This window comes from Grampus griseus (genome assembly GCF_964374135.1).
Source record: "Grampus griseus genome assembly, chromosome: 12".
NCBI lineage: Eukaryota > Metazoa > Chordata > Mammalia > Artiodactyla > Delphinidae > Grampus > Grampus griseus.
Window position 1 is genome coordinate 1,642,715 of NC_139006.1, and position 71,232 is coordinate 1,713,946.

At 47.2% G+C, this 71,232-nt stretch overlaps 1 protein-coding gene across 1 annotated transcript; it reads left to right on the top strand.

Moving 5' to 3' along the window:
- Positions 1 to 1,378: 1,378 nt before the first annotated feature.
- On the top strand, positions 1,379 to 46,490 carry STX2 (syntaxin 2; the record flags this gene model as incomplete). The annotated part of the gene is made up of 10 exons (XM_082668156.1): positions 1,379 to 1,408; positions 15,562 to 15,636; positions 20,457 to 20,556; positions 31,988 to 32,062; positions 33,724 to 33,797; positions 34,456 to 34,564; positions 36,522 to 36,595; positions 36,718 to 36,855; positions 38,968 to 39,078; positions 44,334 to 46,490. The coding sequence occupies 10 exons, from the start codon at positions 1,379 to 1,381 to the stop codon at positions 44,409 to 44,411; spliced, it is 864 nt and encodes a 287-aa protein (XP_082524282.1). The 3' UTR covers positions 44,412 to 46,490.
- Positions 46,491 to 71,232: the final 24,742 nt, after the last annotated feature.

Genomic DNA, 71,232 nt, shown 5'->3' on the forward strand with positions numbered 1-71,232 from the left:
TAGCCAGAGAGCGCCCATGTGATTTAGGATGGGACTTTTGGGGTACATGGGTACAGGTCAGCCTGGAGACTTAGATCAACCAGGAGGGTAATCATGTCATGCCTATGCAATGGAGCCCCAATAAAAACTCAGAATTTGGTGGCTTGGGTGAGATTTCCTGGTTGGTGACTTCGTGTATATTGACACACATCAATGCTTGAAAGTAATGTGCCCTGACTGCCCAAGGAGAAGACAACAGAAGCCTCCCATTTGGTGCAACCGGTCTCCCCCCATGCACCTCTGCCCTTCGCTGATGTTAATCTGTATCCTTCCCCTGTGATAAACCCTGTCAGCACTGCAGTTTTTAGTGAATTCTGAGTCCCTCCAGTGAATTATTGAACTTGAGTGTGGTTGGGGGAACCCCCAGAACTTGTAGTTGGTGTCAGAAGTGAGAGTGGTCTTGGGGACTGTTCCCTCTAACTTTGTTGGCCTAAACTCTGGCGCCTCTTGTGCCCACCTTTCTGACGTAGCCAGCCCTCTTTCAGCTCTCCTCCAAGTGCATGCCCCTATTTTCTTTGCTTATTTATTTATCTGCTTCTGTATCCTATTTCTCCACTAGAACTGCATCCCAAGGCCTGAGTCCCTGCATATCACCATCCCATGCCATTTTAAGTTATATTCTTTGTTATGTTCGTTAAGCATTATAGGCCTTACTTTATCTCTTGTCCTTTATTCACACAAAAGGCTGGTATGAAGCCTTAAAGAGAAGGCCTATGTTCAGAATACGCATATGCAAAGCTGCACCCAGCTCATCTCCATAGGCTTGCTAAATTTGTCACCAAATTTACCACGCATTTTTAAAATAAATAAAATGAATGCGAAAACACAAAAGCAATCAAGTAGGGTAAAAGGTGCGTCTAATTGACCAGGCTAACAGGCCGCCAGAACGCAGCTCGGCCGGGCCCCGCCCCTCCATGGCCAGCCCCGCCTTTTCCTCAACAGGCCCCGCCCCTCCACTTTCAGTGAGGTTCTGCCCTTTCCCCCACCAGGTCCTGTCCCTGTCCCGGCCTAAGACGCCCCGCCTCTTTCCCCTCTCTGGCCGGCCCCTTCCCTCCCCGATAGTCCCCGCCCACCCCGCCAAGGCTCCTCCCCTCCCCGGCGGGCCCCGCCCCTCGGGCCGCGGCATTCCCGCAGGAAGGCTCCCGCCGTCTGCGTGGGCCTGGGCGCGGCGCGGGCCGGGCGTACGCAGAGCGCGCCGGCGCGGTTGCCGTGGCGGCGCCGGCGGAGGGGACGGCGACCGGCGGGCTGAGGCGGCGGCGGGGCCACCGAGAGGTCGCGGCCGGCCGGAGGCGGCGCCGGGCAGGCCTGAGCGGCGGCGCGCGGCGCCCGGCCCGCGGGGATGCGGGACCGGCTGCCGGACCTGACGGCGGTGAGTGGCGGGCGGATAGCGGTTCGGGCCGGGAGCACTGGGGGCGCGGGCGTTGGCCGGGGCCTGGCGGGAGGGGGTCGCGGGCCGGGCTGGGGGCGGGGGCGCGGGGACGGGCGGGAAGGGGAGGCCAGGTCGGGGGGCGCCGGCCCGTCGGGGCGGCCTAGCGGGTGGGGTCGGGGCGGGGGCGCAGGGCTCCCCCAGCCCGCAGCGCCCCGCGTAGGTCGCCGTCCCCCAGTCCCCCGGACGCCCCGACAGCCCAGAGGCGGGCACTGTTCTGCCCTCGCTTCCGCGCGGGGGGGAAAACAGCTTTTGAAAGGGCGTCTCAGGGGAGCGGCCGGACTGGACCGCGAACCCCTTTCCTGAGCTGGGCTCTGCCGCTTCTTCAGCTTGATTCGTTCCCTGGAGTCACTCCATCCTGTCGCCTGGTTTGAATCCTTGCACAGCACTCAGCACGACCAGAAATTACTTGCTGAATTATGGTCCGTCCCACCCTAGTGGGTGTCAGCTCCTGGGGAGCAGGACTTGTCCCCTCGCCCCCTGTCTTGTCCCTGGGGTCTAAGACGGGGCCCCGCGCGGTGGGAGTGAATGCACCTGACGCGCCTCCGTCGGGGGGGCCTTGCAGGGCTGGATGCTGAGAGGGAGCGGCGAGGCAGGTACGGAGCGGCGCCTTTTGTTTCCCCTGTAAATAGTTTGCTTTGTGCTTGTTTACTGCCAGTGAGCCCAGCTAGTGGAGCGTGTAGGTGCTCAGTGAGTAGCGACAGCAGATTACCGATTATTTTAGTAAGAGAACAGCGTTTTGTTCACTTCGGCGTTGGACTAGTGTTTGATGCATTTCACAGACAATACTGTGAATGAGATGGTGACGTTGAAACTGTAGTGGATGTTTATACTGTGGGAGAGTTGAAAAATTTTAGGCCAACAGAATTAATTCTTTTTCTTTAAAAATATTCAATACAAGTACTAATTGTGCTGAACGTTTGCATTTTGTTTCCCAGTGCACAGAATCCCTGGCAGCCTCAGACCTGCGCTAGGCCCACTGCCCTAAGGCATCCGTTGAATGTCATGAATTAACTTCTCTTCTTTGCTTCTAGAATGGATCTAGCTGTGCCCCAGGCTTAGAAGTAGAGAGAATAGTCAGATTATTATCTGTGTTCTGTCCGCCAGATGAGGAATCTTAGTTCAGAAAGGCAGTGAATTATTCATTCTTAAGATTATGGAAATTATGCTTTTACAGTCATCCCCAGAAAGTTTCTTCATAGTGATTTTTCTTTCCTTCCTTTTTTTGTTAACGGTCAGGTACTTTGACCTCTGCACTTTGCAGGTCAGCATCCTGTGAAACAGCAAATTACTGTTCTGTTATCTCACTCAAGGGAGTATCTTTCCTTGTTAGAATTAGAAGCTCAAATGTTTGTTAAGAAGTGACGAATGTATCATGAGAGGACAGCCAAATTTTTGAATGTTGGGGAATAGTAGAAAAGATCTGTCAGTGGAGTATGTGACAAGCTTTTCTTGGCTTGATTAGCAAAAAATAAAGAAGACAGTTATTTATTGCTCTTCAGTGTATGTGTATTTCAGCTCTCATGGCAACAGTGTTGGTAAGAACGCGTTTCGATCTAGAATGTTAGAGCAAGAAGCGACCTCCTCCGGTCCAATGTCACCTTGCTGTAGGTGAAGAGTAAGCAGCTGTAGAGCGAGTTAGCAGCAGTTGCTACGTCTCGAGTCGTCGAATCCTGGGCAGAGAATTTTAAACCTCTCAAAACTTCACTTTCCCTGTATATACAGTGGAGACAGTAACATCTTTCTTGTCTACTCTCATGGAAGAAGCTGTGAAACATAAAATTATCTGTTGCGTGTGCCACTCTGGGAGAAGGTGGGAGAGAGAAAATGGTCTGTAATTACAAGTGCCCTTAATATTTATTAGTTTTTAAAAATGTTTCCAGGAAGTTATAAAAAGGAACCTTCTCCCTGGCATAAAATATTAAGTTAAAATTGAATTTGACATAAAGTTTGATAACTTTTAATATTTAAAAACTTCTCTGAAAATTATCAGATATAAAAGATAATTTTTTTTCCAGGACATGTGTCCTCTCCAAGTAGTTCTTGGAGAAGTTGACTGGCCTTTCACAGCCGTGCTTCTAAATGGCTGGGGTTTTTTCCTAGGGAAAGTTTAATATTTAATTTTGGTAGTTACAATGCCTGTGATGTCCACATTGACAAAATATTTGTGATGCCTTCTACAGCTTTCTTTATTAGCTGCTAAGGATTCCTCCTGAGAAAAAGATTCCCACTGATAACTACTCAGAAAGGACTTAAAAGTTAGTTTGTCTAATACAGTTTGTCAAATATAGAGTTAGCTGCTTCTAAGCAGTGATTCTCCTTTTGAGCAGCCAATTCATCTGGGTGCAGAAAGTTTAACTGACTTGCCCAAGATTGCCTAAACTCTAAATCCAGAAAGATGTTTCTGGATTATAAAAAAATAAAAGGATGACCCATTCAGCAGGCACTTGAGTGCCAGTGCTCTACGAGGTAATGTGCTAGGTGCAGGGGACACAGAAATGAACTGGGTGTGTGCGGTGGGTGTGCACAGCCCGCGGAAGGAAGAGTGAAGAAGCAGAAGGAAATACTGTTTAGGAAATAAGTCAATCAGAACGGAATTGCTGTCCTGTAAGATAATGACCCCAAATATATTTTGATTACCTTTAAGAAAAGTTTGCAAATGCAAATGGCTATATTTATTATAGTTAAAAATAGAAAAATTGCATATTTCAACTGTGGGAATTTGCAGGGTAATAAACATAAACACACAGTAGCTATGTGGTATTCATTAGTAGATGTATGAGAAAATTACCTTTCAAAAACATTTTATTGAAGTATAGTTGATTTACAATGTTGTATTTAATCTCTGCTGTACAGCAAGGTGACTCAGTTACACACACACATATTCTTTCCCATGATGCTTTATCACGGGATGTTGAATATAGTTCCCTGTGCTCTACAGTAGGACCCTGGTGTTTGTTGAGAAAATTACTATTTTTTTAACATCTTTACTGGAGTATAATTACTTTACAATGGTGTATTAGTTTCTGCTTTATAACAAAGTGAATCAGTTATACATATGTTCCCATATCTCTTCCCTCTTGCGTCTCCCTCCCTCCCACCCTCCCTATCCCACCCCTCCAGGCGGTCACAAAGCACCAAGCTGATCTCCCTGTGCTACGCGGCTGCTTCCCACTAGCTATCTATTTTACGTTTGGTAGTGTATATATGTCCATGCCACTCTCTCACTTTGTCACAGCTTACCCTTCCCCCTCCCCATATCCTCAAGTCCATTCTCTAGTAGGTCTGTGTCTTTATTCCCCTCTTACTCCTAGGTTCTTCATGACATTTTTTTTTCTTAGATTCCATATATATGTGTTAGCATACGGTATTTGTTTTTCTCCTTCTGACTTACTTCACTCTGTATGACAGACTCTAGGTCTATCCACCTCACTACAAATAACTCAATTTCGTTTCTTTTTGTTTGTTTGTTTTTTTGTTTTTGTTTGTTTTTGCGGTACGTGGGCCTCTCACTGTTGTGGCCCCTCCCGTTGCGGAGCACAGGCTCCGGACACGCAGGCTCAGCGGCCATGGCTCACGGGCCTAGCCGCTCCGAGGCATGTGGGATCCTCCCGGACCGGGACACGAAACCGTGTCCCCTGCATCGGCAGGCGGGCTCTCAACCACTGCGCCACCAGGGAAGCCCTCGTTTCTTTTTATGGCTGAGTAATATTCCATTGTATATATGTGTCACATCTTCTTTATCCATTCATCTGTTGATGGACACTTAGGTTGCTTCCATGTCCTGGCTATTGTAAATAGAGCTGCAATGAACATTTTGGTACATGACTCTCTTTGAATTATGGTTTTCTCAGGGTATATGCCCAGGAATGGGATTGCTGGGTCGTATGGTAGTTCTATTTGTAGTTTTTTAAGGAACCTCCATACTGTTCTCCATAGTGGCTGTATCAATTTACATTCCCACCAACAGTGCAAGAGGGTTCCCTTTTCTCCACACCCTCTCCAGCATTTATTGTTTGTAGATTTTTTGATGATGGCCATTCTGACTGGTGTGAGATGATATCTTATTGTAGTTTTGATTTGCATTTCTCTAATGATTAATGATGTTGAGCATTCTTTCATGTGTTTGTTGACAATCTGTATATCTTCTTTGGAGAAATGTCTATTTAGGTCTTCTGCCCATTTCTGGATTGGGTTGTTTGTTTTTTTGTTATTGAGCTGCATGAGCTGCTTGTAAATTTTGGAGATTAATCCTTTGTCAGTTGCTTCATTTGCAAATATTTTCTCCCATTCTGAGGGTTGTCTTTTTGTCTTGTTTATGGTTTCCTTTGCTGTGCAAAAGCTTTTAAGTTTCATTAGGTCCCATTTATTTATTTTTGTTTTTATTTCCATTTCTCTAGGAGGTGGGTCAAAAAGGATCTTGCTGTGATTTATGTCATAAAGTGTTCTGCCTATGTTTTCCTCTAAGAGTTTGATAGTGTCTGGCCTTACATTTAGGTCTTTAATCCATTTTGAGTGTATTTTTATCTATGGTGTTAGAGAGTGTTCTAATTTCATACTTTTACATGTACCTGTCCAGTTTTCCCAGCACCACTTATTGAAGAGGCTGTCTTTTCTCCACTGTATTTTCCTGCCTCCTTTATCAAAGATAAGGTGACCGTATGTGCGTGGGTTTATCTCTGGGCTTTCTATCTTGTTCCATTGATCTATATTTCTGTTTTTGTGCCAGTACCATACTGTCTTGATTACTGTAGCTTTGTAGTATAGTCTGAAGTCAGGGAGCCTGATTCCTCCAGTTCCATTTTTCGTTCTCAAGATTGCTTTGGCTATTCGGAGTCTTTTGTGTTTCCATACAAATTGTGAAATTTTTTGTTCTAGTTCTGTGAAAAATGCCAGTGGTAGTTTGATAGGGATTGCATTGAATCTGTAGATTGCTTTGGGTAGTAGAGTCATTTTCACAATGTTGACTCTTCCAATCCAAGAACATGGTATATCTCTCCATCTATTTGTATCATCTTTAATTTCTTTCATCAGTGTCTTATGATTTTCTGCATACAGGTCTTTTGTCTCCTTAGGTAGGTTTATTCCTAGATATTTTATTCTTTTTGTTGCAGTGGTAAATGGGAGTGTTTTCTTAATTTCACTTTCAGATTTTTCATCATTAGTGTATAAGAAGGCCAGAGGGCTTCCCTGGTGGCACAGTGGTTGAGAGTCCGCCTGCCAATGCAGGGGACACGGGTTCGTGCCCTGGTCCGGGAAGATCCCACATGCTGTGAAGCGGCTAGGCTCATGAGCCATGGCCGCTGAGCCTGCAAGTCCAGAGCCTGTGCTCCACAACGGGAGAGGCCATAACAGTGAGAGGCCTGTGTACCGCAGAAAAAAAAAAAGGAAGAATGCCAGAGATTTCTGTGCATCAATTTTGTATCCTGCTACTTTACCAAATTCTTTGATTAGCTCTAGTAGTTTTCTGGTAGCATCTTTAGGATTCTCTATGTATAGTATCATGTCATCTGCAAACAGTGACAGCTTTACTTCTTTTCCGATTTGGATTCCTTTTATATCTTTTTCTTCTCTGATTGCTGTGGCTAGAACTTCCAAAACTATGTTGAATAAGAGTGGTGAGAGTGGGCAACCTTGTCTTGTTCCTGATCTTAGTGGAAATGATTTCAGTTTTTCACCATTGAGGACGATGTTGGCTGTGGGTTTGTCATATATGGCCTTTATTATGTTGAGGAAAGTTCTCTCTATGCCTACTTTCTGGAGGGTTTTTATCATAAATGGGTGTTGAATTTTGTCGAAAGCTTTCTCTGCATCTATTGCGATGACCATGTGGTTTTTCTCCTTCAGTTTGTTAATATGGTGTATCACATTGATTGATTTGCGTATATTGAAGAATCGTTGCATTCCTGGGATAAACCCCACCTGATCATGGTGTATGATCCTCTTAATGTGCTGTTGGATTCTGTTTGCTAGTATTTTGTTGAGGATTTTTGCATCTATGTTCATCATTGATATTGGCCAGTAGTTTTCTTTCTCTGTGACATCCTTGTCTGCTTTTGGTATCAGGGTGATGGTGGCCTTGTATAATGAGTTTGGGAGTGTTCCTCCCTCTGCTATATTTTGGAAGAGTTTGAGAAGGGTAGGTGTTAGCTCTTCTCTAAATATTTGATAGAATTCGCCTGTGAAGCCATCTGGTCCTGGGCTTTTGTTTGTTGGAAGATTTTTTATCACAGTTTCAATTTCAGTGCTTATGATTGGTCTGTTCCTATTTTCTATTTCTTCCTGATTCAGTCTTGCCAGGTTGTGCGTTGCTAAGAATTTGTCCATTTCTTCCAGGTTGTCCATTTTATTGGCATAGAGTTCCTTGTAGTAATCTCTCATGATCTTTTCTATTTCTGCAGTGTCAGTTGTTACTTCTTCTTTTTCATTTCTAATTCTATTGATTTGAGTCTTCTCTCTTTTTTTCTTGATGAGTCTGGCAAATGGTTTATCAATTTTGTTTATCTTCTCAAAGAACCAGCTTTTAGTTTTATTGATCTTTGCTATCGTTTCTTTCATTTCTTTTTCATTTATTTCTGATCTGATCTTTATGATTTCTTTCCTTCTGCTAAATTTGGGTTTTTTTTGTTCTTTCTCTAATTGCTTTAGGTGCAAAGTTAGGTTGCTTATTTGAGATGTTTCCTGTTTCTTAAGGTAGGATTGTATTGCTATAAACTTCCCTCTTAGAACTGCTTTTGCTGCATCCCATAGGTTTTGGGTCATCGTGTCTCCATTGTCATTTGTTTCTAGGTAGAAAATTACTATTTTTAATACCTGAGTTCATGGTGATGAATTGCAAGTATAATTTATGTATGTATGTATGTATGTATTTATTTTTGGCTGCACTGGGTTTTCGTTGCTGCGCACGGGCTTTTCTCTAGTTGCGGCGAGTGGGGGCTTCTCATTGCGGTGGCTTCTTTTGTTGTGGAACACGGGCTCTAGGCATGCGGGCTTCAGTAGTTGTGGCTCGCGGGCTCTAGAACGCAGGCTCAGTAGTTGTGGCACATGGGCTTAGTTGCTCTGCAGCATGTGTGATCTTCCCAGACCAGGGATCGAACCCTTGTCCCCTGCACTGGCAGGCGGATTTTTAACCACTGCGCCACCAGGGAAGTCCCACAAGTATAACTTTTTAAGCGGCAGGAAAAACTGCCCAGATATTTTTAAGGTTCTTTTTTGGCAGCTCAGATTGCACACAGAGTGCAGATTGTTATGTAGTAAAGTTTCAGGTTCCAATTTATAAAATAAAAACATTTTTTTCTAAGTACTTCACTGAAACTTAAAATACTGAGAATTTCATGATACATGTATAATTTAATATATGAATATATCTATAATTTTGAATGTTTGTGGTTTAGAATTTCATAATTTACTAACTCCTGTATCATCATAAGACAGTTCCCACAGTTGGAATCTATATAGTTTCTCCAGGAAGTATAATAAATATCCGTTTGTATACAAAATAAAAGAGCAAAGCCTGTACCTTTCCACAGGTTAATTACTTCTGGTTTTTAACTTCAAGTCTATTCATTCTGAATGTAAGGAATAGAGAACCTAAGCGATAACCAGCACCCTCACTCCCGCAGATCACCTTGTTCCAGTCTCTGTTGTTCCCATGTGCCCTTCCGCTCCGGCCCTTGCACACGCTGCTCCATGTGTGTGTCTCTCTCCCCCTTTCTCTGCCGGCCCCACCCCTTCTTTTGTTTTGTTTTGTTTTGTTTTGTTTTGTTTCCTTTGCGGTACACGGGCCTCTCACTGTTGTGGCCTGTCCCGTTGCGGAGCACAGGCTCCGGACGCGCAGGCTCAGCAGCCATGGCTCATGGGCCCAGCTGCTCTGCGGCATGCGGGATCCTCCTGGACCGGGGCACGAACCCGTGTCCCCTGCATCGGCAGGCGGACCCCCAACCACTGCGCCACCAGGGAAGCCCCCCCCACCCCTTCTTTTGGCCTCAGTTCAGACATCACCACCAGGAAGTCTTCCCACCCTCCTTCCCCCTTGGGTCCCCAGAGATCTTCTTGTCTGTGCATCTGAACACACACGAGGTCCTGTTTTCTTCCTGCGCCCTCCCCCAGACTCTGCACCGTTTCCAGGGCAGATGTGTGCTGTCAGGTTTGCTCTGAAGCCTCAGGATTCTGCACAAAGCACCTGCTAGGTGTGTATTGAGTCGTGTGTTTGCTTTTGAAAATGCACAGGGTTAGGGAGATGCAGATGACAGTGGACTCTGTTGTCTTCAAGGTTCTTTGGGTTGCAAGAGACAGAAACCCCTTAGCTAAAACAGAAAAGGGAGATTGATTAAAGGGTAGAATGGGGCCTCAGACTCAGGGCGGGCTGTGCCGTGAGACCTCACGAGGAGATGGAACCAGGGCCAGCGAGCAACCAAGCCCGCCTCTGTCCTTGACTTTCGTCTGCCGTGCTGCTTCTCACTGTGTGTGTCTGTGTCTTTGTTTCCTGGTTTCTCTGTCCTTCTGTGTGTGCTTTCTCTCCGCTCCACCCCCATCTCTGTCTCATCTCTCTGCTCTTCATTCATTCCTTCAGCTGATCTCTACTGAGTGGCTGCTACGTGCCAGGCACTGTTTCAGGCGTGAGTTATGACAAGACCCTTGAAGTCCTTGCTCCCCTGAAACGTGTCATGGGAGAGGGGACAAGAAACAGCTAAGTCAATGAGCAATAAAATGCCTTTCCCGGTAACTGCTGGGGAGGAAATGAAACAGGGGGAGTGGGTGTGGGCGTGGCTGTTTTGGGCTGGGCCATCAGGGGTCTCTGATCGGGGGAGGTCTCTGAGCTGAGATCTGAATGAGAAGGAGCCAGCCGGGCACAGGTCTGGGAGATGGGCACTGGGCAGAAGGCACGGCCAGCCCCAGGGCTCTGCTGTGGGCACAGGTTGGTGTGAAGGACAGGAAGGTGGTGAGTTTGATTGTCAGTGGTGAGCAAAACATGAGAGATGAGGAGAAATCTTTAAACATACCTTCGAGAGGAGAAAAACAGAAGCATTTGTGCAATACAGTGTTATTTATGTAAAGTGTAAGTATCTGCAGTATTTATATAATATTAATAATAGAGACAAATATGAAGTAAAAATATAAAACATGAAACAGTGTAATAGTCTACCTAGGGCATGAAACTACAACTGATTACATAAATATATGGGAAAGAAATGCTACTGACATTCGACGGCACAATTACCACCTGGCCAACAGTCAGCTTTTACCTATTTTTAATTACAAGTATTTGTCTATTACTGAAGTAATGTAATTTTGAAATTAACGTATTGTAGCAGCAAAGCTACTACAACCATTGTACATATTTCAAGATAATTATTTCCTCACAATTATCATTTGCATGGAAGGCCCTAGTGTATGTGTATTTGGAGAACAACCTGGAGAAAAATCCAGTGTTTTATCCAACTTTGGATTCTACTAATTTGTGATAATTCAGCTTCTGAATTATCTAAACGGCATTCCAGTGACAAATGATTCATCTCTGTTAAATAGTCTCTAAATGGAAGCTACTTGATGTCTCTTCCTCAGAACAGTTTTTACAGAGAGAATTGTATTTTAATATACTGCTGCTTTTAAGGAGAATTGTTTTAAAATTTAACAGAAATGGAAAGTTGATATTTGGATGTTCATCTTGCACTTTGACACTTTAGAAATCAAGTTGGAGAGTATTCCCACTGCTCATAGTAAATGCTTTGCCACAAATCGTTTTGTTATATACGATAAGTACACTGTCGTAAACAGCAGCTACTGTACGGGGATCACACCGTCTCCGCTAGAAAGGTTGAACGTGGGCTTCACTGAAGACGGGGCGATTGTGCAGCAGCTTAAACAGCGTTGTTTTCTTCTTCTTTTTTTTTTTTTTTTTGGCCACGTCGTGCGGCATGTGGGATTTTAGTTCCTTGACCAGGAATCGAACCCTGGCCCCCTGAAGTGGGAGCACAGAAGCCCTGAACCACTGGACCGCCAGGGGAGTCCCTAAAGAGCATTGTTTTGGTAGTCACTTCTTTGTTTCTTTTTTCATTAATGGAAAAGCTAAGACAGTATTACTAGGTCTATTTCCTAATGTCAGGTAATTCTGAGAATTCCAGATAGAACTAAGAAATATAAGTAAAGGGTTAAAAATGAGAAGGAAAAAAGAAGACATTAGAGGAAACAGATTCCAAGTCATTGGCTCCCTCTTGGTCTGCAGGTACAGAAACGAATTATTTACCAGGAAGCGAATGACTGAATAACGGTCACGCATGAGACGTGGGCTTCAGCGGCGAGGAAGAATTGAGTTTCTTTGGTAACTGTTTGTTCACCGCCTCCTGCACGGAGTGTGGTCTGTGTGTGATGTGATAGTAAAATGACCGACTGCCCGTAGGGAGAGTGTCATGTTGGAAACCGTCTCTCCTGAGCCTGGAAATGAGTGAGTGTCTCTCCCGGAGCAGGTGAAGTAGCGGGCTTAGGTTCGCGACCGTGTCACACACACAACAGGCATCTTCGTGTGGGCTTCGCCTCGAGGTGGTCTAGTGCCGCGGGGGTCAGGGGTGGGGCTGGGGGCGTGCAGGTGAAGCAAGACAGGTGTGGATTGATCGTCGTTGAACCCCTGCGATGGACCCATCGAGGGCCCAGTATGTCATTCCTTCCACTTTTGTGCGTGTTTGTCATTTTCCACGGCAGAAAGTGAAACAGGCCGAACGCCGAGGCCTCTGAGAACCGCGAGTGGCTGTCAGCGGGGTGAGATGTGCGCCCCTGGCCCCGGGGAATCCCAGCCCTGCTAGGCCACGTTCACGTTCACTCTCTCCCCTCCCCCGTTGAATCTGCAGGGAGTTGGCTACTTACAGCTAAGTCCCTTGAGCCCTATGAGCGCCCCAGCTGAGAAGCGACTGGGTGGGGCGCGGGGAGGCAGTGACGTGCGGGGCCACTCGGGGAGCGCGTGGTGTCGAAGGCCCGCGCGAGGCCGCCCGGCCCGGAGCTCGGAGGAGAGCTGGGAGGCCCGCTTCGCCTGGAGGACCCTCCTGCAGCCCTTTCTTCCGGGAGGAGGGCGGGGGCGGGGTTAAGAGCGAGGGCGTGGGCTGGAGTCAGAGGGGCAGGGCGGTCCCTCCTGGCAGAGGGCGGGTTGTGAAGTGGCGCGCGAGCGGGTGTGGGAGGTAAGTTTTGTCGTCCGGTGACTGAGCCAGGCGAGAGCAGCTCTTGCCGTTGGGGAGTGAGCGCAGTGTGGGATCTGTGAGGTCGAACCCGCCTGGTGCCCAAAGAGGCTGGGTGCTCAGCCGTCCATGGGGTGCTGTGTGCGTGAAGTGGGGATGCTCGCAGGCCTCGGGCGGCGCTGGAGGACCGGTGAGACAGCGCGCGACCCGTGCCTGGCGCGCGCGGTACCCAGTAGCAGCCGTCTTTCACTTCAGGTGCCTTGGGAGCCTGGAGAAAAGCACTGCGGAGTTGGTGGGCGGGTCTGCACATAACTTTCTGTCGCTTGTTAGCCGATTGCCGATCTGTCTTTAAGTGCTTTTTAGCTCGGAATTAAGAGCATGGACCAGAAGTGATTTTAAGAGCCTTTATTGGGGTATGCATGCCCTGGGAAAATAACGCCCTTCCGAAACCCACAGCCCCGCCTCTGGGGGCGGGGACGGGATGGGTGTTGTCCCCGCCTCGTCGCCCGGTTAGAACCCACATCTGCGACTCCCGGTAGGTACAGGGTTTTTTCCTCCGGACAGCGCTGTTCACAAGCTGCAGAGTTGAGAGGAGTGTCTCGGTTAGCACGCTTGATTGGAGAAAGGATGGCGTGAGCGTGCTTCAGCCCGTACTGGTGCGTGCGCGTCCTTGGGCTCTCATGCCGCGGGCCCGCAGACTGGGGCCTGACCCAGGGAGATGTGCCCTCCCGGCTCTGGAGGCCAGAAGCCAGGGTGTCGCGGGGCCGCACGTTCCCCGAACCTGCGCCAGAGCCCTGCCTTGCCTCTCTCACCTTCCCGTGCGGGCGGCGGTCCTCAGGGGTCCTCGGCTTGTAGGTGCATCGCGGTCATCACGGGCCGCCTCCCCCTGTGCATCTCTGTCTCTTCTCATGAGGACGCGAGTCACGTTGGGTTAAGGGCCCACGCTGCTCCAGCACGACCTCATCTTGACTGACTGCATCTTCACTGACCCTTTTTCCAAATACGGGTCCCAGGCTGAGGTCCTGGGGGTTTGCAACATCTGTGTTTAGGGGGCACAGTTGAACCCATAGTGCTCGCCCTGTCAGCAGAGCTCACATGAGACGTTTGCAGTGGCAGTGTTGCCTGACTGCAGGCATCTTTCCCCGCAGCTGGCGCCTGTGAGAGCAGGGTCCCTCAGCTCTGAGAGGTGCCGGGGGGCCTCCAGCCCGCAGCTGAGGGAGCTTCTGCCGGAGTCCTGCGTGGGTGGGTCTCTGCTTTTCCCTCCGAGACTGCCCCACGGCTGCCCCAGCGCGAGGTGTCGCCTGGTGATATCGTTCACGGTCCTCTCGTAAAAGCCCGTTGTGTGAGGGAGCTCGCGCCTCCCGTAGAGGAGCACGCCCCTTCTCCCTTGCCGTCCTGGATTGTCTCATCGAGGAGGCCCTGGGGTAAGGCAGGTGCCGAAGCCTTCCCTGGGGTGGTGAGAGATTATTGTTGATTTTTGGGCCAAATCGATTTGCCTTAGTGAGGGCCCTGGGTGGGTGCAGAGGGAGGCTGCATTGTGCTTTCTTGACACATTTATTAAATTTTGTAGCTGTTTTCCTAGATAAATTTAGTGGAATTTTGTTTCCACATTATTTCTGGGTTGTAGATCAGTAGAGCCACACTTCTGACTTTCCGTGGTTAAAGACTCTGATTTCACGAGGGTTGAGAGAATCCCCGAAATCTGGCCGCCTCGGCTCTCGCAGGGTTTGAGCTGAGCTGACTCACCCTGCATGTCCTTGGGGAGACAGTTCCTAAGAGTTCCCTCCTCTGTATTCTGGCAGGTGTATTTCCTTTTTCCTCCTGAGTCCCCAGCTCTTGCTGGTGGATGCTGTGTAACACGTCCTTGACAAACACTGTGATTCCGGTACCAGGTCCCGGGTTCTGACGTTGTCTCCTGTCCCCCGTGGCTGTAGACGGAGGTCGCTTTCTTCCCAGGAGAGACTTTCCACAGTTAGGTTCTTCTGCCTCCCTCAAGGGGTGGGGAACCCAGCCCGGCAGCATCACTTGGAACTTAGAATGTGACGATGTTCCCGACGTTCTAGGACAGTCACGAGTGCATGGACTGCCTCACCCCAGCCCTGCTGAGTCAGAGACCCAGCCCTCTAGGCGGAGCTGATGCCCCTCAAGTTGGAGACCCATCGGTCTAGAATAACATCTCCTCATTCTTTATTCTTCAGTGTTATTTTAAACTGATGGTACCTGTTTGTGTCTACGTGAAAAATTTTAAAACCAGAATTTTACGTTTTATATTTTTCCATTTTAGTGTAGGAAACATAATGTTGGAGACACAACTGTTGTTGCTGAAAAGGACGCTTTTATGGATGACTTGTAAAGTACGGTGTTATCCTGGGTCTTCCCAGCGGTCAGTTGCTTTCTTCCTCCGTGTTACTTACTCAGGTCTTCGCTACTGAGTCTTTCCTTAGTAAAGTGTTCCTTGATTATGAGTGTGGCTGTGACTGGGAGTTACTCACGCAGGGAAAATTGGTAAGCACCAGCTAACATATGTGATCGTTCCTTGAAAATTATTACATAGTCTTGAAAAGTGAACTGGTGGTATCAGTATTTTCAATCTTTATAGAGAGTGTGCAGTGTAAGCAGTTTCACTTGTTGAGGATAAACCTGGCCTGTGTTAAGTGGACGTACTCAGCATGGGTGATTCTGCGTCTCTCAGTTCTGAGAGATCTCGCCATCGTTTCCCCAGGACGTGGCTGCTTCTCAGGGCGTGCAGCCGGTCTGCCTGCCTTGACTGTGGCCTGGCGCGGCTCTGGCACACATCGGAGTCGTTACACTTTGGTGCTCCTAGTGAGTTGGGATCCTGTAGGTACCGAACTGCTCTTGTCTTTCAGTTCACTGTGTCTATGTGAAAATTTTTAAAACCAGAATTTTACATTTTATATTTTTCCATTTTAGTGTAGGAAACATGATGATGGAGACACAACTGTTGTTATTGAAAAGGACCATTTTATGGATGATTTCTTCCATCAGGTAAGAGCCGTTTAATGAAACCCAGACGGACTTGTTTTCTTTAAACATAGTTAAACTAATGTAACTGTGCACTTGTCATATTTGAAATAATACCCTAACTAATATTTTTAAAAGTTGGTGTTTGAATTGCAAACGTTCTCTAGACTTTTTAGTGCTAGGAAAACATTCTTCTTGGTGATGGACTTGGTGGGGGGGGGGGTTGAGAATGGTGATCGTGGGTGTGGAGGGCACATGCGGAGACTGATGCCCGCAGGCTGGGGTACTGGCCCAGCGGGGCTGCTGCTCCAGGGCCGTGCTGGGGGAAGGCACGTCCTCAGAGCACGGGGAGGCCCCGGGGAGATGCTGCTGCACCCATGGCCAGCAGTGTTCTCCAGACTCGGGGCGGTTTGGTCCCGGGGAGGGGAAGGCCTGGGGGCGGTGCTGCCCCTCAGCTGGTGGTCAGGTGTGCACGGTACGTACAGCGAGGCTTCCCTTGCTTTCCTCCTGCAGAATGGCAGTGAGTCCCACATATCAAAGAGCTCACGTTGTGTATTTCCTAAAATCTTTGACTGAATTTTAAATTCCTCCCTGAGAAGTTTTCCACGTTTCAGAGTACCGGTCTCTAGGTCATATGGACTTCTGTCCTGAGAGGTCTTATCCGTGAGCAAAGATGCGATTGTGGCAGCTCTGCTCTGCCATTGCTGCCAGGCAGCACGGCCTTTCTCTGGGCTGTCTGCGTGTGGGCCCGCGCCCTTGGATCTGACCTCACACCTGTCTGTTCCTTCAGGCTTCCGTGCGAGGCCTTTCCCTCTCCCTCTTAGCCCCCCAGGGCTGTTTCTAGGCTCGCGTCATGTTTAAATTGTTAACCCTAAGTCATAGCTGATCAAATTTTGCATAATTTAAAATTTTTGAAATTGAGTCAGAGAACAAATATTTTGACTTTGTTACATATGAAGAAAAGAAACGGGTTCAGTGTAATTTTTTAATGATGAAAGCTTCATTTGCAGAACTTGTTTTGATTATGTTGAATCTCGTCTACAAGTTTCAGTTAACTCAAATCTGTTGACAGTCTAAACCGGTCTATCAATACGTGGATTTGAAAATATGTAATATGTTAATAAAAAATATCTTAGAAGTTATCTAAGATAACTTTAGAAGTTATCAGTTTTCCAGATCCAGTCAGAATTTATTGAATACCTAGTGTAAGAACCTATTCATTGGGTTTCAAGCATTTATGTTAGTTCTTAATCTTATCTAATGGAAAAAACATGAAATTAAATCGTTAGCTACAGGAACTTACTTTAAGGTACAAAGGAGTTAAGCTGGTGGATTTCCGGCTTTCACTTTGGAAATGAGACTCTTTACTGTCTTGAGCTTACCTGACCACTTTGTAAAATCACTAATTCTCTGATTTTACCCCCGTTACCTAGATGCTTAATTCTTCCATACCAGTTCCCCGGAAAAACGTATTTCTTATTTTAAGAGTCTCTCAGCATTAAATGTTGTCGTTGTACTTTATAGAAGAATTATGTAAATCACTCAGTCATTAAGCTGCAGTAACTTAGCGCCAACCCATTCCGGCTGTGGGCATCTCAGAGCTGCAGACAGAAACGGGTGACTCGTGTTAGGGAGGTTTGAGGGCCATCGATTGTAACGTAAGTTCCAGTTTCATTTGTTAAATGGTTGATTTATTTTACAGTTAATTTCTGTGAAATGACTTCTTAGATAGAGAAGCAAATGATGTTTGTTAATGCAAACTCTTTCTTAGAAAATGGCATTCAGATCTTACATATCACATAGAACATTGCAAAAGGTAGGAATTTTGCACGTGGCCAGTGTTTGCTGAAGACTAGCATAGTGCTGTAATGAGCGGCCAGGAATCTCCTCTCCGCGAAGGTGGTTTGTAGTGGGCGGGGCGGGGCGTGGGGGGGGGACCCCTGCGTGCTGTGCTTCGCAGGCGCAAATGGACCTGGTGGACCTGGCGCCACAGCGACGGTGGCGCTTCCCTCCTGGTCCCGAGTCGGTGGTCCAGCGGTTTTCTTTTTGGACCACGCTGGGACTTCTGCTGCACAGATACTAGTGGCATGCGTACTGCAGAACCTCCAAGAGGTAAAACTGTGTCTCTCCTACTTTGTGACAGATGCGTGCGACTGAATTTATTTCAGAAATGCTGCTTTAGTGACGCCTCGTGGAAGTGTAGATCTGTGCACTAAAACCCCAAAGGCGCCATTTGTGTTGGAGCCTGCGTGATAAAGTAGCAAAAATTTTAAAAGATGCCGTTTTAATTCTGTGTACTGTTTTTACATGATTAATTAAATTATAAGTATGTGAAGTGTATGAGGTTCTGTACAAATTGACTGTAAATAAATGGAAGTAACACCCAGGCCTAATGAAATAGCCGTTCACTGCTCTGTGCAAGTAGAACGCTGTGCTCGACTCTCCTCTAAAACTTTGGTCTTCAAAACGTGCTGTGGGGCTTGGTGCCGGTGTCCCTGGGGCCCCTAAGGCCTTTCCAATGAGTTCGTGTGGCTGGTAACGATTTTCATAAAAATACCAAGATGTTTACCTCTTTCCGCTCACTCTGTCATGAATGGACAATGGGGGAGTTTCCCAGAGGCTACATCAAGTGTGTGATACGGCCACAGACTAAACACAGAAGCAGGTATCAGAATCAAGATGCCTTCCATTAAGCTAGAAATTAGATTTGCAGAAAAATGTAGATCAGTGCTCGTACTTTCACTGATTTGGGGGGGAGGGAATTCTGCTTTTTCCATAAAAATAGGTTATTGGTATTAACATCTGTATTAATTTCCTACTGCTGGTGTAACAAATTACCACAACCGTAGTGGCTAAACCCAACATACACTTAGAGCCTGACAGCTGCAGAGGTCCGAAGCTGAAACGAGCCACTGGGGCTCTCGTCAAGGTGCGGGCAGGGCCGCGCCCTCCTGCAGGGCCGGCGGGGAGAGGCTGCATCCTGCCTTCTCCAGCTTCTGGGGGCACCTGAGTCCTTGGCTCGGGGCCCTTTTCCCCAGCGTCGGGCACCTCACCGCAGCCTCTGCTTCTCCTGTCACGTCGCTTTTTTCTAAGTTTGGTCCTGTCGGCTTCTGTTTTATAAGGACTCTTGTGGTTACATGGGAACAACCCAGATAATCCAGGGTAATCTCCCATCTCTACTCTTAGCTCATCACACCTGCGAGGTGCCTTTTGCCCCGTAGGTGACATTCTGAGGATGAGAACGTGGACATCCACCATGGCATGTTGTGGGCTTGTAATTAACTGTCTTCAGTGAATTAACGCATGTCGGAGCTGTTTCTCCACTGTGGGAATTATCCGAAGCGAGCTACAGCCTACGTGAGCCAAAGCTCTTTGGGGTCTTCCGTAACTTTCAGGATTAAAGAGGCGCTGAGACCAAACACACAAGAGCTGCTCTAGTCCGTAGGGCTCCTCATGCTGGCATCTCACCTCCCCACTGGGATGTGCGTCCCCGTTGCTCAGAAATCAGGATGGTGGGAGAGGATGCACTCGCACGAGAAGCCTCGCCCGCACTCCTGTCTTCATCTGCTGGTTTCCTCACCTCTCCCCTCGGAAGGTGACCCTTTTCTTAGTTTCTTATTTAGACATCCCAGTGTTTCTTCATGTAAATGTTAACATCTGCAGGTTAATCTCTGCTTATTTTGACCTCTTCCTTGCATCGTTGCTAACATGTATACGTGTCGTCCTGCACCTTGTGGGTATTTTTTTTTCAGCGTGTTTTTAACTTGGTAATATATCCTGGAGGTGTTTTCGTATCTTTTGTTAGAGTTCCGTAATGTAACCTAACGAGTCCCCTGCTGATGGGCTTTAGGGTTTTCCTCATCGTTCAGATAGAGAAGTTGTGCTTAGTTTCCTAGGGCCGCACACACTGAGTGGCTGCAAACAGCACAGATTTACTGTCTTCATCTCTGGAAGCCGGAAGTCCAGGCTGGTCCCACCGGGATGAAGCCACATTGCCAGCAGGACCGCACGCCCCAGGAGCTCCGGGCAGAGCCCGCTGCCCTGCCTTCCCCACCTCTCGAGCTGCACGCCTGGTGCCCCTCCGCCTGCCAGGCCGGCAGCAGACCATTGTGCTTCACTGGTGTCGCGTGGCCGCCTTCTCTCGTCCCATCTCCATCCACTTCCCTCTTACAAGTACCCTTGGGGTCATACTGAGGGCCCACGGGGGATCCGGGATTGTATCTCCCCATCTCAAGACCATTTGTTTCAGTCACATCTGCAGTTCCCTTTGCCATATAAGGTAACCATCCAAGGTCCCAGGGGCCAGGACCTGGACATTTTGGGGGAGAGTATTCAGCCTGCCACACTTGTTATGAATCCATCTGGGCAGATCTTGCTAATGAATACGTTACATTTTGAGACAAGTAGTGAATACTTTAGACTATCAGAGGCAAAAAATAATGACTAGGAAGGCTTGGTCTTATCAGCTGTCAGTACCTCCCCGCATGAGAATATGATGGTCGGCCTCTGCTGCAGGGTGAGCTCCCTTCTTGACTGCACGGAGACCTGGCGTTGGTAGTAGATGCCTCTGGCTGCCATCATCTGTGGTAATACTGGGTCTTGATTGTAAAACTTCTTACAACCAGCAAGGTCTTCCCGGTGGCTCCCATAAAGGTAGCTATTTTAATATGGCGCATTTCCCTTTATTTTTTAAATTAAATGAATGGGAAAAGGTTGTTGTTTCTTTATGTGGTAATTATTCACTTATTTTCTTCCTCTTTTATCCTTCTCTTTTTAGGTAATGGAAAGTGGTTGCAGATGTGCATTTGCCGCAGTGGTGATGACTTTCTCTCCCTCTCTCCTAGGTTGAGGAGATCAGAAACAGTATAGCTAAAATAGCTCAGTATGTTGAAGAAGTAAAGAAAAACCACAGCATCATTCTTTCTGCACCAAACCCAGAAGGAAGTAAGTTGTTGGTTTTAAAAAGAAGTGTGTCTGTCTATCTGTGTGCCTGTCCCTCTTGCTGTCCACAGCACAGGCCTTAGCCTGGAGACACGTGAGATTGAGCTGGGAGCTTGTAAAAAGTGCCGGAGGCTGGTGGGCCACCCCTCGGGATTCTCCTGCCTCTGGTCTGGATGAACCAAGGCATCGGTGTGGTTTTCTGCAGCTTCTGCGGGATCTGGTGTTCAGCCGGGCTGAGGACCACTGACGTGTGATATCCACGAGCATACATGGATGTGGCCTTGCAGAACTTTGGGGTCACGTCAGTGACTGGGCCTTAGATCTGTATTATGTCCACAGTTAAACAGGAGTGATAGAATTTTGTGCTTAGATGAAAGTTAGTAAGAGGTTGATTTGGAAAACAGTACTTGTTAGAGCAGGTTTAAAGATGAAGAACAGACTAAAGTGATCTCAAGTCTTCAGCAAAGGCTTCTGTATGGAGTGTGCTGTTCGTGGTGTCTGTTGAGGGCAGCATGTGAGCAAGTGATTTAACATTAACTGGACATCAGGGCATTGTTAGTTATAAGGAAGTGTTTCCTTGATCTACAGTGACAAAATTTGAAAACTTGAAAGGTAAGATGGATCTGGATAAGCTAGAGACTGCAAATTGGAATCCATACATCATTTGGGGGGATAATTGATATCCTCACAATACTGAGTCTTCTAATCCGTGGAACTGCTCTGTCCCCTTACTTACATCTTCTGTAATTGCTCTCAGTGATGTTCTGTAGGGTTCTCTGTAGCGGTCTCACACACCTTTCATGGTAGGTGATGCTTTCGGTTTTAACGTGAACAGTATCTGCTGTAAATTTTGTTTTCTACTTGTTTCCATATATGGAAATACAGTGGGTTTTGTATGTGGACCTTGTATCCCGTTATCTTGCCTAATTACTTAATTAATTTTAATAATTTGTTTGTGGATTCTGTTAGGTTTTTTTCTACACCCAGTCATGACACCTGTGAATAATCACAGTTGTCCCTCAGTTCTTATGCTTTTTATTTTCAGTTGACTTATTTCACTGACTTTCCGTACAGCATTGAATAGAAGTGGTGATGGGAACACGCTTATTCTCAGTCTTGGAGGAAAGTTGAAAGCAACTTTGTTAGGTTATTTGGTGTGGCCTTACATTGAAAAAATAACTTGGTATTAAATTGAAAAAACTCATGTTGAAGATTTTGCATGTCTCGTAAAATAACGCTCTGGGCGTCTGTAGATGCCTTGTCTTAGGATTTAGAAGGATATTTTCCAAAGTGTGTTCCTGGAGCATGAATCTCAGTAGCTAGTATGTGAAACAAGACTTCTGTGGCCAAATGCATTCGGAGTCCTTTTCACACCATATCCCCACTTGGAAGGTTGCAGAGTAATAAAGGCTCTGAGAAGTCCTGCAATGAAGAAACCTTTGCTTAGTGGAGTGTTTCACAAATGTATTTGCTCACAGAACTTTTTGTGTAACACCTGTTAACATCTTGCTCAATTCTTGGGGAAGCTGAATTTGAATACATATGACTGTATTTTTTTCTTTCGAGAAGTTTACCTCCAAAAAACTTTTGCTGCCAAGTTACAGCAGCTTCAACAATGTTGGAGTGAAGTTGGGGCTCTTAACGCTTCGTAGTAGTCCCTTTGGGCTCTGAATAAGACTGTTGCTTCCTGTCTCTGTTTCACAGCAGGGTGTGAACCGGAGCGTAAGAAGTGATGTCTCGCTGCTCCCTGAGTTGCTCTCTGTAAAGAGCAACGCGGTTACTCCTGCCCCACGATGCTGGGCCCTAGGAAGTGCCCAGGGTGGGGCAGTGGGCAGTGGGCTGCTGTCCCCCCAGCCCTTCGTCCTGGCGGGTGGGGAGGGGCAAGGTGGAGCTCCAGCTCTTCGGTGCCAGTGCCCTCCCTGCCTGGGCTCCTGGGTGGGCCCGCAGAAGGGGTTCCAGAGCACAGTGGCCACCGGGTGGCGCCACCCCATGGCCGGGCCCTGGCCTGTTGGCTTCTGCTGCAGAGGCAGGGCTGGCTGGCCGGCCAGGTTGTTTCATTAACCTCAGTGACAAGATCCCAGAGAAGGATTTGCCTGAGAAGCTAGCAGAGGGCCCCTTTACTCTCACTTTTCTTTATTGACTTAACATTTCTGTACTTTCTTTTTTTAAGAGGGCCACTGAAAATGTGTAAGTTTCAGGCCCTCCGAAACATGGACCCACCTGGTGGGAGCCTGAAATGTGTGTTATTCAGCTTTCTGGGTCTTGCTGGTGATAGTGTTGCGGCTGGCATCACCATCCGAGAATGGAGGGGATGTTACTCATCAGTAACACGGCTTGTAGTTCCTTTGAATCAGGAGTCAGAGCCCTTCTTTTCATCCCATGTTTTAGGTATGGGCGTCCTAAACAGTCACACAACCTCTTGCTAACATTTTATCTGCCCTTCTTCTCCGTCTGCGTTGTCACGCTCCTGGGCTGGCCTCTCGTCTCTGAGCTACGACGATTACATCCGGTTGCCTCCCGTCTCTAAATCCTCCTCCTTTGTGCATTTTGTGCTTTTCTGCTGGAGTACACGTTTCAGACTCGCTTGAGAACTGTGTGGTCACCACTTAGTGTAGAAAGCCTCTTCTCAGGTGAGCGGTGGGTTCAAACCCCAGTTCCACCGTGAATTCACTGTTTACCGCGGACAGATCGCGCACCATTCCGCGTAAATGCCGACCGCTACTGTCGTCAGTGTGTTTCCCCCCATCACCTTGTTTCCATCCCATCCTTCCTCCTGCTTCCGCGTGAGAGGTGTGTGTCTCCTTTTTAAGGGCAACTGTGGTATGTGGCCTTGAGCCACCTCTCGCTCTACTTCCGTCCGGGCTCCTGGACCGGAAGGCCGCCCGTCTGCCCGTCCAAGCATGCCTGCCCGCAGCCCTGCCTCGCCCCGCGGCGGCTGTTGCTTCCCGAGAGGGGTCTCGCGGGCCTCCCCTCACCCCGGCTGCGCCGCAGGTCCTGCCGGCAGCCTCAGCCCTGGCCCTTGTCCTCCCTCCTTAGCGTCCAGCCCTGCTGACTTGGCTCCCCCGCCCCGCCCTCACCCTCTTCATCTTTTAAAGTTAACCTGTTTTACGTTATCAGAGTTAATTACGTGCTTTATCGTGGGCATTTTGGAAGAAAGCAGAAAGGAAGAAAAAAAAACAATGCTCGTAACCTGTCCCGTGGTGATAAACACCGTTAACGTTTCGGTAAATATTTTTCTAGCAAAAAATATGTATAAAACATACACTTTTAAAGAAGTGTACTGGACTTTCCTGGCGTAAAATGGTTAGAACTTCGCCTTCCAGTGTCGTGGGTACGGGTTCGATCCCTGGTCAGGGAGCTAGGATCCCACATGCCTCGCAGCCGAAAAACCAAAACACATAAGAAGAAGCAAAATTGTAACAAATTCAGTAAAGACTTTAAAAATGGTCCACCTCAAAAGAAAAAAAAAATCTTTAAACAAGTGTAGAGTTTGGAGCACCCAGTGTCTGTTGCCTTACAGTGTACCTCTTTTGCTGATGAGCAGAGCGTTCCAGGACCCTTTATTTAATGGCCGCCTGGTGGTCATCGTCGGCCGTTTCTGTGGGAGCAGAATGGCCTGGGGCCGGATGGCAGTGTGCCTTTTATTGTTTACAGAAAGCTTGCTCCCAGTGTGTGACGGGTATTGCCGGGACCTCGCATCGTTGTAGTGTCATATATGATTCTTAACTTAGACTTGCTGCTGTGCAGAGCAGCAGGGACCAGGCTGAACACTGGACGGGTGGAGGCCCGTTCACTCCTTGTGCTGGCCTCGTGAGGCCTGTGCTCCCCTCGGGTGTGTCCGAGAGCCGAGGATGTTGGGGGATGGAGAGGGTGAGCAGTTAGTGCAGAGTCTCGAGCGCCCTGGGACTCAGCCGGCTCTGCCGTCCAGCTGCTGTCCTGAACCGCAGGCAGCACCAGGCGGAGCCGCGGGCCCACCCAGCGTCCGGGTTTCACGGTTACAGACCACTCCGCCCCGGGCATCCTCGCCTACCTGTGTGTCCTTGAGTGCTTGTCAGCTCACCTCTCGGGCCAGCATTCCTGGGAACATCGTGCTACATCAAGGGACTCGTCCCATTAAATGTTCTTTTCACATTTTTAGTGTGAAACTTTTCTAATTTATGGGAAAGTTGCAATTACGGTACAGTGAAAACTCACGTTCCCTTCACTGAGATTCACCAGTTGTTAACATTTCGCCACGTTTGATTTCTTTCTCTTTGTGTATGTGTATGTGTATGTATGTGTATGCATATGTGTGCGTGTACACACACATTGCACATGTATATATACACACGCATACATGCACACGTTATTTTTGCTGACTCATTTTAGAGTGAGTTGCAGGCCTTGTGACCATCCGCCCCTGAGTACGCCAGTGTTCATCTCCTAAGGAGGAGGTTCTCTTGTAATTATCTAATTCAGAACATTTGATGTTGATAAAAACGCTGTCTAATCCACAGTCCATATTCTCAGTCAAAAATCATCACGTTGGTAGCCTTTATAGCTGTTTTACCCTCTTTCCAGGGTCTGATCCAGACACCTAGGCAGATAAAGCCTAGACACAAATGCCTTTAGTTTTATTTACTTATTTGTTTATTTATTTATTTATTTGCCTGCACCGGGTCTTTGTTGCGGCACGTGGGATCTCCGTTGCTCCGTGTGGGATGTTTTTTTTTTTTTTTTTGGCTGTGCACGGGCCTCTCACTGTTGTGGCCTCTCCCGCTGCGGAGCACAGGCTCCGGACGCACAGGCTCAGAGGCCATGGCTCACGGGCCCAGCCTCTCTGTGGCATGTGGGATCTTCCCAGACCGGGGCACGAACCCGTGTCCCCTCATTGGCAGGCGGAATCTCAACCACTGCGCCACCAGGGAAACCCTCCTGGTTATTTTTGATTGAGAACTGGGCTTGGTATATGAAGTCTTGTGGCCATAGTATGAGTCTTAGGATAATATTTTCTTTTTTTTGAATTTTTGAATTTTATTTTATTTATGTTTTTATACAGCAGGTTCTTATTAGTCATCCATTTTATACACATCAGTGTATACATGTCAATCCCAGTCACCCAATTCATCCCACCACCACCCGCCTTCCCCCCTTGATGTCCATATGTTTGTTCTCTGCATCTTTGTCTCTATTTCTGCCCTGCAAACCGGTTCATCTGTACCATTTTTCTATGTTCCACATGTATGCGTTAATATACAATATTTGTTTTTCTCTTTTTGACTTACTTCACTCTGTATGACAATCCCTAGATCCATCCACATCTCTACAAATGACCCAATTTCGTTCGTTTTTATGGCTGATATTCCACTGTATATATGTACCACATCTTCTTTATCCATTCGTCTGTTGATGGGCATTTAGGTTTCTTCCATGACCTGGGTATTGTAAATAGTGCTGCAGTGAAGATTGGGGTGCATGTGTCTTTTTGAATTATGGTTTTCTCTGGGTACATGCCCAGTAGGATTGCTGGGTCATATGGTTATTCTGTTTTTAGTTTTTTAAGGTTTTTTATGGTTTTCGCTGGGTATATGCCCAGTAGGATTGCTGGATCATATGGTTATTCTGTTTTTAGTTTTTTAAGGAACCTCCATACTGTTCTCCATAGTGGCTGTATCAGTTTACATTCCCACCAACAGTGCAGGAGGATTCCCTTTTCTCCACACCCTCTCCAGGATTTGTTGTGTAGATTTTCTGACGATTCCCATCTGACTGGTGTGAGGTGGCACCTCATTGTAGTTTTGATTTGCATTTGTCTAATAATTAGTGATGTTCAGCATCCTTTCATGTGCTTCTTGGCAATCTGTATATCTTCTTTGGAGAAATGTCTGTTTAGGTCTTCTGCTCATTTTTTGATTGCGATGTTTGTTTTTTTAATATTGAGCTGCATGAGCTGTTTATATATTTTGGAGATTAATCCTTTGTCCATTGATTCGTTTGCAGATATTTTCTCCCATTCTGAGGGTTGTCTTTTTGTCTTCTTTGTAGTTTCCTTTGCTTTGCAAAAGCTTTTACGTTTCATTAGGTCCCATTTGTTTATTTTTGTTTTTATTTCCATTACTCTGGGAGGTGGATCAAAAAAGATCTTGCTGTGATTTATGTCAAAGAGTGTTCTTCCTGTGTTTTCCTCTAAGAGTTTTATAGTGTCCAGTCTTACATTTAGGTCTCTAATCCATTTTGAGTTTATTTTTGTGTATGGTGTTGGGAGTGTTCTAATTTCATTCTTTTACATGTAGCTGTCCAGTGTTCCCAGCACCACTTATTGAAGAGACTGTCTTTTTGCCATTATATATTCTTGCCTCCTTTGTCATAGATTAGTTGACCATAGGTGCGTGGGTTTATCTCTGGGCTTTCTATCCTGTTCCATTGATCTGTATTTCTGTTTTTGTGCCAGTAACATATTGTCTTGATTACTATAGCTTTGTAGTGTAGTCTGAAGTCAGGGAGTCTGACTCCTCCAGCTCTGTTTTTTTCCTTCAAGACTGCTTTGGCTTTTCGGGGTCTTTTGTGTCTCCATACAAATTTTAAGATTTTTTGTTCTAGTTCTGTAAAAAATGCCACTGGTAATTTGATAGGGATTGCATTGAATCTGTAGATTGCTTTGGGTAATATAGTCATTTTCACAATGTTGATTCTTCCAATCCAAGAACATGGTATATCTCTCCATCTGTTTGTATCATCTTTAATTTCTTTCATCAATGGCTTGTCTTATAATTTTCTTCATACAGGTCTTTTGTCTCCCTAGGTAGGTTTATTCCTAGGTATTTTATTCTTTTTGTTGCAGTGGTAAATGGGAGTGTTTCCTTAATTTCTCTTCCAGATGTTTCATCATTAGCGTATAGGAATGCAGGAGAGTTCTGTGCATTAATTTTGCATCCTGCTACTTTACCACATTCATTGCTTAGCTATAGTAGTTTTCTGGTGGCATCTTTAGGATTCTCTATGTACAGTATCATGTCATCTGCAAACAGTGACAGTTTTACTTCTTCTTTGCCAATTTGTATTCTTTTATTTCTTTTTCTTCTCTGAGTGCCATGGCTAGGACTTCCAAAACTATGTTGAATAATAGTGGCGAGAGTGGACATCCTTGTCCCGTTCCTGATCTTAGAGGAAATGCTTTCAGTTTTTCACCATTGAGGACGATGTTGGCTGTGGGTTTGTTGTATATGGCCATTATTATGTTGAGGTAGGTTCCCTCTGTGCCTACTTTCTAGAGAGGTTTTATCATAAATGGGTGTTGAATTTTGTCAAAAGCTTTTTCTGCATCTATTCAGATGATCATATGGTTTTTATTCTTCAGTTTGTTAATATGGCATATCACATTGATTGATTTGCATATATTGAAGGATCCTTGCATCCCTGGGTTAAAACCCACTTGATCATGGTGTATGATCCTATTAAGGTGTTGTTGGATTCTGTTTGCTAGTATTTTGTTGAGGGTTTTTGCATCTATATTCATCAGTGATATTGGTCTGTAATTTTCCTTTTTTGTAGTGTCTTTATCTGGTTTTGGTATCAGGGTGATGGTGGCCTCATAGAATGAGTTTGGGAGTGTTCCTTCCTCTGCAGTTCTTTAGAAGAGTTTGAGAAGGATGGGTGTAAGCTCTTTTCTAAATGTTTGATAGAATTCACCTGTGAAGCTCTCTGGTCCTGAACTTTTGTTTGTTGGAAGATTTTTAATCACAGTTTCAATTTCATTACTTGTGATTGGTCTGTTCATATTTTCTATTTCTTCCTGGTTCAGTCTTGGAAGGTTATACCTTTCTAAGAATTTGTCCACCTCATCCAGGTTGTCCATTTTATTGGCATAGAGTTGCTTGTAGTAGTCTCTTAGGTTGCTTTGTATTCCTGTGGTGTCTGTTGTAACTTCTCCTTGTTCATTTCTAATTTTATTGATTTGAGTCCTTTCCCTCTTTTTCTTGATGAACCTAGCTAATGGTTTATCAATTTTGTTTATCTTCTCAAAGAGCCAGCTTTTAGTTTTATTGACCTTTGCTGTTATTTTCTTGGTTTCTATTTCATTTATTTCTGCTCTGACCTTTATGATTTCTTTCCTTCTGCTAATTTTGGGCTTTTTTTTTGTTCTTCTTTCTCTAGTTCCTTTAGGTGTAAGGTTAGACTGTTTATCTGAGATTTTTCTTGCTTCCTGAGGTAGGCTTCTATTGCTCTAAACTTCCCTCTTAGAACTGCTTTTGCTGCATCCCATAGGTTTTGGATCATCATGTTTTTGTTGTCATTTGTCTCAAGGTATTTTTTGATTTCCTCCTTGATTTCTTCAGTGATCCCTTGGTTATTCCGTAACGTATTTTTTAGTCTCCATGTGTTTGTGTTTCTTACATTTTTTTCCCTGTAATTGATTTCTAATCTCATAGCATTGTGGTCAGAAAAGATGCTTGATATGATTTCAATTTTCTTAACTTTACTGAGGCTTGATTTGTGACCCAAGATGTGATCTATCCTGAAGAGTGTTCCGTGCGCACTTGAGAAGAAAGTGTAATCTGCTGTTTTTGGATGGAATGTCCCATAAACATTAATTAAATCTATCTGGTCTGTTGTGTCATCTAAAGCTTGTGTTTCCTTATTAATTTTCTGTTTGGATGATCTGTCCATTGGTGTAAGTGAGGTGTTAAAGTCCCCCACTATTATTATGTTACTGTCGATTTCCTCTTTTATAGCTGTTAGCAGTTGCCTTATGTCTTGAGGTACTCCTATGTTGGGTGCATATACATTTATAATTGTTATATCTTCTCCTTGGATTGATCCCTTGATCATTATGTAGTGTCCTTCCTTGTCTCTTGTAACATTCTTTATTTTAAAGTCCACTTTATCTGATATGAGCATTGCTACTCCAGCTTTCTTTCGATTTCCATTTGCATGGAATACCTTTTTCCACCCCGTCATTTTCAGTCTGAATGTGTCCCTAGGTCTGAAGTGGGTCTCTTGTAGACAGCATATATATGGGTCTTATTTTTGTATCCATTCAGCGAGCCTGTGTCTTTTGGTTGGAGCATTTAATCCATTCACGTTTAAGGTAATTATCGATATGTATGTTCCTATTACCATTTTCTTAATTGTTATGGGTTTGTTTTTGCAGGTCCTTTTCTTCTCTTGTTTTTCCCACTTAGAGAAGTTACTTTAGCATTTGTTGTAGAGCTGGTTTGATGGTGCTGAATTCTCTTAGCTTTTGTCTTGTCTGTAAAGGTTTTGATTTCTTCATCGAGTCTGAATGAGATCCTTGCCGGGTTGAGTAATCTTGGTTGTACGTTCTTCCCTTTCATCACTTTAGATATACTGTGCCACTCCCTTCTGGCTTGTAGAGTTTCTTCTGAGAAATCAGCTGCTAACTTTATGGGAGTTCCCTTGTATGTTATTTGTCGTTTTTCCCTTGTTGCTTTCAAGAATTTTTATTCGTCTTTGATTTTTGTCAGTTTGATTACTATATGTCTCGGCGTCTTTCTTGTTGGGTTTTTCCTGCCTGGGACTCTGTGCGCTTCCTGGAATTGTGTGGCTATTTCCTTTACCATGTTAGGGAAGTTTTTGACTATAATCTCTTCACATATTTTCTGGGGTCCTCTCTCTCTTCTCCTTCTGGGACCCCTATAATGTGAATGTTGTTGCGTCTAATGTTGTCCCAGAGGTCTCTTAGGCTGTCTTCTTTTCTTTTCATTCTTTTTTCTTTATTGTGTTCCACGGCAGTGAATTCCACCATTCTGTCTTCCTGGTCACTTACCCCTTCTTCTGCCTCCGTTATTCTGCTATTGATTCCTTCTAGTGTATTTTTCATTTCAGTTATTGTATTGTTCATCTCTGTTTGTTTGCTCTCTAATTCTTCTAGGTCTTTGTTAAACATTTCTTGCATCTTCTTGCTCTTTGCCTCCATTCATTTTCCAAGGTCCTGGATCATCTTCATTATTCTGAATCCTTTCTCTGGAAGGTTGCCTATCTCCACTTCATTTAGTTGTTTTTCTGGGGTTTTATCTTGTTCCTTCATCTGTTACATAGCCCTCTGCCTTTCCATCTTGTCTGTCTTTCTGTGAATGTGGGTTTTGTTCCACAGGCTGCAGGATTGTAGTTCTTCTTGCTTCTGCTGTCTGCCCTGTGGTGGATGAGGCTACGTAAGAGGCTTGGGCAAGCTTCCTGGTGGGAGCGACTGGTGGTGGGTAGAGCTGGCTGTTGCTCTCGATAGTATTTTCTTTTTTACGAGATGATTCTTAAACGTTCCTGCTGGTTGGCCGTGTGCACCGGCGATCTGGGCCTGCGGCTCCCCTTTCTCCAGCATGTGGTGTTTAGCTTCAGCTCAGCTTTTCCTTGGCTTCTCAAGGCCTCGGCTGCCTCTGACTCAAGCAGCTCCCTTGCTGGGCTCATTTCTCTGGGTTTCCTTCTTTTGAGTCTTCTTTGCTGCCTTTATAGGTTGATGACGTCCAGCTCTTCTGCTTGTTCTCAGCAGGAGGACTCATAGGAATGACCTAGTTCCCAATATTGCCCTTGTTTTCAGAGATTTGAAATCCTGCCGTTATCAAATATAACCTCATGGCCAGCTTCTGTAGCTTGAAGGGTTAAGCGTCGTAACGCCTCTTGTATTTCTGTGATTAATGCTTGAGCCCCTGCGCACCTGTGTTAGCAGGAAGGTCCAGTAGTTCCGTCCTGAGTGACCCCCAACCCTGGGGCTTTCTTATCCAGAGAGGTGAGCCCTTGGAATGTCCCCCGCACTCTCAGTCCTCAGTCATGTGTCTGCGGCTGGTCAGCGTCCCCGGCTGTCCCCCGACTGGTGCGTCGTGTCCTCACTGGGTGGACCCCGCACAGACCTGCTCCATGCGCACTTCCCCTTGGACCCCTTCCCCGACCCTCCTTCCCCGCACGCGGAGGCGGGGCCTCTGGGGGTGTGAGTTCAGCCTTCCCCGGTGCAGGAACCCACGCTCCTGCCAGGAGCCCGCTTTGATGAGAGAGAGGACAGCAGGAAAGAAGTCAAACACGTGGAGGCTTTTTTCCTCCCAGAATATGGTTACATTTCTGCTTTCCTTTTTCAGGTCTAGATGTCAGCACTGGGTTCAAGGAACTGTGTCATCAATTAATTGGTATAAACTAGGTATCCTGAAACTTAGGTGTGCACCAGAGCTGCCTGGAGGGCTTGTTAAGTCACAGTACTGGCCCATCTAGTGAAGTTCCTGTGAGTAGGTCAGGGGTGGAGTCCAAGAATTTTCATTTCTACTAAACACCCACCTGATAACGGAAGCTGCTGGTCCAGGACCCACACTTTGAGAACCACTGGGGTGATCAGTAGTTTTTCTCAAGAAACAAACAAATGACTATTTACCAAGAATATTGTTCTGTTTAAGTTTGTTGAACACACTGATGTTGGATATTATAACTCATGTCTTTTTTTTTTTTAATTTTGTAGAAATAAAAGAAGAACTTGAAGATCTGAACAAAGAAATCAAGAACACTGCTAATAAAATTCGGACCAAGTTAAAATGTGAGTGTAAAGTTGTGATTACATGTAATCATTGACGGTGGGGATGTGGGTAATTATTATTTTCTTCTTTATAACTTTTTATTCTTTTACATTTTCAAAAGTTAAGATTGTGACCGCTTTAAAATAAGTTGTTTGTACTTGGAATAGTAAGTCTTGTTTAAGTTCCTCATTATTCTAGAATTCTTAAACGAGGAGCTAAACCTAAGGGCTGTTAACCCTTAAATTTCAGAGTGAAGCACTAATTCGTGCCCAACAGGAGTTAGCACTCGCTTATAAATTGTTAATCTGTTATATTTTATGACATTTGGGGCTAAACTGCAGATATTTGAGAAGGCGACTAGCCTTTGACATGAGTTGCTGGGTTCTTCTTGAATGCCCTCGTACTCGGTGAGCTCCTTTGAACCTTTCGTAGATTCATCTCGGCTGACGGTGCTGGGTGGAGGTCCACAGCTTCCCTGTGGGACCGAAACAGACGTGGGTTTTCTCTGTGTGGTAGAAAGACAGACTGTATTTAATTTTTACAAAATGACATTCAAATCAAGAATATTTCTGAAGATCAAAATGAACCTTTATTAAGGAGAATTTCAGACGTATGTCGGGGGAGGGGGTCACCACCACAAGCCCCGTGTCCACGCCCTTGAGCTCTGCAGGTCCCAGCGGCCCTCACCCAGCCGGTTTCACAACCAATCCCAGACATCTGGGTCTTCATCAGCATATAGTTTTCTGTGTGTATTTCTAAGAGAAGGATTTTTCTCCCCCAAGTACAACTATAATACTACTATTTTTTCTTCTTCTTTTTTTTTTTTTTTGCGGTACATGGGCCTCTCACTGTTGTGGCCTCTCCCGTTGCGGAGCACAGGCTCAGTGGCCATGGCTCATGGGCCCAGCAGCTCCGCGGCACGTGGGATCCTCCCGGACCAGGGCACGAACCCGCGTCCCCTGCATCGGCAGGCAGACTCTCAACCACTGTGCCACCAGGGAAGCCCTATAATACTACTATTATATCTAAGTCACATTAATTACTATTATTTATTATAAAATATCCAGTCAGAATTCACACTTCCCCAATGATCTTTTTATTTTTTTATTTAAAAATTTTTTTTTAATAGTTTGTTTGAGTTGGGTTCCTTATTTGGACCGTATCCTGTGATTGGTTGATATGTTGCCATGTTGCAGAGTTTTGCTGATTTCACCCCTTTAATGTCACTTAGCAGGTTACCCGGTGCTCTGTATTTCCTGTGGATTGACAGTTAAATTCTCCAAACTTGATCAGATTCATGTTGCCTGCTTTGAAATGTCAAGCTGTAACATCTGGTTTTATTTTCTGATATCATCAGCAACTGACAAGTACCAAGACTCATAAATTTACTAGGAGTTGAAAAGATAAGAAAATACATTTGAGGTTAGGCTTGAAAACCTTTCATGTTTTAGTTTAAAAGATAACTCTTGGGCTTCCCTGGTGGCGCAGTGGTTGAGAGTCCACCTGCCGATGCAGGGGACACGGGTTCATGCCGCAGAGCGGCTGGGCCCGTGGGCCATGGCCGCTGGGCCTGCGCGTCTGGAGCCTGTGCTCCCCAGTGGGAGGGCCCGCGGCGGTGGGAGGCCCGCGTACCGCAAAAAAAAAAAAAAAACAAAAAAAACTCTTTCCTGTTTGTTTCTAGCTATTGAACAGAGTTTTGATCAGGATGAGAGCGGGAACCGGACGTCAGTGGACCTTCGGATACGCAGAACCCAGGTTGGATTGTTGGCCGTGTCTGGATTGAAGCAGTGCTGAAGAATAGGTCCTCATACTTCTTCCAAATTCAGAACAATTTCATCTTTACCATCACATTAGTTCTTTCAGCATTTCTGCCTAAAAAAGGCATCGTATTTATAGACTCCCTCTCTAGATTATGAAGAAAAAAAGTGTATTCAGTCCAACAGCAGAATTCTGTTCTGAAGAGCAAAGAATTATCCCAGTCATTTTAGTGTTCATGGTAAAATCCTCACCGTCTATAGGTTTATGGTGCAGCAAAGTGGAATTTAGTCCACTTAACTCTACCTGACAAATGGGGATTATGTGCTCAGGCTCTGGGGGCAGTCTGCCTGGGTGCCAGCCTGACCCAGTCAGCCTGTAGCTATGGACTGATTGACTTCTTGAAATGACGGTTTCACTTCTATAGAATGAGGGATAGTAATAGTATAGTAAGGTTACTGTGAAAATCAAATAAAATAATGCATGTAAAGTTCTTAGCATACATTGTGTTATACAGTAAGTTGCTGTTAATCTTATTTTCCATTTGAAGGAGTAAGTGGCATATTAGTTTGAATCTCTATAATGTAAAGTTTTTATGTATCACTTTTAATAGAAGCAATGACCAGTGTGTATTGATCTATCTTTTTTATGTTAAAAGCATTCAGTGCTGTCTCGACAGTTTGTGGAAGCTATGACCGCGTATAACGAAGCACAGACCCTATTTCGGGAGCGAAGCAAAGGCCGGATCCAGCGCCAGCTAGAAATAAGTGAGTCAGTGAACGTGCTATTTCTGTTAAAAACATATTTTTCTTCCTTAGGGTCTGACATGAAAGTATGTAACTTCAAAAAAGTAATTCCATCTCTGTTTCGGTCAATAATGTAAGCCTAAAGTGCTTTCATAGCTTCCTAGTCATTGAATCAACCAACCTATTATTTATTTAAATCCTTCAGAAAGTTCTAGGTGAGTGGACTTTAGATTACTTGTAGAGCGTTAATGAGACCTGGAAGACTCTCAACCGTCACTTCTTCCTGTATTTTTTGTGTCCCCCAGCCTTTCCTGCCCCATCTCAGGGGACAGTTCCCTGTGGGTCTCGCGGTTCTGCATGTCTGGTGAGCAGACACTCGCTGCCTTTTTGCTCCAGGCTTTCTCCCGCGGGTGTCTGTCTGTGTAACAGGCAGCCTTAGAAGATGCGGCTCGTGGTTCCCTCTGGGCGGAAGGCAGTTTGCTTGCTGAATAAAGGTTAGGCAGCCTTGCTTACCCCCCACAATGGAAGGTCAGGGTTCCTCAGCTGTGACACAAGCCCCCTGTGGGTGCATCTTCCACTGGGGCTGCTCTGCGTCTCCCACGGCATGGGGAGGGGGGAGCAGCCGGAAACGTGAACCTCATTAAATGACATTTTAGGACCTCCCTGGTGGCGCAGTGGTTAAGAATCCGCCTGCCAATGCAGGGGACACGGGTTTGAGCCCTGGTCCAGGAAGATCCCACATGCCGCGGAGCAGCTAAGCCCGTGTGCCACAACTGCTGAGCCTGCGCTCTAGAGCCCGCGAGCCACAACTACTGAGCCTGCGTGCCGCAAATACTGAGCCCACACGCCTTCTCACCGTGATGAGAAGCCCGCGCACCTCAATAAAGAGTGGCTCCCGCTCGCTGCAACTAGAGAAAGCCCACACGCAGCAACGAAGACCCAACGCAGCCCCCCAAAATAAATAATGACATTTTAACATCTTTATTGAGATATAGTTGCTGTACCATGTGAATGATACTCAAATTGTACAGTGCAGTGGTTTTTAGTATATTAGCACAATCAATTTTAGACCGTTTTAATCACTCCAGAAGGAAGCTTGCTGCCCGTTGTTGGGCACTTCCCATTTCTCCCCTGAGCCCCAGGCTACTGCCAGCTTATTCTCCTGTCTCTGTAATTTTGCCCATTTTGGGCATCCACATGAATGGACTCATACAACATATGGTCTCTTGTGACTGGTCTCTTTCACTTAGCACAGTTTTTTCAAGGTTCAACCACACTCCAGCAAACGCCAGTGTTTTATCCCTTTTTTACGGCTGCATCACGTTCCATTGTGTGGATGGACCACATTAACATTGTTTATCCATCCATGAGGTGATGGACATTTGGGTTGTTTCCACTTTTTGGTGATTATGAATAATGCTGCTGTGAATATTCACATTAACTGATATTTTAATTATGATGATGTTTCAAGTGGGTTTTTCCAAACTTCTGTGAACCTGTTCATACACAGCATTACTACACTTAACTCAAGGAAAAAGTATTAACGCCCAAACTACAGAAAGTATTAGAGCCTCTGATGCTAATTTTGCAGTCTTTATTATGTGCATTTAACATATGCTGGATCTAGCTTACCCCCTTTTCCTATAAGCCAGAGTTAAACTTGTAGGAAAACTGATACGCCAGAATGTATTATCAGTTTCGTTTTTATAGTTGTTCCTTATTCAGACTAAAATTGGATTTTATTAGTCATTCCAATTATAAGATTTTTCATGAGTGTTTTCCAGTTCTTCCTACTTCTTAGGCTTATGTTAATTTCTCTCATCGTTAATATTTGCCTAAGAAAATACATTGGAGAGGTTAGAAAAACATTGGTTGAAAATATTAACAACTCAGATTTTAGTTGCTAACTTATGGGTGCAAAAGTCATTTTTAAATATTGCTGCATTCTGAATGGAGTTTTTAATTGTTAATATTTTAGCTGGAAAAACTACCACTGATGATGAACTAGAAGAGATGCTGGAAAGTGGGAATCCCTCCATTTTCACGTCGGACGTGAGTATGCAGGTGGCTTTGTGGCCTTGTGTGTTTGTATACATACAGATGATTTTTTTTCTTTAACTTCCAGAGCAATCGTAAGTTCATTAGTATTTCTCTTCTGTTTTTGTTTTTCAAAGATTATATCGGATTCACAGATTACTAGACAGGCTCTCAATGAAATTGAGTCGCGTCATAAAGACATTATGAGGCTGGAGACCAGCATCCGAGAGCTGCACGAGCTGTTCGTGGACATGGCCGTGCTCGTTGAGACTCAGGTAGTCACACACGTCTCTGCTTCTCCGAGACAGAGAGCTGTTTTCTGTAAAATCTTACGTTTGATTCCAGTATACCTGAGAAAGCCAGTATTCTGGATGCGGTCTCGTAATTCAGCAGTTGTAGTGTTATTGCCACGTGAGACTGAAACGCTGTAAACAGCTTCAGCTTTCCACAGTGGGGGACTGGTTTACTTAAGTTGTGTGTGGTGTGTCCGTAGGACAGCCTGTTAGGCAGCCACAGGCAACATCGTCTTTGTTCATGGAGGACTTTTAATGAAATACATAAACGTTATGTGCCAGAATTTCAAGTTGACATAAGAGGGAGAGGCTAAACCTTACACGTGTATGTATAAACGTGAATATGTACACAACACACGCCCTTCTACTCCTGTGTGTATGTATATATGGCATGAACTCAGCTGCATGAAACAGTACTCACAGAAGGAAAGAAATATACCAAGCACTATAATAACAGTGGGGCTATGGGAATTTTAGTCTTCTTCTCTAAAATATATGTATTTTCAAGTTTTCTGTAAGGACCATATACTAGAGTAACAATTGGGAGAGATGTATGAAAGAATAAGCCCCAAAGGGGATACACTGTGACGTAACTAGAAGCGGTGTCTAGTACCACCGGCACGGGGTGACGGGGGTGTGAGGAGACCCTGTGAGGAACTGAGGAAGTTGATACAGATTTTTGAAAACAGAAAATTCAGTGTGAAGCACAAGCCGGTGGTTCCAGTTAGGTTTGTGGCTGTGCTTGCGCTTCCTCTCGTGATGCTGAATGAGGTCCTCCGTGACTTTGCAAGCGCGCGAGGCTCGCCCTCGGTCACTCACTGATCAGTGGGCCATTGAGATCAGCTGACCGCCCCGTGAAGCGGGAGCATTCGTACCAAGTCATCTTAGGATTCACGTCACACTCACGTCCTCGCTCCCGCGGAGGCTGGTTTCAGGATCTCTTGTGTCCTCTAAGAAGGCTCGAGTCTAACTGGCCTATTTCTCATTGCCTGGGTTATGTAAGGATCACTGGGAAGTCCGTCCAGGTGCCAGGTTCATCCTCCACGTCGCCACTAACATTTGAAGAACAGTGTTTACTTTGAGGAACCTTGTCATAAAAACGTGTGCAGAGCTGCAGTGCGGTGCATTTGCAGTGTAGGGTGGGGACGGGGCAAGCTCACCCCTTCTGCTGGGAGGGCCGGTGCGCCACTCACTGCGCAGAAGGGGGAGAGCTGGGAGTCTGGCTGCCACCAGCTTCTTGTTTTCAGGAAGGAAACCAGTTAGACAATAAGACAATCAGTGATTCGTTTTGTTATTACTAAAGATTTTAGAGCGCCTTGGACTTTTAATTAGGATTGTTCGATGTCAGATGCATTAGTTGCCATTAGAAAAATCGATGTGTTCTTAGCTTTGTTCCGTTGTTTCCTTTTAGAAGTCTGTTAGTGCCGCGTTATATTGGCTCGTCTAATTCAACATGTGCGTTTAATCAAAGCTTACTAGTAAGTGTACATGTGTGAATGAGTAAGTTAACTGCGTCATTCTTCAATGCTTTACCACTCACTGCTGCAGATTGTGTCTGCCGGTGGACAGAAGACCAGGTAATGTGTCTGTCACCCCACATTTCACTGGATGCACCTCATTAATTTAGTCAGCTTAGTGGCCACCGTAAGCTATTCTGAGGTTACTGTATTTTGAAGAAATTGCAGCAATCTTCTACCCATTAGAAAAGATGTCATTCTTCGTCCACCGTATGTACGTGCATAATAGTAAATATTCGCTTAGCCTAAAGCTAGCCGCCTCCCGTTCACTGCGCCCATCTTTAAAGAGTGTTCTCATGTTAAAGCATATCTCAAAGTCTACATGATATGCCTTCAGTTATCAGCATTGTTGCCCATCCCTTTTAGTTCTTTTTATAGTATAAGTTGGATTTTGATTATTCTGCATATTGTACATTTATGATGGTCTCATCTTTTCGTAAATGTGAAAAAAAATTCGGTGTCCATTACACGCACGTTATGTTCCTGTGGAAACTTTACCGCTGCTCTGTGGCTGTCTTAAGATACACAATTAAGTCATTTGAAAGTATCTCCTAAGTTTGAAACTTTCTGTTTTAAGGGTGAAATGATCAACAACATAGAAAAAAACGTTATGAATGCCACAGACTATGTAGAACATGCTAAAGAAGAAACGAAAAAAGCTATTAAATATCAAAGCAAAGCAAGAAGGGTGAGTTTGGTCCTTAAGAATTAAAGTGCGTTTTTCTCTGGATTTGGTTTTGAGTGTGCGTACATCGATGCAAGCCCACTTAACAGGTATTCCAAGAAATGAAAACTTCTTACATTAATGTTTCATTTGAATACTGAAGTAATTCTTTTTGCTAAAACGTTTGAAGTTTATCAGATACGTTATGTTGACTGTGAACCCTGTTGGTTTTAAGTAATGAAAACCCTTTGCAGCCGAAGTCGGTCTCTCTGCTTTTCTCAGTTGCATGGGTTCCAATTCCAGAGTTCTCTGTGTCTTGGGCCATTAAGTGGAGGGACATAGCGAAACTCATGGGACTGGAAGTTCTAAAAACCATTGGTTACACATCTTACGCAGTGAGCACTTTATTCTTTGTTTACGTTATTTGCTAATCCTTCGGTTTGGAGGAAAGAAGAGAATTATTTGAGACCGTGGACCAAAGACGTTACATAGCACTCGCGTTGAAGCTTTGTAAACGAGTTTTAGTATCTTTGTCTGAATCTTAACGTGTGTCGTGTGTGAGTGAAAGCTCTTCTAAGAAAACAGCGAAACCACAGAATTAAGTTCTGATTCAGGGACTGGAAAACTGTGTGTCTCACTGTGTGACCTCACCCATTACTTCTTGGCCCCTTTCTCTCCAGTGTGGAAAGGAGCAACACAAAGCCCCAAACCCGTGCTTTCAGGGCCTGTCGCCCTCCCACCTGCTGGGAGAGGGCTGTCTCAGTGCCGGTCAGGGGAGGTTTCCAATGTGATGGCAAAAAAGGGAGTTTCAAAAACTCCTTGTAAAGAGGGAGTTTCAAAACGTTCAGGAAACATAGTCAGATTCTGAGCGCGGATTTACCCGTAACAATGGCCCATGGACGTTCTCAAATAAGATGCACGTCTGGGCTTTAATGTCAGCCTGCAAAGCATCGCACCCTGCTTTTTCTTGGGAATACCTGAGTGTTAATTATCTCTGAGACGTAAGGCATGGTTTCTTACATCATTCTGTGTTACCACCTTTTGAAATATTGACCTTTAAAGTAAAGTGAGGTGATGAGGTCCGCGTGTGAAGTGCTTTGGCTGGTCCAGGCACGAAATGGACTTTCACTTAAAAAAAATCATTAAAAAAGGGCAGTTCCCTTCCTTTCTCCATGACCTAAACAGCACGTCAGTCCAACGAAAATTTCCATGAGAAGTTCCCTGGTTTTACAGAGATAAAAGGTGGTCGGGGGATACGTCTTATCCTGAACCGGCAGAGCAAGCCTCGTTCTGGCAGGTGGCTGGGAGCAGTGCGCTACCTGGAGTGGCCACTGGTCAGAACGTGATGTTTTGTTTCAAAAATTATTACCATCTCTCTGACTCAAGGCCTGGCATCTGAAACCACACACAGCTTGCTCAGCTTCTCCCTCTGCTGCTAGGTGCGTGGTTGTTGAGATGTTGGCCGTCCCTCCCCTCTCCTGGTGTCCTGGTTCCATTCCCGGGGCAGCTGAGTTAGCCCCTGAGAGACCAGACGGCCCTAGTGGAGTGTGGTTTGTTTTACACGGCGTGGCAGGGGCAGTGAAGGACTTAACGGCCAGTAACAAACAAACAAGAAAGAAAAGAGTGTAGGGGCTTATTACATAGACAACTGATTTCTGAGTTCACTGACCTGGCTACATAGCTCTGTATACGTGAAAAAAAATCAGCTGTATGTCTCAGTCCATCAGAAATTTACTGAAAGAATGTGGTCATGCAGCTTTCTCATTGATGCAACCTAATATTTCGAGTTCTATAACAGTTTATCTCCAAGTAGTCTGACCTCATTAAATTAAAAACCCGTCTTTATGAGAACTGAAAGTTGTCAAGCAGAATTAATCGATGTCCCATAACTTAGATTTTAAAACGAATTCCAATAGAGTCTTTGATTTTAAATGAATGATGTCCTCTAACACGGCGGTGTGGAATTAACCACGATGTAATCGGCTTGCTTTTCTTTGACAGAAAAAGTGGATAATTGTTGCTGTGTCACTAGTTCTGGTGGCTGTGGTTGCTCTAATTATTGGCTTATCAGTTAGCACGTGATGTGGTGGCTGACGTCAGCGTGCATGCCTCCCTGCCGGCGCGGCAGTAAGTAACTCAACTAACCTGCTTGTTCACTCGCCCAATTAGCTAATGGTGGTACTTTGCCCAATTAACAACTACTGGAAAGCAATGAGAGGCTGCCAGCGGAGCGTTTGCCTGACTTCTGTGCCGAGAGCCAGCTTAGGCCGGGCGGCCGTGCACTTCTAAACCAGGGTCGTCTCCCTGGTGGTTTCGAAGCCTCGGCTGGGTTTGCCTCTGTTACTAAATGTGACGGCGGCGCAGGCGGCAGCCCCTGACTCTCCAGTCTTCTGTTTTTGGTCCGGGAGGATGCTTCCTTCTTAAAGGAGCCCTTCATTAGTGGAATAACCTTAGCAGTGAGGATTAATTCTCAATTAAAAAACTAAACTTTAATGTTTAATTTATCTCTTAAGTTTTAACTCTTCAATAAGTGCAACAGCCGAAAGTTGCTCTGTGAACTCTATTTATTTACTCATCATTTTACTGTGGAATTAGAGGGAATGGAACGAGAGCTGTGAAGAACACTCAGGGGAATTGAAAGACTTCGTCTCCCTTGTTTCCATTTGTCAGCGTCTAGGTTGTTGTAAATGTGGCCGCATTAAAGAGAAACCTTGTGCTGAGTGAGCATGCCTGTTAATTCTTAAGGATTCGGAATACAGAAGATACTCAGTTCTTTATTTAGAGTATCTTTATTTTTGTTTTCTGTGTGAGTATCACCCCTCTGCAACCTTCAGTAGATTTTGTGTTTTTCCTCCGTTTTTTTTATGCATTTGGAATCATCCTTCTTGCACTAACTCTTAAGTTAGAATGCTGCCTGGTGTATTAAGTTTGGACATACCAGTTATTTATCTTAAAACGTTTGTTCGGCGTGATCATTGTGATTAAAATTATATCTAGATTGTGACAAGTGGTCCTCGATGAATTCATTATTTTATCGTGAAAGCAACTGCTGGCTTGGTAGACACTTGGCACTTTCTTAAAGAGAAGACGAGGAGTTTCTCAGTGTGAGCATCTGTGCACTGAGGACCCGCCACAGGCGAGGGGCCCTTGCAGTTACTGTCCCAGCGTTCACATGAGCCACCACCTTGCACTCGAGGTAGTTCCCGTTAGAAGCTCTGGGATGTGGAGTTTTTTAGCGATCCACTTTTTCAGAAGGCGGAAGGAAGGAAGGCTCTCTGTTTTCACCAGGCAGGATGTTCATGTATCCTTCCATGCTTTCCTATTACGTCTGCTGAACAAGTGGTATATGTGATTTCCCTTCATTAATAATGATGGTATTTAAAAACTATTTTTATAATTTTTTATGAACTATGTATTTTCTTAGCTTTTCCTAGTGGCCATAATATGGCTAGTGGGATGTGCTTCCACTAAAGATAAACTTAATTTTAGATTGGATGCTGTGGTGATGCGGTGGAACGAGGGCAGGCTCCTCCCAGCAGCGTTCCCTGGGAGCCTTGGGCTTTGCTGTGTGCCCTGGGCCTGGCCCAGTGGTGTACCTTCATGCCTTTAAGCACGAATGAACACAAAACAACGCTCATTAATAAGAAGCACATCAGAGAGCACACCAACAGGTTTTTTTTTTTTTTTTTTTTTAACACAAACGCAGTGGTTGGTGTCTTTAATTATACTTTTGAAAAACTATTCTTGCAGCAGGTAGTTCGGCACAGCCCTCCTCGGGGCCTGTAGGCCTGTGTGGAGGGAATCCTACTCCCTGGAGCCCTGCAGCGAGGCCAGGGTGCCCGGTTTTCTATCCAACGACACTGCCAAGAGGACACGTGGCCCAGGATTTACGTGTAGTAGGTGGTGGCTTGACTCCCAGGGGTGTGCGTGGGCCACCAAGGAGAAGTCCAGGCATTTGGCTTGAGTTGTGAGCAGGTTATTGGGCAAGAATGGTCATTAAGTCTATGGCATTGAGAGTGCAGGAGCTCAGCTATCGTGGAAGTCAGGAGAGCACCTCTGCCAGATGTGGAAGCAAGCACGCACTTACGTGCTACCCAGAGACTCGGCAGTGAGAGTCAGAGTCTCCTGGTTCTCTAAGGTGGTTGGGGGCAGTGAGGTTGACAGGGGCATGTGGAGCAGGTTCTGGAGCTGAAGGGCGATGCCAGTGGGAAAGGAGGGGTGATAGGCTGAAGGAAAAAGGTGTGTCTAGAAAGGTGCTGAGAGAGGCTCCCCGAGAGACACGTGAGGACGATGCGAACATGGTCGGGACCACGTCCTCGCTTTCCAGGAAATGCCGTAACGTTAACAAGCAACAGGAAGTTTGAGGGCGTGATGTCCTGAAGGCAGTGGTCCCGGGGTTCTGCATAATGGACGTGAAGGTTTACCGAGGGGCCCGGCCGTGCTCCCCTTCATGCAGTAATCGATGGCGCTCTTGGCAGGCTAATACCGATGCAGAGCTGGCCGGTTTGAGCAGCTGTGATTTCTCAGATGAAAGTGTGCCATGAGTTCGGTAACTGTAATTTAAAATGATGAATCTCTGCTGTTTACAAAGAGAACTGGAAGTCAGACAGCGTGGTGTGCCTTTCATCTTCGTGAATTCCTCCTGTTCTCCCGCAGGCCAGACGGGCTTCCCGGAGAGGCTAGATTTCTTAAGCCAAAGGTTGTTTAGCTTTTCAGCTGTGCGAGGGCTTGTTAATAGACAGCAAAAAGTTACTGTTAATATTGCCTTGCTCTGGGCCCCAGATGCAGCAGGAGACCGAGTTAATGGCTTGTTGATTTCTTCCTTGTATCACACCTCAATGTAAAAAAAGGTATAAATAAGATTTTTTTCAGCAAGTGAGAAATAAATCCATTTAAAGTTTTAAAAAGATGTACAACGCATCCAAGAAATAACTGTTTGGGATTTTCTTGTGATCAATAGAACGTGTTCATGAAGACCCCACATGGTGTCAAGTAGACATTGCCTTTTACCTCCAGGAGTAAATAGTTGTTGTCTTAATAATACGTATTTTAAGTTATTAAATTCATTTAATATACATGTGTCTATAACTTAGTGCTTTGCCTCTGGAACTTTCCTTCCCCACCCCTCCCTTTTCTATGACCTGTAGGGGTTCGTTCTTGTTGATGGGCTTGTATTTTAAACATCTCAAATTCCAGGAGACTTTTGTTAGGAAATGACGTTAGTGATTTCTTTCCTTTGATATCTTGCAAATTAATACATGTTTTTCTTTATCTTGCAGAAAATGATGTTCATTATTATTTGCGTAGTTATTTTGCTTGTGATCCTTGGAATTATCCTGGCAACAACATTGTCATAGCAACCATGTCCCAAGAGCCGTTTATCCTTGGAGTCAGACCACATCTGCAGCAAATGAGCCTCCTCCCATTTCATGAATGAATCCTAGACATTGTGACACGTGGCATTGAGTGCTGACTTTTTATTAGTGAATTCAAGGAGAAAACGCAACAGAATGTATTGTTTGGTGAGAAAAGCGGAATGGATGTGATGAGTTAACCCAGACATCCTCGGACTCTACGTAACACACCACGAAAAATTAACAATGTGAAACTGGTTTCAATGGCCTTAAAATAAGGAATTATTGAAATTTTCAGTTTTTTTTATATTTCAGTGTTAAAAATGTATGTGAGGTTTAATTAGGAATGTCTTATGTTATGAAGCTCTTAGATGTGAGGTCTAAGACTTTCTTCCCTCTCCCAGCTAACATGCTGATTGAGACGTTTTTGTACCGTGTTTGTGTTTATGTTTGCAAAAATTATTTTTATTATCACAGCTGTTTTGTAAGATATCTATAATTTTAAATGTTTATAAATTGTTTAATATATTAACATCTTAATTTACTCCAATTTTATATATTAACTATTGCCTTTTAAAAGAAATAGGAAGGTTCATGATATTAGAGCCATTTTTGCACAGTTGTTTACAAAGTTTGCCATCGGCCTAGAAGACATTGGTTGCAAGGTTCCCCCAAAAGCCTTTGTAGTGCCTTCTGTTAAAATTGATTTATAAGGTTTAAATGCGCCCAACACCCTGCGGGAAAAGCTCGATTATTGTACTCAGCTCCATTTCAGCTGTGTCATTACCCAAGATAATAAATTAGTTACTGCACTGTAAAGACAATGGTCTCTTCTTTTACTCATTACAAAATAAGGTTTGTGATTCCCTGTTTAACACTGATAAAGTCTCAATTTAAGATGGTGATAAAACCAAATTTTAAACTCAAGGGGATTATTCCCAGACATTACGTAATTCTTTTAAATTTCAGCCGTTGTACAGATCACCTAAATGTTCTTGTTCAGTACCTACTCTTCTGCTAAACTTTAAAAGTTAATTCCCAAAGTTTACAGGAATCTTTGATAATTAACATTTTTATTACTCATTATTTTTAGTATAATATGCTTTATTTTTAGACTGTAAAATGTATGAAATCTTACTAGTGAATGGACATCTATAAGATAGCATCTCGTCAAAATTTTAAATGAACATGTGAAGGATACTCAGAATATAGTTAACTCTTATTACTTCTGTATGCGATTGTGTAAGCTCAAGACTGTATTTAACGTTGGCTTGAAAACTGATATAGATACTCTTGACTGCAAACTGTTAAGTGTGAATTATATTGGACCGTTTAGAAACTGTGTTCCTTATTCAGTACAATTATGAATTTCACTCATTCATACTTTATACATCTAACTGCTTAGCTTAGGCTTAAGTCTGTATTTATGCATTTTATTTACTTGCTGGTCATCACTGTGTAGTCCGAATTCCTATAGGAGTATCCTGGCTCTAGCATATATATTTCTTAAATCTTTAAAAAGCCTGTCAGTGGGACACGCTCCCTGATTTGTGCTTAAGTTGAAGGTGTGACTTGTCCTGAAGGATATTTAAATTTCTAGAGATCATGCTTGTATTAATGTAACTTTTGTACATCCAAACATTTGTCTGTATGATTATGTCCCTGTGCGGAGGAACTTTGTGCTCCCCGTGTCCCACTGTTCCCTTCAAGTTAAGTCTTTTTAGTCCCCACCTCTCATAATAATTCTTACTGTAGTTTTTCAAGACATTCTTCCTGGATTTGAAGTACTTACTGAATCTGTGTTCTCTAGTTGAAGATATGGAAGTGCTTTTTGATTTGTACTTAGGTGTTTAAGTCATCCATCAGGTAACACATTTTGTATGTCTAAGCCTCATGTACCTATTTGAAATGAGATTTTTAAAAATACACATACAGGTTCATTTGTTACTTTTTATCATTTCTTCAAATATTTCATGTTTACATTAAAAAAAAATCTCAGAGAACCAAAAAAGAAATATTTACTTTCTGCCTCGTGTTCATTTCTGTAAAGATTTTTGGGGAGATATTTTATTGCATATCCATTAATAAATTCTACTATGAAAATCACCTCTGGCCATTATGTGTAATGATATAATGTGAGTTAATAATTTTAGGTGTTTTTGATTGTTTTATTTATTACTGTTGTTATTATTACAAGCTTCTGTGGTTCGTGTCTCAGATATCAGCAGGACATACTAAGGAACCCACCTGAATTCTTGCTATTAACAACTGCCAATCCAGGGGTTTTGACTTTGAATGCTTCTGCCAGTTTGACAGGTTCTCATGAACATTTATTAACAGGGCGACCCCCTCCCCCCATATTCTGAGTTATTTAGCCTCTATACCTTCCTTAATCCTCTTTTAGTTTTTATTAGGTGGAATTTCCTTAATCCATAACCCTCACTGAATTCTAACCATGCTGGAAAGTGATGTTCAAAATCCAGAATATAAAAAAAGAAAGAGGGGCTTCCCTGGTGGCGCGGTGGGTGAGAGTCCGCCTGCCGATGCAGGGGACGCGGGTTCGTGCCCCGGTCCGGGAGGATCCCACGTGCCGCGGGGCGGCTGGGCCCCTGAGCCATGGCCGCTGAGCCTGCGCGTCCGGAGCCGGTGCTCTGCAACGGGAGAGGCCACAACAGTGAGAGGCCCGCGTACCGCAAAAAAAAAAAAAAAAAAAAAAAGACAAATAAGCTAGTCCTGGAGCACATCAGTCCATGGAGGGGGACCCTGACACGTGACCTGTAACTGCCTTTTCCTCTACTTCGCAGGGACTTTCAAGCTGCAGTCTTGATGTGCACATTCAGTAATTTAGTGCCTTTGTCTATGCTTCTTCAAGAATACGAAGCTTATCGCCTGAATGGAGTTTTCGGGTTCGCACCCTTGGGCATTTCCGGGTGGAAAGGTACCCAGAGGGCGGGGAAGCAGCCCCTCCGGGTGGGAGGTGGCCGTTCAGCTTCCCTTGGAGGCTTTGTCTGGGGCACTGCGGGGCAAGGTCACTGCCCGCCAGCCGCATCTCAGAGCTCAGAGAGACACGCCTTCCCAGGGTTCGGGCACCCACGCCGCGCCAGGGTCTCCACACCTGCTCTGTCGACGGTGGCCCCGGAGGGTGGAGCGGACATCCGGGGACGGGGCGGGGGCCGGCTTGCGAGTCAACCAGCGGCCGCGTCCTTTCTGGGACCTCTTCCAACGAATTGTTGTTAATTTCTTCCCTAAAGCGAAGCCCACATCCTTCCACAGGTTTAAAGGGTGGCACCCCCAGGTCAGGGGGCCGGGCCCCCGGGGGTTCAGGGGTCAGGGTCGGGGGGCAGGCCGGGGGTCAGTCTGCATCTTCTCCTGGCTGTGACTCGTGTGCTTGGCGAGAACCCCTGTGACAACTGAGGCTACTGTTTCAGCTAACACGCAGCACGTTTCCCTGGGCCATGACGGTGAGCCTCAGGGAGAACGGACTCCAGAGGGAGACGAGGGCGAAGCCCGGCCTCTGGAGGGCAGCCGAGCAAGGCCTGGGGGCGTCTCCGCCTGGTTTCCAGAGCGCAGCGCACGCCGCACAGCTGTGCGCCGGGGCCCGCCTTGCTTAAGACTGGACGCAGGGTGTGGTGTGGACGGCCGGCGCGCTCTGCGGAGGCGCCCCGCGTCCGAGCTGCCGGCGGGCTGAAGACGCACTTGCGCCTCCGGAGAGGACGCCGTGTACGTACGTCTACGGCCGTAGACGGCCGTCGTTTCGTCTGCCGCTCGGGCAACATCCGGTCGTCATTTCCGGTCTTGCCTCCCTTGAACGAGCAGGTTTCTAAACCAGGAAAACGGTTAAGGGCCGGCCTGTGAGAAAGGGGTAAGTTCCAGAAAAGGCAGCGTGGTCCGGGCGAGCGAGGGCAGTGGGTCGGCAGGTTCAGCCGGCGGGCCTGTGACCTCTGTCGACTGCAGAAAAACACACAACCTAAAAGTGGAGATGTTTTATTTGGTGTCTTTATTGAGGCTGTAAGCCCGGGGTACGGACTCTCAGATCGCTCCGAGGGGCCGCTCCAAAGAGGTCGGGGAGTAGCCAGGATGTATAGGAGTTTTTGTTGGAAAAAATCAAAAAACAAAACAAGTAGTCGAACATCAGGAGATTGCTGCTAATCACAAAAACAGACACATCTCAGCGTAATGATTTTAGTGCTTTTCTATGTATGGGAGATGCAGGAGTCTGGGCTCATTGAAGTGATACCTTGGATGTGCACCTTAGCTGTCTAGGGCCAGTGTGGTGCTTTTCTCCATCCTGAATCCCCTCAGGGTGCCCAGTCAGGGCGGCCACAGTGATGATGGCTTGAGAGTGGCCAACATTCACTGTTTACTGAAATGGCAGGCGATGTATATATTTTTAATTGAAGTCTAGTTGATTTACAGTGTTGTGTTAATTTCTGCTATGCAGCAAAGTGATGCGGTTACACATAAATGTCCACTTTTTCAAATATTCTTTTCCAGTTTGGATTATAGCAGGCTATTGAACATAGTTCCCTGTGCTCTACAGTAGAACCCTGTTGTTGATCCATTCTATATATACTAGTTTGTCTCTGCTAATTCCAAACTCCCAATCCTTCCCTCCCCCACCCCCGCCCCCTTGGCAACCACAAGTCTGTTCTCTATGTGTGTGAATCTGTTTCTGTTTTGTAGATATGTTCATTTGTGTCATATTTTAGATTTCACGTATAAGTATTATGACAAATATGGTATTTGTCTGACTCACTTCACTTAATATGATGGTCTCTAGTTGCACCCATGTTGCTACAAATGGCATTACTTTGTTCTTTTTTATGGCTGAGTAGTATTCCATTGTGTGTGTGTGTGTGTGTGTGTGTGTGTGTGTACACACACATCTTTATCCATTCCTCTGTTGATGGACATTTAGGTTGCTTCCATGTCTTGCCTGTTGTGAATGGTACTGCTGTGAACATAGGGTGCAGGCAATATTCTTTCCCCACACCTCGGTCCCCTCCTCTGCGGAACGGAGGGTGGGAGTCCTGGAGAGCCTTCCCGGACTGTAGTTGAGGTTTACGGTTACCTCACCTAAGTTGGTCCTTCTGGAAGGAGACTGTGGAAAATGCTCCTGGGCAGAAACCCCTATGGAGACAGCGGCTGGCACGGCGGTAGCGCTGCTGCTATGTCCCCGTGCCAGTTGTGCTTCTGGCTCGTCATGGAGTTCCCTGGGCAGGTCCAGGCCCTGTCGTCCAAGGGCAGATTTGGGACGATCTGAGATGACTGGGTTCAGTGTTGATAGAGCAGCAAGGAGGCCTGTGATAGTGAACAGCCTGGAGGAGCAGCTGCAGACACAGTCCTGCCTGCCGAGCGGGAGGCCAGGTGGCCAGGCAGCGGGTGAGACTGTGGACGGAGATCCAGCTGAGGGTCTCAGTGTCCAGTGTATCCGGGGCGGGGGGGCAGGCGGACAGACAGCAAAGGCTGCCTGAAGTGCAGAGCACAGGTAACGGGTAGACCAGATGGGGGACCGTGACACCCCGCAGCAAAGATACGAGTGATGGGGTGTGGCCAGGGAGGCAGGCGGGAGGCCGAGGACAATGGCCGCGTGTGGACAGAGCTCTCCAGCTGCTTGCCATGTGCCCAGAGGGGATCTGCTCCCCCTGGGCTCAAAGCCCCCCAGAAGTCCCCGTCTGCAAGCTGGGGTGGCCTTGGGTCCTAGGGCTGGGTCTTGCAGGACCAAGACTTGGTCCACGTAGCTCCCGGCACCCGTGTCTTTCTGTGCTTCCCCAGACGTGGAACTCTGAGCCCCTGGCTTGTCCTGGAGGCCTGGGTGCAGTGAGGCGGGGGGTGGGGGGGGAGGGGAGGGTCTCAGTTTGCTTAAAGGGCAGAGGCCGAAGGCCTGGGGTGATAGGAGTGTATTGCCTGCCACACCTTGATCTTTTTAAAAGTGCCATTTATTTATTTATTTATTCGGTTGCACCGGGTCTTAGGTTGCAGCATGTGGGCTCCTTAGCTGCAGCGCGCATGTGGGATCTAGTTCCCCGACCAGGGATCGAACCTGTGCCCCCTGCAGTGGGAGTGCAGGGTCTTACCCACGGCGCCACCAGGGAAGTCCCTTACGTGCTCTCTGAGGTATGATTTACCATGAATTCATCCACGCTAACTGCATAATGCTATGATGTTTAGTTAATCTGTAGACGTGCGTGACCATCACCGTCTTCCAGCTTCAGAACATTTCCGTCAAAAATGTCCGCTTGTTGCCAATCCTTGCCTCCCGCTCCCAGCACGAGGGGCCTCTGGTCATGCTTTCTCTTTATAAATTTGTCTTTTCTGGACGTTTCATGTATTGAATACTTGGAATCATACAGTACATGGTCTTTGATATCTGCGTCCTTTCACTTAGCATAATGTAGTGGAGGGCCGTGCATCTTGTAGCTTGAATCAGTAGTGTGTTCCTTTTTATTGCTTTTTATGGTGGACCACACTTGGTTTATCCATTCCCCAGTTCACAGACATTTGAATTATTTCCAGTTTTAGCGTTTTAGCTAGTACGAGCAATGCTGCTATGAACCTTTGTGTGCATATATCTGTGGACATCTGTTTTCATTTCTCTCGGGTAGGTTCCTAGGTGTGGTATTGCTGGGTCATATGGAAGTTTATGTGAAGCTGCCAGACTGTTTTCCCAGTGCTGTGCCATTTAACACACGCCCCAGTGATGGGTAAGGATTCCAGATCCTCCGCGTCCTGACGTTGGGTCTCGACTATCTTTTTTAGTATAGCAGTGCTTGTGGGTGTGGAGTGCTATCTCACTGTGGTTTTAATGTGTATTTCTCCACCGTTTAATGACGCTGCACATCCTTTCATGTGTTCGTTAACCACTCATATATCTTTTTTAGTGAAAGATCCGTTATATCTTTTGTACACTTTAAAAATTGGGCTGTCTTATTTTTGAGTTGTAAGAGTTCTTTGTGTATTCTGGGTAAAATGATTGTTTCACACAATCTTGTGACTTAAAGAAGTTAAGAGAAAGCTGTCTTTGCAGCGCCTTTTATGTTAACACACCGATTTACGTTTCTGGTGCCTTTCATTTCTCCCTGCAGATTCAAATCACTGTCTGGAATCATTTTATTTCAGCTAAAAGGACTTCCTTTAGTATTTCTGTAAGACAGTTTGCTAGTAGCAAATTCTCTCAGTCTTCCTTTATCTGGGAATGCCTTAATTTCACCTTCAGTTCTGAAGGGCTCGTTCTCTGGACGTTGACCTGTTGGTTCACAGTTCTTTCCTGATTTCAGCTCCTTGAATATGTCATCCCATTGCTTTCTGTTCCCCGTTGTTTCACTGAGCTGTTATCGTTTGGGTTTTAATGGCATTGATGCTCCCCTGTATCAGATGTCATTTTTCTCTTGCTGCTTTCGGGGTTTTCTTGTTGTCTTTCAGGAGTTTGATTATGAGGGGTCCAGGTATGGATCTCTGAATATTTTGGGGAGCTTTTGCCCAGTATTTTTTCAGGTATTTTCTCCAGCTCCTTCTCTTCTTTTCTCCTGGCACTCCGCTTACATGTGTATTGGTGTCCTTGACGCTCTCCTCCACGTCTCTGAGGGTCACTTCATTTGTCTTCAATACAGTAAGTCCCCTACATGTGAATGAGCTCCGTCCCAAGAGTGCGTTTGTAAGTCCAATTTATTCGTTAAGTCCAACAAAGTCAGCCAAGGTACCCAACTAACACAGTCGGCTACATAGTACTGTACTGTAATAGGTTTATAATACTTTTCACACAAATAATACATAAAAAACAAACAAACACAAAAAATAAAAACATTTTTGATCTTATAGTACAATCCCTTGAAAAGTACAGTAGTGCCGTACAACAGCTGGCGCACAGGGGCTGGCATCGAGTGAACAGGCAGGAAGAGTTACTGACTGGAGGAGGGAGAGGAGGTGGGAGATGGCAGAGCTGAAGGACCGTCAGCAATAGCGGACGGAGGGCGACCTGCAGTTGCACTCACGCCGGACGCTGACGGCTCACACGTACGCATCTTTGTAACTTCGCAGCTTGAAGGTCTGTATGTAGGGAACTTGCTATATTTTTCCTTTCTGTTCTTCATATTGGGTAGTTTCTGCTGCTGTAACTTCAGGTTCACTGATTCTTTCTTCTGCCACCTTGAATCTACTGTGGAACCCTTGTAGTATATTTTTCTTCATCTCAGTTATCCTACTTTTCAACTCTATAATTTTTTCAAATGGGTCCTTTTTAGAAATGTAGTTTCTGTCCATTTGAGACTCTCTATTTGTTGACTCATTACTGTCATACTTTTAATTCTTTAAGCATAGTTTCCTTCAGTTCTTTGATCAGATTTATAATAGTTGCTATGAACTCTTTGCTACATTGAAAATCTGGGGGCACTGAGATGTCTATTGCTTGCTTTTTTCCTGAGTATGAGTCCCATTTTAATGTTTCTTTGCATATCTCATCATCTTTTGTCTCAAACTGGACCTTTTAGATAATATATTGTCTCTGCATTATTTACCTGTTAACCGCATCCTGATCTCCCACTTAAGGCCTGTTGCTGCTGCATCTCAGTTTATTTCTGTTTCTTTGCCTAGTAACTTGCCTAGGCTGAATCTGTGAGGTCTCACTCTATGGTGTGTGGCTATCAGTTTTTTTCCTTAATTCTTGTCCTCATTTTAAGCCTACTTTCCTGAGGGTTGTCCCTTTGTCTGCATAGGTTAGTGGTCATCCAGTAATTGACCACCTTGATCCAGGAGGGCTTCGTCTTCTGCCGATGGGTCTGTAGGAGAGCAGGCAGCGTGTTCACGGTTCAGGCTGCTCTCAAGTCGGCCTCGGCTTTTGTTTTCTTCTGGGCCCTCTGAGGTCAGTACCAGGGCCTGCTGTTCTCTCTCTGTGCCACCTCTGTCCCTCCTCTGCCCTCCTCCTGCTCTACCCCCCAGAGGCTGACCCCTGGGAGCACATCATCCAGCCCCCGACTCTCTGATTTCTGACTAGTGTGTCCAGTGTGAAGCACTAGTAGAGGAAAAGGTTAGGGTATTTCTTCACTGCTCCCACCTTTCTTCAGAACCACCTCTCTCTTGGCTGTCTTAGCCCACTCAAGCTGCAATAACAAAATATCACAGACAGGGTAGCTTACAAACGAAAATTTATTTCTCAGTGTTGGGGGCTAGAGGTCTACCATCAGGGTGCCTGCAAGGTTGGGTGAGGCCCTCTTCCAGGTCACAGACTTCTCGCCGTGTCCTTTGGAAGCTCTCTGGGGTCTCGTATAAGGGCACTAATCTCATCCCTGAGGGCTCCACCCTCATGACCTAAGCATCTCCCAAACCCCTCTACCATCACTTGGGGCACTAGGATGTCGACATATACATTTTGAGGGGACACAGACACTCATACCTTAGCAGCAGCTTTGTTGTTTTGTTACAGAACCACACTTGGGTCCACTCGCCACGCGCCGTTAAGCCAGTCTACTGGCGCCAGGTGGTGGTGAAGGAGAATGTGGTGCTTATTGCAGGCGCCAAGCAAGGAGAGTGGGCAGCTCATATTCAAAGGACCCAAACCCCCTGAGTTTGGCTTTGACTGTCAGGGAAGGGTTTTTAAAGACAGCGTGAGGGAGAGGGTCACAGGGTACGTGATCAGCTCGTGCACATACCTCTGATTGGTTGGTGGGGAGGTGATAGGGAGCCAACATCCTCAGCCTTCTGGTTCCAGCCTTTCTGAGGTCTACGTGCTTGTGGGCAGCATGCTGTCATCCTGGTAGGGGGTTCAGTGTTTGTGAAATAACTCAAGGATGCGGCTCAGGATATTATCTGTAGCCCTTGAGGAGGAGCTAAAGGCCCTGATTTTGTTTTATGGCCAAACGGTTTTCGTTTTGTCTTGCTCGATTGCTTTTGTTTGTTTCCGCACTTCCTCCTTCTCTGATTAAATTTGCTCTTGGGAACTGGGGGGAGGCCTGGGAGGCTAAAGCTTGTCTACAGACAAGAGGTGGGGACATGTGGGAGGGTTCCTGCTCAGTTACAGTTTCCTGATTACGCTTCTCACCATGAAGGGACGCAGCTTTCCTGGCCTCTGAGAATTCTTTTTATCCTCTTACAGGTCTTTGGGCTCCTTAGCGTCCGTTGTACATGTATCTCCCCCAACCTTTCTCTGAAAGTAGCCCTTTCAGTAAACGCTCTTCACTTAAACCATCTGTCATGAATCTGTTTCTTGGAGGGACCCTGGCTAGAAGAGAGAGGAGGCAAGGATGGCAGCCAGGTGTTCGGTCCAGGACAGCAGGTGGATGGGGAGGCCGTTGGCTACGAGGAGGAGAGCTCGGAGGCCAGTGTGTTTGGAAGCGGATAATCAAGGGTGATGCTTGTTTGGGGCGCCTGTTAGACACGGAAGTCAAGGAGTTAAGTTGGCAGTTGAATATGGGAGACCAGAGCTCAAGAGATGAGGGGCTGGTGATCTAAAACTCGGAAGGCATCCGAGTATTGATGGTACTTAAGCTGTAGGCATGAGATCATCTAGGGAGAGGGTGTGGAGGAGTGGTCCAAGGATGAAAACTAGGGTGTTTCCAAGTGAGAGGGTTGGACACGGAGCAGAATTCAGCCCTGGAGACTGAGATGGGGTGACAGTGAGAGAATAAAGAGCATGACGACCCAGAATCCTGGGAGGAACGTGCTTCGAGAGGAGGGAGTTAATGCTGCTGGGAAGGCATGGGGGGCGGAGACCCCTGGGCTTGGGAGCGTGGACATGGCTGGTGAAGGGCTTCAGGGAAGTGCAGCTTCGTTATGCAGAGAGCAGGGAAACTGGGGGAGAGCTGGGGGGAATGTAGATCCATGGGGTTTTGCTTTGTTCTGTGTTGAATGGGAAATGAATGTAGGGAGAAGAAGTGATATGCAAGAGAGAGAGGGGTGAATTGTAGCAACCAGGACCTTGACCTTCAGGGTGTGGGACCCGGGGCTGAAGCAGAGAGTGGCAGGGGCAGCGCCTAGGCTGGACAGGAGAGTAGAGCCCTTGTGCAGGCATCAGTGCTCACGGTGTGTGTGTGGGGGTGATGTTTGGAAGAACAGGTTCCTACATCAGGCACCGCTCTCCCCAGGGCTCTTTGCGCAGACTGACTTCACCTCTTATTTCCCGGAATCAATTGAGGCCATCAGGTGTGAATCCTCCCCTTTTCCTCCCAGAGATCTAGCCCACCTCCCATTCTCCTGTCCTCCCTAGACAAGCTCCAGCAAAGGTGAGTCCACCCCCGGGGTCAGCACTGCAGAGCATGGCAGATCGTGTAAACAAGTGACAGGGGCCTCCCTGGCGGTCCAGTGGTGAAGACTCTGTGCTTCCACTGCAAGAGACGTGGGTTTGACCTGTTGTCGGGGAACTAAGATCCCACATGCTGCACAGCGAGGCATGCATGCACGCGTACATACATACATAAACAAACAAGGAGCAGCACCGCGGACAGGTCACAGAGCCATGTGGTTGTTACATTATGTGCAAGAACCAGCCTCACCTCCAAGGGGAGGCTTTCTCTGCTTTCTTTTTTGATATATAAATTTATCTATTTATTTATTTTTGGCTGCGTTAGGTCTTCGTTGCCGCACGCGGGCTTTCTCTAGTTGCGGCGAGCAGGGGCTACTCTTCGCTGCAGTGCGCGGGCTTCTCATTGAGATGGCTTCTCTTGTTGCGGAGCACGGGCTCTAGGCGCGCGGGCTTCAGTAGTTGTGGCTCAGGGGCTTAGCTGCTCCGCGGCATGTGGGATCTTCCCAGACCAGGACTCGAACCCGTGTCCCCTGCATTGGCAGGCGGATTCTTAACCACTGCGCCACCAGGGAAGTCCCTTTCTCTGCTTTCTTGAACACGCTGCCTTCTCAGATTGGGTATCATTTCTCCACATTTGATGGCAGCACGTTTCAGGAATGAAGGAACCCCATCTGTACAAAAGGATGATGGCTGGTGGTGGGTTAGTCAAAAGAAAATACCGCTAAAAATGAATAATTAAAAATAATACACTCAGACTATGAATAATTAAAAAGACGTGAGTGTACACACACTTTCCAAGCTTTTCAAAGAAAGGCGAACCTTTTCTTTGATTATGGGTCTGCTTATAGATTCCTTGGTCTTTTTTGCTTCCCTGAGTCTCTAATCTATTACCTCCCATTTTCAGTTTCCTTCACGTGGGACGTGAACCTAAATGTGTTGGGAAAAAGCTGGGCACAGCAGCTTAGATTTTAACTTACCGTTTTCACTTATCTTTCCTTTTGTCGCACACACCTTGTTGGGAGCCTGACACTTTGCAAATCTGAGACTGGGTCGTCCAGGAGGAAGCGCCCAGACCAAGTCAGAATGCCTTTGCCACTGCCTGGCTGGTGATCATGGGTACGTTCCAACCTCATGGTCCAGCTTGTCATCTGAAAAGGTGGGAATTAGAAAAGGTGATGTCCAAAAAAAAAAAAGGGTCCAAGTCCCCCCCAGCTCAGTTATTGGGATTAGTAACACAGCAGGTAATCTCAGGAAGGTCCCTTGAAGTGCTCTAAATAGCTAGTAGTCTAAGAATATATGTGATTCATGCAGCTAGAACTAGTGTATCGTTTAGGCGATGCTCTTGGCTGCAGTACTAGAAAACCCAGTTGAAATGGCTTTAAACAGCAAGGAAAGTTTAGTATTCCACATACTAAGAAATTTGGATTCAGGACGGTTCCTGATCTAGTTAATTTTCTGGGTCTGTACCATCAAGGACCTTTCCATCTCTCAAGCTAGTTCTCCTCGTGGTTGCAGAATGGCTGCCAGAGATCCACGCGTAGACGGACGCAAAATATCTACAGAACAGAAAAGAATACAGTGTTATTTTTCCTGTGTTGTATAAAAATAAATGTTCCATCTCCCCAGTTCTGCCCCCAGCCCACCTGCCCCAGTATCTCAACAGCTGAATTGGGAGGCAGGCCCATTCCTAAGCCAGTTGTGGGACAGGAGAAGTGAAGTGGCCGGGATCGGCCTTGATCAAGCAAAGCTGAGCCTTGGGGGCTGGCTCCCAGCTCCTGATACAAAATCGTGATCTGACAAGAGTGAGCTGGCATGGGAACAGGTAAAAGGTCTGCCAGCATTAAGCATAATCAGTGCTCAGAAACAGTAGAAATGAAAACATATGAAGGAAACAGAGTGTTTAAATAGATGGTTCTTAGCTCCTCAGGGCCACAGACAAGTCGGAGAACCTACTGAAAGCTATGGCCCTTCTCCTTAGGGGAAAAAATGCTCAGATATACTTACTTAATAGGACTGCCTTGAGTACAGGCACCGGCCAATTAGGATGTTCCAGCTTAGTGCTGACCAATCAGAATGAGTGCCAACCTGTTACTGACCAATCAGAACAGACTGTGCTCAGGTACCAGTCAATGAAAATGGATGTCATACCCAAAGGATGACTAGGGCCCTCCATAGTGCATCCTCCTTGATGTATTCTGTTTTGTCAGTCAGTGTGTACATTTTCAAAATAATTGGCCCCCAACATTTGAAATGGTAGCTTTTCACATCAAGAGCCAGATTTCTGCCCCTCTTTACACACTTGAAGATGTGGCCATGCTGCAGCCACCATGGCAGCTGAGAAATGGTTGCCCCAGAGGAGGTTGGTACTTCCCAGTTTGCCACACTCTCCACCCCTCTCTATTGCCTGTCGCCTCTCCCACTTCACTCGGGTACATGTCCTGCCAGCCCTTGTAGTACTGGATTTTGCAAATGCTGGAACTGGCCATGGCCATCTTGGGGGGGGAAGGTGTTAATGGGGCGACTGGGTTCATGTGGTTATTACTCTTTGCTCCCCAGTGTGCCGGCATTTGGTAGGGACCAGTTTTTTTTTTTTTTTTTTTTTTTTTTGTGGTACGCGGGCCTCTCACTGCTGCGGCCTCTCCCATTGCGGAGCACAGGCTCCGGACGCGCAGGCTCAGCGGCCATGGCTCACGGGCCCAGCCGCTCCACGGCATGTGGGATCTTCCTGGACCGGGGCACGAACCCGTGTCCCCTGCATCGGCAGGCGGACTCTCAACCACTGCGCCACCAGGGAAGCCCTGGTAGGGACCAGTTTACCAGTTCCCAAGGGAAGTTCCCTTGACCACGGCCCCGATAATCCGGGCGCCCCAATCCCAGACATGTAATAACCCCCAGTGAGGTCATTCTTCCCACAAGGAAGAGAATCTTTTTACCCTATGGAACTAGAAAGGTGATTGAGTGTGAAGATCTCAGGCTCTGGAGCCAGATTTTCTGGGTTTGAATCCAGACTCTGCCACTTACTTGCTGTGTGATCTTGGGCGAGTTGCTTAGCCCCTCTGTGCCTTGGCTTTCTCATCTGTTAAATGGAGTTGATAGAAGGCTTAAGTGAATGGCAAATGTACAGTGCTTAGATTTACCCCTGACACACAGTGTACGTGTTCATTATTATCACGTGACCTTGATTTTTTGAACATTCTGAATCTGGACTAGGCTTTTGGCTTTACCTTTGTATGTAACCAAAAGGCTTATGCAAAGACGGGAAACAAGTCTTCCCTCTGACGATGCTTTCCTGAAGGGGATTCTTCATGACTAGAAAAGTAAGTTACTGTGGATGCTTTGTGGCTGCGTCTGGGCGGCTGTGCAGTGTTGGGCGTCATCCCACTGGAGGAGGAGATTGTTGTGGTTTGTTTCGTTTGTCGGTAAGACACAGGGTTTGTTTGCTTTGCCCTGACTGTGGCATCAGAGCCATTCAGCAGGAGGCGGAATTTCCCATGTCTCTGCTCAGAGGAGTTGTCACAGGAATGTGGACGATGCACCCACTGGACTGGGACCCCTCCCACAAGGAGTGTGCCCAGAGCTGGTGGCTGATGCCGAGACAACCCGGAGGACGAGGAGCTGGCAGCTCAAGACGGGCAGCAGGATGGAGACTCTTCACGTGGAAGGATCTGGGCATCTTCCCACCCTACCCGGGCTTTGATGGAGTTTTAGGAGTTGCTTTTCTAGAGAGAGGATTCCGGGACATTGTGATTCTGAGCTGCAGTTGGTGTCTGGACAATTGTCCACTGCAAGAAGGGAGCGTGGGCGGCAAGGGGGCTCCAGGTGGGGGTGGGGGAGTCTAGCTTCCAGAGCGGGCAGGGCTCCTGCTGTTCCAGGCAGAGAAGGAAGGTAGGAAACCTTCTGGTCCCTGCTCAGGAGTTTCCTGTGTGTTTGCATCTGAGCCTCTAACACAAGAACTGCCAACTCAGACTCTTCATCAGATCCCTCATCCTCCACCCAGTATGGCTGCCTTCATCATGCCTCTTAGGCTGTATTCTCTTGACGTGGGAAACACACAGCAATATTCTGCCCTCCCACAAGAAATGTGCACGCTCCCCTCCTCTGTTATTTCACAAAACACGAAGCTGTTTTGCTCAACAAATACTTGTAGAACACCTGCGTGCCAGGCAGTATTCTGTGTGCTGGGGATACAGCGGTGAATCGCCCGGGCGAAATCTAGAGGAAGAGGACAGGCAATAAACAAAATGATTAGGTAAAGTCTACGCCAGGTGTGAGAAAAGCTTTGGAGAAAAATAAATCTCAGAGCAAGAGGAGTGCTGGGGTGTGGGAGGGCCAGAGAAGGTCTGACAAAAAGGTGGTCTCGAGCTTCCCTGGCGGCGCAGTGGTTGAGAGTCCACCTGCCGATGCAGGGGACACGGGTTCGTGCCCCGGTCCAGGAAGATCCCACATGCCGCGGACCGCGAGCCATGGCCGCTGAGCCTGCGCGTCCGGAGCCTGTGCTCCGCAACGGGAGAGGCCACAACAGTGAGAGGCGCGCGTACCGCCAAAAAAAAAAAAAAAAAAAAAAGGTGTCTCTGAGTGATGACACGGAACAGGTCAGAGTGTGGTCCGTTTGGATTTCTGGGCCAAGAGTTTCCAGGCTGTGGAAGCGGCATGTGCAAAGGTCCTGAGGTGCATGCCAGGGGTGTGGAAGGCTGGCGGCAGGAGGTGGCGGGAGGTGAGACGAGAGATGATAGCGTGTGCGTGTGTGCCTGTGTGTGTGCTGCATGTACGTGTGTGCGTGTGTGTGTGCATGTGTGTTGGGGGTGGTGGGGGTGGGGAACCAGATCACTCAGGACCTTGTGGCCACTGTAAGAACTTGACTTTCACTATGACGAAAATGGGAGCCACGGAAGAACGCGTACAGAGATTGATTTATGTCTTAGAGGCGCCACCGTGACTGTTGTGTGAGACATATCTAAAGCAGGACAAGGATGGGTAGAGGAAGGCCAGTGAGGTTACTGAAGTGTCTTTTATCGAATAGAGTAGGGATGTCTTTTATTTATTTGCTTATTTAAAATTGTTTATTTTTATTATTTTTATTGAAGTATCGTTGATTTACAGTGTTGTGTTAATTTCTGCTGTATAGCAAAGTGGTTCTGTTTTATACACACACACACACACACACACACACACACTCTTTTAAATATTCTTTTCCATTGTGGTTTCTCACAGGATACTGAATAGAGTTCCCTGTGCTATACAGTAGGGCCTTGTTGTTTATCCATTCTATATATAATAGTTTGTATTTGCTAGTCCCAAACTCCCAATTCATCCCTGCCCCCCAGCTCCCCCTTGGCAACCACAAGTCTGTTCTCTGTGAGTCTGTTTCTGTTTTGTAGATAAATTGACTTGTGTCATACTTTAGATTCCACATATAAGTGATATCATATGATATTTGTCTTTGTCTGACTTACTTCACTCCGCATGACAATCTCTAGGTCCATCCATGTTGCTGCAAATGTCATTATTTCGTTTTTTTATGGCTGAGCAGTATTCCATTGTATGTATGTACCACATCTTCCTTATCCATTCATCTGTCGATGGACATTCAGGTCGCTTCCATGTCTTGGCTATTGTGAATAGTGCTGCTGTGAACATAGGGGTGCGTGTATCGTTTTGAATTAGAGTTTTGTCTGCGTATATGCCCAGGAGTGGGATTGCTGGATCATATGGTAGCTCTTTTTTTAGTTTCTTGAGGAACCTCCATACTGTTCTCCATAGTAGCTGCACCAACTTACCTTCCCACCAACAGTGTAGGAGGGTTCCCTTCTTTCCACACCCTCTCCAGCAGTTGTCCTTTGTAGACTTTTTGATGGTGGCCATTCTGACCGGCGTGAGGTGGTACCTCGTTGTAGTTTTGATCTGCATTTCTCTGATAATTAGAGAAGTTGAACATCATTTTCATGTGCCTGTTGGCCATCTGTATGTCTTCTTGAGAGAAATTCCTGTTAGTAGGGATTCTTTTAGATGCATGTGTTGTTTTATAGGAAAGCCATGTCTGATATAAACTGCTTGGAGATCCCTGGATAAATAAAGTGCTTGCTAAGGGACCCAGGAGACCCAGAGCAGCTCTGAGGCTTTTGGTTCAAGGGCGATGGCTGAGAGGTTTCTCCCCCCAGTCGGGAAGCTGGTGCCCACGGCGGATGGCCTCCTGTGACCCCAGCTGCTGTGTTTGAAGCACAGTGACTCACGCTTCTGCACACCCACTTGACGCCCGTCAGAACCCCTTCCTTCAGCAGTTAGATTGGAAAGCAGAGTCGTGAGCGGAGTATTCTGGGCAACATGTCAGCAGGGAAAACACCAAGCACGCAAACACCCCCTGCCCCGGGGAGAGGTCTCCTGCAGAGTCCGACTTCGCTGCGGCGCTTCCCCGTCTGGCTCCTGGGACAGCAATGGTGTGGAATCGGGATGATCTGTCCAGCTGTCGGCACCTCCGGGGCTGTTCAGACCGGGTGCTCTCCGTGAACAGACACAACCCAGCACGATGTGAGTGCTTCCAGACATCCCTGACCACCCACCAGCCCTCCCACGGGGAGAGCCTGACTCAGCCAGCTTCCTCTGCCTGTCATGAGCACCTGCCTCCCTCGCGGCTCCATTGTTCACGAGGCAGGACAGAGTCAGGGCAGTGGGTGGCGAGAAGGGAAAAGACAAGAGAGGACGAGAGGGGAGGGGCTTGTGTGCCGACCCGGGTCTAGCAGTCTCTGTCACGGGGTGGGGGGTTGGGAAAACGAGGGTGAAACCGGTGAAGTGGAGAGAAATCAAACAGAAAAAAGATCCAGAGGCCGCAGTACTTGAACAAGAGGGGAAACCAAGAAAGAGGAACTGAAAATTCCTGGAAGCTGGGTGCTAGGAAGGGTATTTTTCTGGGGGAAGTGGGCTAATGTGGGGGAATCAGTGAGAGGTTTCCAGGTGTGGAGAACTGGAGACAAAGGAAGTTAGATGCTCAGAGGGATGGCTCCAGTGTTTCCACATCCGGAACTCTTCCCAGAATAAAGAGTAGAGTTAACAAGATGGCCATGGATTGTGAATTAGATGCCTGAAATCTTTGCTAGAAGCACAGAGATTGGAATTGCTCCTTATTCTGCCTGCTTCACGAAGAGCATCTCCTGATGTGCAGCCTGGTCCGCCAGGGCCCTGGGGCCCACATGGGTTACCCTAGAAGCTCTTCATTCTCTGGACTCCCAGAACAGTTCATGTGTTTCTTTCTAAGACTTATCACACCTGACTTTATATTTGGATTCTGAAGGAAAGAAGGATCTGAATTAGAATAAACGCGAACCCCTCGTGACACGCAGTGTCCCTGGGCTGTATGTCCCCAGCCTCCTCCATGGAGCACATCCTACTCATCTCTTCACCCCTTGTGATACCTGGGAGGTCCCCCAAAGGAGTTCTGAACCTCTAGGCAGAGCCACATCATGATAATCCGTCTCCCAGCTACAGAGAGGATGGATAATCTGTGACCTTGGATCTTCCTTCTTTTTTCTTCTTTTTTTTAAATTTTTTGGCTGTGCCGCGCGGCATGTGGGATCTAGTTCCCCGACCAGGGATCGAACCTGAGCCCCCTGTAGTAGAAGGGCAGAGTCTTAACCACTGGACCGCCGGGAAGTCCTAGGTATCAATTTTAACTCCTGAAAAGTAGAGAAAAGGAAGGGGATCCTGACCCCCAGGGAAGAGCTGGTTTTGGCAGCCAAGCATCTTAAAGAACTGTGGTAAAATACACGTAACATAAAGTTTCCCGTCTTAAGCCTTTTAAGCGTATAGCTCAGGGGCCTGAAGTACATTCGCACTGTTGTGCGACCGTCACCCCCATCCGTCTCCAGAACTCTTTCCATCTTCCCAAACTGGGGCTCTGTCCCCATTAAACACTCACTCCGCAATCCTCGTTCCCGTATCTCCGGGGGTGCGCACCCCAGCTCGGTGGCCTTGCAGCCCGTGCGGCACGGAGATGCTCATCTGGTAGGAAGAAGGCAGATTCGTGGTCCCCCGTCTCCCCCCGTTCACACTCCAGACACATCAGCACCATGAAAAACTCACACTTAAGGTTCTGTCAGTTTAATCAGGACGAAACTGTAGACTCTGCTGTTTTACATGACGGCCCGACGTTTTTTAAAGTTAAGATATTTATCTCGCTTTAACTTCTTATTTGCCTGTGATACTGAAAAAAATTCAGTAGTAGGAACTGAGTGTTCTGTGAATTCCTCCCATGGAATTCCTTTCGTATCAAGCTATCGAGCAAACCAAAGTTGTTGAAAAACCACCGAGATGACCCTCCGGTGAGTCGCACCTGTCCTTGCAGGACCAGAAGCATCTCATTATTCCATCAGAGGCCCAGGTCTGGAGCTTGCCTAGGGGTGGTTGGTCTATAAACGGATTAAGGGAAAATCACACCTTCTTTCCACACGTGACCCACAGACAGTCCGGCGTGAGAAACCCAAGGGTCCGAGGAGGTGAAGGCTTCGTGCTTCGTTGCAGCTGAAGTTACGCTGATGCCCGGGAAGGGCTGGGTTGTTCTTAAATAGTGGGGCTCGTTGGAATCATTTGGGGCAGCTTTTCAAATACAGGTGCTGCACCTGACCCGGAGGATTCCTGCTCAGAAGGTTGGGGTGGAGCGTGTGTATTTTGGAAGGATGGCCCGGGGGATTCTCTTGTACAGGTCAGGGTCACAGACCTTTCAGGAAGGCTGTCTCACCTGCCAGGGTTGCTGCTGGACGCCAGGGCTGGCCCCGTAAAGACGTTTTGAGCCATCACAGAAATGCGATGGGAAAGCAACGAAGGCCGCCTCCCAGATCCCTGCCAAGGAAAGTGGATCTCGTTAGCCGAGGGCTCGACTTTGCCGGGTGGGATGTGCTGGGAGTGGGGATGGGCTTGCGTCCTTCCCTTAAATACAGAACAAATGTTTAAAGACTCTTTGTCAGAAGAGGTGCCAGTGGTCAGCATGCCCAGGGCCTGTGTCCCTCAGGCCCCTCCCATGCTGCGTCCGTCCCCTGCCCAGAGGAAGCCTCAGGCCCCTCCCGTGCTGCGTCCGTCCCCTGCCCAGAGGAAGCCTCAGGCCCCTCCCATGCTGCGTCCGTCCCCTGCCCAGAGGAAGGCTGTCCTGCGAGTGATGCTGAGGCTTCTCTGGGGCCCTTTCCTGGTCCTGGGAGGACCTGAAAGTGATTCTCGTGTTTCACCTGCGTGTTCTTGGTTTCTTACAGGGCACGCTGCGTGTCGGCCCCGACGGGGATGGCAGATGGCCCCAGGCTTGGGTTCGGGTCCCTTCGCTGCCTTGGGGAAGAGCCTGGGAGATGGGTAAGTGAGGGGAGGGCCCTAGTGGCCGCCACAGCGAGCCCCACGTTTTGGTGGCTCAGAGCAGTGGTCCCCACCTGCGGTCTAGGAGGGGGTGGAGGGGAATTGTCAGGGACCCTTTTCAGAATATTTAAAAACCTATCAGAAATGATACATTTCCCTAAGATAAACAGAACGGATTCATTTACTTATTCTTTTAATCTAAGAATCTATATTTAACAGGGCTCAAGATTTTCATAGATATAATTGTCTTCTTTCATCTAAATTCTCATCATTGTTCATTTCTAAAAATTTAGTATCTTTAATTCTGACGTTATAACAAGGGTTTTTTTTTAAATATGCAAGGAGAGAAGTTTGGTGGCTTGTTTAAAGAAAACGGAGCTCTTACAAGGGATGTAAAAGGACTTTTAAATAAATGAGGATAAACCTCATAATTCTGGATAGAAAGACTCCATATTTTAAGAGGAAAATGTTTCCTCTAATATCTTTGAAAATGTCAACCACTGATTCTCAAATTCATCTAGGAAGAATAAAGAGGACATTTCTGATAGAAAAGAATAATAAGGAAGGACTTCCCATAAATAGTGTTGAACTGTGTGCGACAGAGTCATAAAACAGGTGCAGTACTGGTGGTGGAATCCACGAGACCAGCGGCAGAGAACAGGCAGCTGCTAGCAAATCCAGTTGAATGGAACTTTCCAGCAAAGAGTGTTAGCAGAGCTTGATGACCTGTTCCTCTCCTGTCCCGTGCCAGCCCGAGTCCCGCAGTGTGGACCTTCCTCAGGCCGCCCCGTTCAGGAATCAGAGCTAATGATAACAGTACCGTCCTCGCAGAGTGGGGACTGAATTTGCGAGTAAGAAACATCCTGAAGGGTGCAAACAGTAGGCGCCCAGTAAGTGTTCTGTCTTCAACTCCACTTTGAGTTCTTCTCTGTCTTGCACAGACTTTTTTTTTTAAATCTTTATTTTTATTGAGGTGAAACTCATGAAACATAAATTCAGCATTTTAGTAATTTTATTAGCCATTTAAAGCCTGTAATTCAGTGGCATTTAGTAATTTACAACACCTCTGTCTAATTCCAACACAGCACCCTCACCCCAAGAGGAAACCCACTGGTGGTCACCTCCCCACCCAGCCCCTGGCAACTACGAATCTACCTTCTGTCTCTGTGGGTTTGCCTCTTCTGGATGTTTCAAGTCATACAACATGTGTCTTTCTGTGTGTGGCTTCTTTCCCTAAACATAGTGTTCTCAAGGTCCATGCATGTGGTAGCATGTGTCCGTGACTCGTCCCTTTGTGTGGCTGAATAATTTTCCATTGTATGGATAGACCGGCGGTGAGTTTTCTTTAAAACCTCCTGGCCAGAGGATATCTGGCCAGAATTGAAAACACTTTTTAAGGAGTTTATCGCACTGTCTCTCGCTTTGTGTAGCAGACTCTGAAGAGATAAGTTTCACAGCCTTGGGCCCCGAACTTCACATCCTTTGGGCCAGTGGGCAGCTGTCCATCAATCCGTTAGGTCAACCACACGGGCACTGCCTGAGCTTAAAATAGCATCGTGACTGTGCATTGGTCAGTTTGGTGGCCTGACCTCGGCCTTCCTCACAGACCTCATTTCCCACCGTCATCCCCTCTGGTCACTCTCCATCAGCCTTACTTAGGACTCCCCTCTGTTCCTCCGACCTCAGGGCCTTTGCACCTGCCGTTCTCTGTGCCTACAATGCTCTTCCCTTCTGTCTTTGCATGGTCGCTTCTTTCTCATCACGTGCGCCTCACTTAAACGTTACCGCCTCAGGGCAGCCTTCCCCACCACCCCGTCTAAAGCAGCCACTGCCCCCGACGCTTCCACCCGGTTTGTCATCACGGCGCTCGTCTCTGTGGGAAGTTGTTTTATTCGTTCACGAGTTTCTTGTCTTCCCTTTCCCTCTGGAATGTAACCTCCACCAGGGTGGGCGCTGTTTCTGTTTCGTTTACTGCTCTGTTCATGGTACTTCTTAACAGGGCTGGTGCTCACTGGAATATCTGTGATGGACGGACAGACAGAAGGAATGAAATAGCACTGAAATTTCTCTACTGCATTTTCTAGTTTTTGTGTCTGTTTCCTCCTAGATCTGCTCGAATAGGGAAGCTGCTAGCCACAGGTGGCTATTAGAATAAAAATAAAATTAAAAAAAACCAGCTTCCCAGTTGAGCCAGCCACCCTGCAGGCACTCAGGGGCCGCGTGTGGCTGTGACTGCCCCGTTGGAACAGTCCCACCCTGGCAGCAAGGGCTGCCGGGACCCCCAGGAAGGGGCAGGTGCCACCTTTGTGCACCTTTCTGTCCCTGGGCCGGCTCCACCTCCTGGTGCCTGGTGGGTTCTCCGTAGCTGTGAAGTGAATGAAATACTGCTCAGCTGATGAATAGGCAAGTGCGAGTAACGGGGTGAATGACCCGTCCGGTCCCCAGACCCCCCTGGGGGCTCCAGGTCTGTCTCTAGTCGGGCGGGCGCGCCTGGCTTGATGTAGCAGTCCGACAGATGCGCTGTGGCCACCTGCTTCCCACCAGGCACCATGCTGGCGGGAGGTGGCGCCGGGATGCCGTGCTTCACACCTGCCAGCGTGGCGAAGATGAGCTGTGGGCGGGGAGATGCTGAGCGTGTGCAGGGCGCTGGCCACAGCGAGCTGGGGTGTGTGTGTGTCTCTGTTTAACGTGGGCGGGGCGGGGGGCGGCAGTGATGTGCTCGACTTCTCCAGAGCCTGGATGGGCCATTCACTAGTTCATTCTTTCACCAAACAACGATTTTGGGTGGGGCTGGTATCAGCTCCACTCAAATGGACCAGAGGCGGTTTGGGGAGGTCGCAGGTGGGAAATCAGGGCGCTGGGTACCAGAAAGGGAGGCTGTATCCCGTGCGAGCAGAAACGCCAAGCAAATGAAAGCACACACAAAATGCTCAGCGACTGTCCACACGGAGGGCTTCTTCCCATCCTGCTGTCTCCTTGGCCCCCAGAAGTGCCCTGATCTCCTGAGGGACCAGGGTCTTGGGGTTTCTGGGCCACCAGACCTAAGGCTTCCTCCCTTCCCGTCTCCATCTAAACATTTTCTGTTTTTGTCAGGATGACTAGTTGGGTGGGCGGATGGGGACGGGAGGAGGGAGAGAGCAAGAAAAGCAGGAGAGCTGTGTCTGCCCAGTCTGTCTTCCGGGTGGGACCAGCTGATTAGACCTGGGGCGCTCTGGGGGGTTGGGGAGTAGCTGCTGGCTGGCAGGACGACAAGGGCCGTGGACCCAGAAAAGCCCTTGAGAAGATGTCGACTTCCCCAAATCCAGCCTCGCCGTCTTTGTATTAATGGGGCTGGTTTGCGTGGAGGGGACAGGCCACGTCTCTGCCTTCCTTCCTGCCAGGGTCAGCCACCTGACGCATCTGGCCAGCGAGAGGCGAGCAGAAGATGCCAGGTGGGCTTCTGGAAGGTCTGGGCAGAGCGCAGAGGGCAGGCTCAGCTCCTGGCTCTGTCCTCTGTCCTTCACCCTTCCCACACTCCCTCCTGCAGCCTCTTGTAACCATGGAAACGGGGTTGCATGCTAAGGATGGTGGGGCCGGGAGACGGGGCCCCTGGGACCTTGGTGACCCCAGGCCTGGGCCCCGTTTCACACGGGAAGTCATGGGAAGGCCGTTAGTGTCCGTAGAGCTGGACACAGTCCAAGCTGAGCGTCTTCCTCGCTGAGCTTTAAACTTGCACGAGGAGGGAGAAGTCAGGACAGCATTTTGTTTCTGGAAGCATGGATGGAAGTCGAAGAAATGGACTGGTGGGCATTTCACAGCCAGTGTGGTACGTTTCACTGCATCCCCTAAAAAGATAAGTTTATGTCTTAGCCCCTGGTAGCTGTGAACGTGGTCTTATCTGGAAATAGGGTCTTCGCAGATGGTTACGTTTGGAGAAGGCCACGCTGGAGTAGGGTGGGCCCTGGTCCAACGAGTGGTGTCTTTGTAAGAGAAAGGAAAGGGGAACTTGGACGCAGATGCGCCCGCATAGAGGAGACACGCGGGGAGGAGGCCGGGCGAGGGTGGAGGTGGAGGCCGTAGTGACGCACCTACAAGCTGAGGGGCCCGAGGATGCCGCAGCCCGGGAGGCCGGAGAGAAGAGGGAACTTCCACCCCCGAGCCCCAGGAGGGACTGCTCTGCCGACACCTGACACCTTGACCTTGGGCTCCTGCTTCCAGAGCTGTGAGAGAAGACATCGCTGGTGATTTAAGCCCCGTTTGGGGTGTTTTGTTAACGGTGGCCCTAAAACCTTTTGCAGCCACTCTTCCATTTATATTGGACCTGCCCGTGGTGAGGATGACAGGGCACAGTAGAAACGGGAAGGGGCAGCTGGCGTCTGGTCCGTCGTCTTGGAAACCCAGAGCGAGCGGGATGCGGTGTGGATGCCGCGGGATGAGTCGCCCAGACGGCGCCCAGCCGCCCACGTTCTCTCTCCCTGATTTGGTCTGTGTCACTCAGGGCATCTTAGTTCTACACGGGCCAGATAGTTGAGTCAAAGCGGCCTCAGCAAAAGAAGGGGATTTTTCTGGCTCACGTAACAGAAGCCTGAAGGGGAGCCCTGGTTTCAGGCATGGCCAGACCCCGAAGGGCCCGACTCTGGCCACTGATTTCGTCTCCCCCAACCCGTCCGGGTCCCCCCGCTCCTGCAGCCCCTCCTGTGTTGACCCTGTGCTCAGCAGCTCCTCCCAAGGGCACCGACGACTCCAGGCCAGCGTCCTGTCAGGAGAGCCGCCCAGTAACTGTGGCCCCTCTCGCACCTTGAATTCTAGGGACTGAGACTCAGTCCCGGTTAGACCTCTGAACACAGCACCGCGGCCAAGGGACTCTGCTCTGCCCGCCTGGGTCGTGTGCTCAGCCCTGGAGCTGGGGATGGGGTCGACACCCCCTGCGCTCATGGATGGAAGGTGACAGCGGTGGTTCTCAGAGGGAAGATGGAAGCTGTTTGCAGAAGGAAGCAGAACGGATACTGGGTGCAAAAGAAGGAATGTTTGTGTCCCCCTCCAATTGACACGTTGAAGCGTAATCCCACTGTGGTGGTGTTTTGAGGTGGGCCTTTAGTGATGAGGTCATGAGGGGGGAGCCCTCGTGAATGGGATGAGTGCCTTTTTAAAAGAGACCCCAGGGGGCTTTCCTGGTGGCGCAGTGGTTGAGAGTCCGCCTGCCGATGCAGGGGACACGGGTTTGTGCCCCGGTCCGGGAAGATCCCACGTGCTACGGAGCGGCTAGGCCCGTGAGCCATGGCCGCTGAGCCTGCGCGTCCGGAGCCTGTGCTCCGCAACGGGAGAGGCTGCAACAGTGAGAGGCCCACGTACCGCAAAAAAAACCCAAAACAAACAAACAAAAAAAGCAAATAAAAGAGACCCCAGGGAGCTCTCGCCCCTCCTACCAGGCGAGGACGCAGTGAGAAGACTATGAACCAGGAAGCTGGTCCTCGCCAGACACCAGATCTGCCAGCACCTTGACCTTGGGTTTCCAGCCTCCAGAACCATGAGAAAACCGTGTAGAAATGCCACCCGTCTGTGGTGCTCTGTTATAGAAGTCTGAATGGACTAAGACGTCAGGCAGTGAAAGCCACACAGGCCCCCTTTGCTGTCACCTAGTGCCCTCCTTCCTGTGTGTCTGTTATTATCACTGTGTAACAGTTTACGCCCAAACCAGGCACCTGAGACCACAGCAGTCATCTCTTCATCCTCTCTCGTGATTTGGGGGTCGACAGGGCTCCGCGGGGGTTCCCGTTCCGATCACTCAGCAGCTGCAATCAGGCGATGCCCGGGGCGGTGCGGAAGCTCCATCCCCCTCACATCTGGTGGTTTGTGGTGGCTGAACACCTGCACGTGGTCTTTGCACGTGTCCTGGGCTTCCGCACAGCATGGCGGCTGGATCTGAGTGAGCACCTCCGGAGCACCAGGCAGAAGCCGCATCCCCTTTTATGAGCTCGGCGTGGGAGTCACGTCCCAGAGGTGGGATGTGAACCCACAGCCCTCGGCTTCGGCCCCCGTGCCCTCGGTCACCACACCCCTCCCCGACGCCGAGCTGCTTCTCAGAAACACAATCCTGTCCCGCAGCCTAAAGCGGCCACCCGGAGCCAGCCCGCCATCGGGAAACCTTTGGAGAAACATCCCTTTCGGGTTGGAGAAAGCCAGGCCCCCGCACTTCCCGGCTCTGCTGGGACGATCAAGGTACAGTCATAGCCGAGCTGGTGAATTCTGAGGTCACATGGCTGGATCTGGGCTTTTGAACATTCT